The sequence below is a fragment of the Cyrtonyx montezumae genome, unplaced genomic scaffold (assembly GCF_038088225.1).
Source record: "Cyrtonyx montezumae isolate F1298 unplaced genomic scaffold, pur_monq_1.0 scaffold_9, whole genome shotgun sequence".
Lineage (NCBI taxonomy): Eukaryota > Metazoa > Chordata > Aves > Galliformes > Odontophoridae > Cyrtonyx > Cyrtonyx montezumae.
This window is the reverse complement of record NW_027072100.1, coordinates 608,778-680,698: the sequence shown is the minus strand read 5'-3', so window position 1 is coordinate 680,698 and position 71,921 is coordinate 608,778. Positions and strand designations below refer to the sequence as shown.

General features: G+C 49.6%; 1 pseudogene; it reads left to right on the top strand.

The window, feature by feature from the left end:
• The first annotated feature begins 41,796 nt into the window (after window positions 1-41,796).
• LOC136060056 (nuclear receptor coactivator 3-like) lies at window positions 41,797-71,623 on the top strand (annotated as a pseudogene).
• Window positions 71,624-71,921: the final 298 nt, after the last annotated feature.

Here is a 71,921-nt window from a genome sequence, read left to right as displayed (position 1 = left end):
CTCCCACCTGGGCTTATGGTCACTGTGAGCCAAGCAAAAGCTGTGCTTCCTGCAGCTGATCACCAGGTTCCTCTCAGTTTTGGGTAAAGTAATGTAAGACACCATGCCCACTTTTCCAGGATGGAAGCAGGATCAGCAGCCCAAAGTGCAAAGCAGCAGCAGTGTGCTGTTCCTCACCACAGTCCTGGTGATGGGATGATCCTGGGATCCCCCAAACCTTCCTTACCCAACTGGGAGACTGAAAAGAGCACAGTTTTCCAATGCCTGGCAGGGAGCTTCCTTCTTTCTGTAGATAACACTGAAGGGGATATAAGGTAAGCAATGGGTTTCCAAGTCTGGGGCTGAGACCCTGTCACAAACAGCCTGCTTGAAATTCTGCCAGCCCAGAGTGGGGGACAGCCACGACCAAGCACACACTGATCCTCTGAAACCAGCTTCCACCTGCCATCCTCATTGTCCCAGCAAGAAAGGCTCAGTCCTGAGAGAACTAGGAGCAGGATCCTTGTTTCTGGTGCTGGACTTACCTGTAGTTCCTCCATGCTCTCCACTGCCTCATTGCCAAAGGATCCCCTTACTTCCTCTGCTAATGAACTGATCTGCTGGATCACAGACATGAAATTTACAGTCGGTTATCCTCTTTCATCTCCTCTATAGCATTTTTAATGCCCAAGACTCCACGGAAAGCACAGGGTGTAGCCAGCAGTACTGTTCCCTGTTCAGGAGACTGGGAAAATAAGGCATGTTGCAAGGAAGTAGAAGGTCCCAAACCTGAGGGTATCATCTCCATGGTCCCCGGGCAACACTCCAAACTCCAAGGCATGCTACATTGGAGGGCTGCAGTACACCTGTAGTTTCCAGAGCCACAAACTGACCCAGAAATTGCTGTAAAGTGGCCAAGCCTGAAGGGCATGGGCAGGAGGACTGTTGAGCACAAGCAGTTAAAGCAAAGTGGTGCAGCTGCTCTTGGATTCACTCAGCCCACACGCTGCTGAGTGGCAAGTGGGAGGTTTTTCTCTGCATTGCAAATCCCTGTTTATTTGAGTGCTGCAGTGCTGCTTGGAAGAAAAACAACCACAATGGAGAGCAAAAGGGTCTGGGACATCATGAGCATTTTCTCCTGCCCAAGGCAGGCCCTGGGAGTGGCCTCAAGTGAGCCTGGCTTTGTATGTAAAGGTAAGATTCCCTAGAATATGGCCTGGCTGGGAGCAGGAGCTGCCTATTCCCATTTTCCCATTCTTGTCTCTGGCATTGATAGCCTTGGCTGGGCTCTTTCTTCAAACCTGGAAAGCTGCAGGAAGGGAGGAAAAGATGGAAGAAAGAAGGCTTCCAGGACTGCACAGACTAGATGGCAGCAGAACAAGAGCTGTGAGAAATGGTGGGAGTTACAAGGCCAAATGCTCACAGTGTACGGCTGTGACCATTTTGCAGCTTGGCTCAGAGAGCTTCTGGGAAGAGTGATGCCACACAGATGTACAGGTAGAGAGCAGCAGTGTCCCCTGTGCTTCTGTGCAGCCCCTTTGCCAGAGTAGCTGGAGGTCCCAGGCTGGGAGGAAGCTGGACTCAGGGAGTTTTCTGACCTTTTGACATGTGAAGTTGGGCAAACTGCTCATTTCAGCCTGGTCTGTATGACAGGCTGTGACCTAAGCTGCAGGATTGTAGGTACCCCTCTCCCAGAGGAGTGACTGAATGCTGCAAACTGTTGAGGTTTACAGACAATAACAGAGAACAGACCCACAATCCTTACCTAGAAATGCATGGAACTGATCATTTCCAACAGCCACTTTCAACAGCAAATTCTCAGGCTGGGCATATAGTGCTACTCATCTATAAGGATTTTTTGGGAGTCCACAGAAAAAAAAACAAAAAAAAAACCCTGTGCTTGCCAGTGCCTAAGTTTCCCCATTGCCTAGTTTTGGGTAACTAGCTTACTCAAATTATGCCAACAATATCCAAGCAGAGAGAAGCTGGTTTTGTACTCCTTAACAGAGATACTAAAGGACTGAGAGTCTGGAAATTCAAGGAAAAGTGTCTGCAGACTCTTAGCAGGTGACAAGCCTTTAGGGAGTTCAGCAGTATGGTGGAACTAAGATTCAGTAAATGCGCAGGTGGCTTTCTACACAGAGAGACCATTTGGACCATGGAAGGACGAGGTCCTGGATTTTGTGCACCAAGGGCTCTGACAAGAAGCACAGCCTGGATGTGCAGGTACAGGATGTGCCCAATCCATCTGCTGTTGTCCATGCCAGATCTGAAGATCTGCTTGTCCGGTCCCATTCCCTCCCACCACAGCCTGACATCTCTCCAGCTCTCAGAATTTATTTAGCTTGTCTTTATAAAACAAATCATTCACCCATACATCTGTCCACTTGTCTGTCTTTTTGTATTTCTTTTTCTCTCTGCACACAACCTAAATTCATTGGCTGTCTGGATTGCTGTTTATCAAGCAAGATAGCCAAGCAGTTATTAGGATGCTTGTATACTAGCTCCAAGAAATGTCTGTGCATTTCTTTACAAAGATGAAGGTGTGCTGTTCTTCTGGACCAACCAGAAGCTGGGATGTGCAGAGGTATGGATTTAGCATTGCTGGAGAACACCAACATTACTTTGAATACACATGGTCTGTGACAATAGTCAGAGTATCCCAGCACGGCTGGGATGGAAGGACCCCCCCAGCCCCCAGCCCCAGCCCTGCCATGTGCTGGCTGCCCCCAGCTCAGGCTGCCCAGGGCCCAGCCGTGGTTTCAGGCACCTGCAGGGATGGGGCACCCACAGCTCTGGACAGCAGTGCTGGGGCCACACTGCCTATGAGTAAAGACCTTCCTCCTCACATCTGACCTAAATCTGCCCTCCTTCAGTTTAAAGCCATTCCCCCTTGTCCTGGTCACAATCTGCCTGTGTAAAAAGTCAGCTATCAAGCTTTGCTTTTACACAATCTTTAAGCAAGAAAGGTCCCAGAAGGAGTCTCCACCAGTGGCCTTCAGAGTGTGAAAAACAAGGTAATCTCACAAACTCTTAATGTATAAACATAGAAGCTGACTTTCTAGGCAGCCCAAAACTCTCCATCTGAAAAGACCCACTTCAAGTTTGAGTCTGCAAGCCAGGTGTTAGATTTCATGGCTTCATTTTATTCACCATCTTACAACAGCATTTCTTCAGGCTGAACATCAGCTCAGAGGACTCCTCTCCAGCAAATCCTCACCACTTGAGAAGAGAAACACCACTGCTCATGTCTTGTACCAGTCCCTTTCAGAAAGGATGAGTCTTCAACCATGTGTGCAATACAATACTGTCCCAAGGGGAAAACTAGTGAGTATGGGGAAGCTGTTGAGCTCAACATTGCAAAAACTCACTGTCCTGTCCTCCTTCATTTGCCTTCTACTCATTTAAGAAAGCAAAACTGCAGGCCCCTAATGCCCTCCCACCCAGACAGACTGGTGTTAACCAAGCCCTAGGACAATTCTGCTCTCATTTGTATGGTAGAGACTTAGATTAAACTTTTCTTGTGATACTAAAGAAGGCCATTAGCAGTAAGAAGCTGCCTCTTCTCAATGCTCTGGGATCCTAATCAGTCTTACATCTTAGTTTTTAATTTCAGATTCTCCACACAATGCACAAGGTCTCAGCAGGGCTGTCCCTGCAGACCAGCAGCTCCCTCCAGCCTCACACACTGCACAGGAAATGTGCACCTTACCTAACCTCATGCAGCCCGGGTGTGTCAGCACCTCCAGATCCAAAGGGAGAGCAAGGAGTGATGTGTACAATTATCCAGAACAGACAGCAACTGTCCCAGGGGCCTTTGTGCGCACACACAAAGCAGCAAAGAGATGGAGGTTTGCAGTGCAATACTTTCCCCTTTCCACTAATGCAGGTCATTTTTTCTCACAATCAATAGGCAACAGGAGGGTCACTGCGATGCAGCCACTGCCATGTCCCCAGTGGCAGGGGTTGTTATAGTTCAAAATTCCCTGCATGGAGCCTTCCCTCTGCAAAGAGCAGAGGGAGGAGAGTACTTCCAGGTCCAGCTCTGTGACTCCATCTCCAATGGGAGGCACACAAAGGGAACTGAGCTGGCAGTGGGCACAAACCAGGTCTGTCTTCTGCACAAGTAGGGAAAAAATGAACTGCAAACCGAGCCAGGACTGGGTTGATGGGGGCACTTGTGTGCCAGGGGGAGGTGCAAGGAGAGGCTGGACTTTTGTTTCCATTCCCTACACAACATATGAGGACAGAGGCACCCAGATGTGGCTGTACCAATGAAGCACTGTGCATGCCACTTCTCTGTGCCTCTGCCATGTGTCCTTCCTGTGGGTAGGGCAGCCCTAGCAACAGATAAATCCCGACTGCCCCTCCCTTCTAAGCACCACCAAACCACCACCCTTGGTACACAGCTTCTGCTTGACCACACGGTAAAGTACAAAGGAAGGCAATCCAGCAGAACCCACAGCCAGGATGCCCCAAGATCACTGCTGCATCCAGCAGTCTGCAATGCTCTGCACGTGCCCTGCCTGATCTATGGAGCCAGGGAGCAGAGGTAAGCGTAACTGCATGAGAGGAGCTGGTAATGGCTCTGAGCCATCCAGCACTGCCTCACATTCTTGCCGAGCAAGCAAGTGCAGGAGGCGTTGATCATTTGTGCAGGCTCTTGGTAAGGGAAGGTGCCAGCACAGTAAGCATCTTCCAGTCACACAGGCAGGGCAGGAGGACATCCCGTGCACACACCTGTGGCCCTGACCCTAGAGCAACACAGGATGATAAACAAAAACACCTCCAGGGCTTCCATCCCCTCTTGTGCCTAGGTCAGAGAGGAGGAGATGGGCCTGTCTCTGATAATGATACTGCTTCTCCAGCCTGCCAGGCAGGACTGCAGTGGTCTGAATGGGGGTCCCAGCTGACAGCCCCTCCTTGAGCAATGCCCAGTGTCAGAACAGCTGGCACATGGCCTTCACCTCCAGCAACTTTCAGCAGTGCCTTGCCACCAGCCATGCACCTTCCAGTTCCAGAGGAGCCACAGCATACCATCAGCCTTCTGGGAGAAACATTCTTCCCACTGCTTTTCCTTTATGCCACAGCCATTGGACAGGCTAGCACCAGGAGACATACCAGACATATATGGACTTCTTAATCCCTTTCCTTCCAGTATGGAGGAGGGATAAAAAAGAAGGAAAAATTAGCATAATAAAGCAAACCCAACAACTCCAACTTCTACCTTAATGAATAAATGAAATGCATCCCAAGAGGTAATTAAGTGGTTTGAACAAAACATGTGTCACCTATGTAAATAAAAGAGAACACAGGGAGAAATCAAGCAACAATAATTAAAGGAAAAAGATAGATGGGTGATTACCAGGGGGTTTAGAGGCAGGAAAGGCCCTGCTCCCATTGCTCAGTACTTCTCCAGACAGGGACCTGGGCTGGTGTTGCCACTGTGCCATGGCAGAGGGGCAGTCCCACCCTGTGTAGAAGACTACTAATGCCTAGAGGCAATCCCACAGTTTTCTCGTACCTTGAGGATGTCATTCTTCCCCCCTAACCCATATGCCTCTGTGCCCCCCGTAGGAACTGTGACTATTTGTTCTCAGGTGTCTGCTGTGGACTTGCCTTTCTCACTTCCTTGGTGCTTCCCTGGCAACTCACAGAATCACAGACTTGTAGGGGTTGGAAGGGAGCTCTGGAGCTCCTCCAGCCCCAACCCTTAAAGCAAGTTCCTCAAAGCAAGTCACAAATGTCTGTGTGTGGGTTTGGGTATCTCCAGAGAAGGAGCCTCCAGCGCCTCTCTGCACAGCCTGTGCCAGGGCTTGAGCACCCTCAATGTAAAGACATCCTTCCTCATGTTCAGATGGAATTTCCTGTGTTGCAGTTTGTACCCACTGCCCTTCATTCTGTCATTGTACCCCACTGAAAAGAGTGTGGCCCCATCCACTTGACTCCCACCATTAGATATTTACAAGCACTGATAAGATTCCCATTGCTGTGTCTCAGTCATCACCACATGCTCACTTTGTTGGATGGGTTTTGTTTGAGCATATGCTATGCAGCAGGTATTTTTCAGATGTTCTTTTCTACTGTACCAGAAGGGAATAAGGTCGTGGTTGTGCATGATCTGTTCCTCAACCCAACACAGCGGCTGTATTGGGTGCACAACCCATCCCTCAAGGTACACATGCCTAGTCTCCACCTCATCCTCAAAACTCCTTGAGATCTCTGCACCACCAGTCAAAAAGTTGATGTCAAATAGAAATCTCCACATATCTCCATTTTAGGCCTGCAGAAAATCACATGCCACTTCTTCCTGAATGACCCCAGAAAGCTACAGTGACACTACTTTATTGGCCTAGATGATGGGCAAAAAGATCCTATTATGATAGGATCATCATGCTATCATAATTATTGGATTTTATGACCATCTTTCTTTGGGAGATCAAATTAAGGCCCTTTGAATAGTGAGCTGCTGCTGGAGCTGGTACCACATCCCAGGACACAGCAGCAGATTGCTCCTGATGTATGGAGGTACATGATTAATCCTCCATAGGTCTACCCTGCCTATTTACTATTTCTCAAGTTTCTGCTACTTTCAGAATAAGTTCCTTCCCAATGGACCTTAGCAGCTGCAAAAAACACTCCTTGAATCCAGAGCCCTGTCCTTGGCACAAGTTCATCTGTCTCCTTAGGGGAGAAATACAGGCTTTCCTGTGTTTTGAAGAGGGCTGTAGAAATGGACAATCTCGCTCAGAATGTGTGAAATGGTATCCAGTTTTGCAGCACTGCACAGATGTGCAGAGCATGTTCCATGTGTCAAGGCAGTACTTGGAGGCACCCTCAATCTTTCTTTGCAGCAGCCTCCTTCTTTGCCCAGAGCAGATTCCATCACAGTTCCCCTTACACCCACACAACCAACGAGTCCTTGAGCTGCCCTGTGCTCAGGCCATCTGTTTCCTCTGGCCACTGAAGCCACGCTGCATGCTGGACTGTGCCTCTGTGCCCTTTTACCCTGCCTGCAGCAATCTTCTTCCATCCCTGCTGCCTTGTGCCCAAGCTCTCCTCTTTCCTCATAGGGCGTCAGCAATATGAGCAAACAGAACTCCAGAGCTTCCCCAGACCCACAAGCTTTTCTTGCCTTTCACTCCAAGGACACTCTGCAGAATAAGACCATGACCCCAGGGTTCTGCACTGCCTATGGTTCCCAGACCACCCACAGTCTGAATGCTGCTCTCCAAGGTGCCTCTTCTGACAAGATGCTGTGGTCAGGTATGAGCTGGGGAATTGTGCTGGTCCATGGCTGTGGGGCACAAAGAGCTGGGTGGCACCTGTGTGACCATGCCCACTGCTCTCCTTGGGCTGAAGAGGGCAAAAATAAAACTGGGGTTATTCTTTCCCCACTGCAAGAGAATCATCCCCCCCTTCCCATACCCTAGGTCCCTTCAGGCCCACAAAGAGAGGGAGGCACCAAGATGAGATGCCCCTGCTCCACAGCTATCAGACCAAAGATCCATCACCACTTTTCAGGTTCATAGCAGACCAGACACTCCTCTCCATCCTTTTCCATCTCCTGAAGTGCCCCTGCCTTTCCTGGGAGCACACGCAGCAGACGTGACCCACGGAGCACTCATGGATGGGCTGAGAGAGCACTCACAGGTTGCTCCCTGAGCAAAGGAATGATCCCAGCTCCTGGTCCTTCAGCAGAGCAAGAGAAATATGCAAGGAAGCAACTTGGCAGGGATGAGAGTCCATCTCTGACTTCTCCAGCCCTGCTTCAAGTATGGCCATGGACTCATGAGCTCAGTGAGAAAAAAAAAGTCCACCATGGCAGTCCCATTGCCGAGGTCAAATTCTCAGATGTCACCTGAGCTCTAGCTTAGGTCTGAACCCTCTGGGTCCCACTGAAATGGACAGCACCATTCCCCTGATTCTAGGATCTCCACAGCTGCCGGAGACCAAAGATTTGGCTTCAGCTTTATCAGAGTGTCTGAGAAGGTCAACAGACTCCATAGTCCTGCTCCAGAGCAACCATTTTTCTTTTAAGGCTGCTGGTGTGTCAGACATTTAAAAACTGTCTGGAGAAGAAATGGAGTTCAAGCCATGAGAACAGCCACATGTGCCACCAAGCTAGTGAGCAGAGCACCTTCCTGCTGCTTTGTCAGCCTAGCTCACTGTACCAGTGACACACACATCTGTCCTCCCCATGCACTTTGAAAAGAGCAGCTTACACTCTGATCTGATTAGTGCAAGAAAACTGCATTGCATTAAATCCAAGGAGGGAACTGACTGCCTGGTCTTTAATCTGAAGGGAGCCTTCAAGATAAGAGCCTTAAGAAGAGGAGATAAAGCAACCTTTGTGCAGAAGTGGTCTGAATTGGTCCTTGTCTGGGAAGCAGCACAGAAGAACTAATTGTGGGGTGCCCCTGGCACCTGAGAGCAGCTCATCATATCCCTTCCAGAATGACCTTTCTCCCCATGTCTGCAGGCCCCTCAGTGCATGAGATGGAGGAGCACTATGAAGGGCAGGGCACAGGAGAGAGGACTGCTCCTAGAGCTCATATTTCATGTCAGAATCCTGAAATCCCAAGTGGGAAGAAGGATGGCACTGTCCCCATCAGGAAATCATGGAGTGGGGAGGGATCTCTGCCCACAGTCCCTCCTTCCTGAAAGGGGATCTCGCACCTCCCAGCACTGACTTCACTTCAGCTCCAAGCTTGGATGGGATTCCCTCTTCTGGGAAGTCTTTCTTCTGTCTTCTCCTCTCCACACTGCTCCTCCTTACGTGAAAGCCTCTTTTATTCTGCTTTGAAACATAACCCTGCATCTGCACCAGTTGGGAGAGAAGGAATAAAAGACAGCAATGTGTATGAAGGTGGAGGTAGGCAATCAGATCCAAGCTCTCTGCAGGACACACGCGTCTGATGGGCAGAAGAAGCCACATGGGACGTAGGCAGCAGCAGAACTGCGGAGTGGAGCCGCCTTGTGTCAGGGCAAGCCAGATGGCACTGGGGACTGACACCTGTAGGGCAGAGGGGTCCTCCTGCCACAGGTTCTCATGAACTCAGTTTGTGAAGCTCCAGCTGGGCACACAGCCTCTGAAGCTCCAGCTGAGTGCACAGCTTCATTGTGTTCCTGTGATGAGCAGAAACAGCCCTGCAGTTTGGTGTAAGTAATTGAGGAAAGAACATTTGTAAGACAGGAGACAGCTGGATTAAAAAGGTGAAGCCCAAAAAGAAAATGAAAATAGGATCTCAATGATGGATGGGAAGGCAGTACCTGAGTCCAGTGCTTTCCTGGATGTAGTCTTGAACAGCAGCAAGACAAGAAAAGCTGAGATCAAACACTGACAAAGCCTGGGCTGCCATGGGCACTTCTGGGACGTATTGCAGCTTGGGAGGCACAGCTGGCTGCTGAGCTCCACATTGCCCAGCCTTGTTGAGAGACCCTGCAACCAGTGCTGATCCTGCAGCCCACACCTGATGGTCCACACCTGATGGTCCTCCATCAGGTAAGGTTGCCTATAGGTGCTGTGCTCATGGAGGTCTGCTCCAGCTGCAGCTGAGCAGCACCAGGGTCTAGGGAGACAGTGAGCTGCCTGCACAGCACAGCCTTTCCTGTACATCTCCCCCCATGTCCTGGCCCTGCCTCCCCAGAGCAGAAATCTCCAAACATCTGGCATGGTATTCAGAGAGGCTGCACAGAACACACTACAGAGGTCATTACTGTGGTTTGTTTTGTTAATTGCTGCTGATCTGGTAGAAACAATTCCCTTTCTTGGGAAGGGCAGAGAAAGATGTTTGAATGAAAAAAAAAAATATTGAATTCATAAGACAGAATTCAAAACTACTCTCCTTGCTCCAGGAGCCAGCAGAAACAGGCCTCCCCTGCATAGAGGAGCTGTCACCAGCAGGCAGGTTGGTTGGGAGACTTGAAAGAAATCCCATCATGGCGAGAGGGAGTGAAGCTGCTGCCCAGTGGCTGGTGCAAGCTGACAAGTGGTCAGATTTGCTAAGCACAGAGCAGCAGGCTCTTGCCACAGTGGTATGGACAGAAAGGTCACAGCTCGGTCTTCCCTAGCATCCCTCTCCTATGACTTTCCACATCCTCACTTCACCACTGCAGTTATTTGCCCCCAGGCCATCAGAAAGAGCAAACTGCTGCAGCACCCTCCCCATCCAGCATCCAGCCACCTCCACTCCACCTTTGCAACCTCCCAGCACAGCCCAGGGACAAATTGCCCCACACTCCACTTCTGCTTTTGCCAGGACAAAGACAGTGACCAAGAGATTTCAATTCTTGTTCTCTCAGTACCAAGCACTAACCAGAGTGCTGCTGTCTCAGCTGCTTCCCAAGGCATTTCATTCAATACTGATTCTATAAGCCAGCTGAGACTGTGAACAGATGAGACTGTCCAGTCCCAAGCAGGCCACCTGCTACAGTGCAAAGCATAGGTCTGCCCTGCAGTCTTGGTTTTCTTCAAAAACCAGTTTGCTCCAGTGTTCTGGACAACTCCAAGTATCTGCAGGTCCCTGAGGGGGTCTCAAACCCAGATGCATTTTCCAGCAAGGAAAAGCTTTTCCAGAGAAGCTCAAGAAGACAAATTCATCCCAGCCCCATCACTTCCCAGTGGCTGGAGGTCAATGGCACAAGGCTGTTCCACCACTCTACAGGGAAGGGTGGTACACCCCTGCTGTAAGTGCTCACTGTTTTGCATCTCCCACCACTGCATGTAGAGCAGAAAGTCCCTCCCCGGTGCATCTCATGAGCCCTACATCTGTCTTGCGCCTAGGTACCATGACACACAGAGGGGTAACAACTTGCCCAAGAGATCACAGGGAACCAACAGAAGACCCAGGAATGGAGTTTATATCTCCATGCTCCCAGAATCTTAGCCTCTTTATTCAGTACACAAGCAGGCTGGGACCCAGAGAAGCCCTAAAGGTATCCTTCTCAGTGGGATGGAAATTCTGATTAAGAATGTGCTCAATCTGTGCAGCACCATTCCCTGAAACATTCTGGTTCATCAGCAGCACACTCTGGGCAGCAGGATGTACTCAACAGAGAACTCTCAGACCACAATCCGGCTAATGATAAGAGCTGCTGGGACCACTACAGGAGCTATACCCTGAGAATAACTGACATCTGCCAAAAAGGACTAAAACCCATGCTGGAATAATAATGCTGGAGCTCAAACCTCTAGCATGCAAATACAGCAGGACACTCATGCTGGTGCAGCCAGTGCCTCCATTCCTGGGCATACCTCCATAAGCCCACTAAGGAGATAAACTCATTCATCATCCCTAATCCAGGGCAATGGGGAGCCCCCCACTCAGGGACAAAAGCCATTAGAGATTTAAGTAATCAGAAGGTTTAGCACAAGCATCTCTCACTGCACCTGGAGGAGCTCTGCAGGTCTGGCAGCTCCAAACTTAAGGAGCAAACTGCATGGGAATACCCAAGCTGAGACAGATCAGAGCTGCCTCCAGAAGAAGCAGGTCCCCTCCTGTGGGCTGAGACCCAGGTGCAGGAGCACCCCTCAGTGCTGGAGGCTTGCAGGAATGCTGCTTTTCCTGCCACTAAGAGCCTTAAACCCCCTGTAGGGAAGTACGAGGACAGAACTTGAGGCAACGCTCTCCCAATTCTCTGCCCTGCTGGAGGGCTTTATTCTGCTAATGCAGCAAATATGAGGGGTCCCCAGAGAGAGGCAGCACTGCTCCCTTCAAGGGTCTGGCTGAATTTGTGGGTTAATGAAATTGAAAGTACAGGGGAGATGTACTTAAGCAATGCTTGAACTCTTGAGGCACTTCAGTAAATACCCCATAAATGTTCATCTGGCAGTTGTACAGGTTCATCCATTTCTGTTCCTTTGAGATCAGGAGTGATTGTTTGCATTGCTGAGGTTTATGATGGAAGCATCCAGCAAATCCTCACCCCTGCTAAACACCAACAGGAGGTGAACAGTCCTAGAACCCCCATCCCATGCTGCCTGGGGGCTAGCAGTGCCCTGGGCCTGTGGGTGGGGAGTCTGGGGTAAGCAAAGCAATGGGGCAGCCAAAGGGGTAAAAGAAAGGCGTGAGCCATACCTCCTCCTCCTCCTCAACCTTCATTTGGGGAAAAAATCCCCATTCATCAGGCATAGACACACACTCTATCACTCACAGCACCCCAGGCCACGGCCAGGATCCCTGCTGGGCTGCACGTGCTGGTGTGGGGAAGATGTGGCTGCGGGGGTTGCTATGGAGCAGCTGCTGTGAGCTTTTGCTGCAGGGCACTGCCATGGCTTGCCCAACTTGCCAGGCTGTTTCCTCCATCTGCTGAACCCAGCACGTTTATTTTTGTGTTTCCAAGTTTGATCAGATCAACTCTTCCACTTTTCCCTAATGAGTGCGCTGAGCTGAAACAAACACAATCTGTCCATGGAGGGCTGGGGAAGGATATCTGGGGGCACTGCAGAGGCCCCATAGAGAGACGAGGCTATCCTTGTGCAGGACCAAGATGCTGTCACCTTGCACTGAGTTCTCCCCCCTCACCCACCCACACAGCCTCCCTATCCCCTCAAGTCTGAAAACCCAAAGGTGAGGCTCCTCTGGAGAGAACATCCTCCTCTGCTCTGATCTAGTCACCGCCCTGTGGCTTCCCTCTTTTCCTTGCCCATTGCCCATGTGCATGGAGCACCTTTCCAGCTGAGCCACAGGGCAGCAGACATCTGCTCTGGCTCTCAGGGATGATCTTGGCCAACGCAAGCACAGTGGGAGCTGGTTCACCTCCCTGGTTCCTCTGAAGCAGACGAATATCTCTGGTAGGAAGGATGTATATGTCCTGCCTGATGTGTATATCTTGAGCTTTGGTGCTCCTCCAGAGCAATTCTGGAAGCTGGTTCTGCTACATGCTGTACTGGGACATTCACCTGCAGAAACTCCCCTGCAGGATATATCCTTTGCTTGTATGTTTTTCTCCTGATCTTCTATTTTCGTACCTTGCAGTAAAGTGGGCTAGCTTGTATTCCTGCATGATGTGTGCAGAGGACAGGGGAGCTCAGCCATGCTGCTTTGGCATGGAGAGCATCAGAGAGCTAAGGCTGAATGTGGGGCCCCATAGGAAACAACATGGCTTGGGTGCCCCACTGCCACTGACCTGCTCATGGTATACAGAGCACAGTCTCAGCATGGAGATAGAGCAGAAAGGCACTGGCCCTGCATATCTCTGCAGCAAGAGCAACCAAGCTCACTGCTGGGTGCATGCAGGTGGGGGCTGACTGTCACCTGGCAAGCTAGGGGCTGCCCAGGCAGCAGCTGAGAGGCAGAAAGCAGGTGGGCTTCTCCTGGCACCTGGCAAGCCCAGAAAGGCCAGCTCTCATAAGGAGAGGGCTCACTGAGTGTGGGGCATGCATGCGAGGAGCCAGACATCCACTCCAGCCAGGTAGGGCTGGCATTGCTCAGGGTCTTCCAGCTGACTGTAACCCCAGGAGCTGGGCAGAGCTAGGCTAGTACCTGCACAGATTCGCTTCCAGGTGCCTCATGGCTCTGCTGCCTCCTACACCACTCCTTGGCCTGAGGTCAGTTGAATGCCAAAGGCTCAGCAGCACCACATGCTCCCTCAGAACTTTGTGAAGTGTCCCCGTTCTGCCACGAGAGCTTTGGTCTTGTCAACTGCAGTGCTTTGGCAGAGCGCGGTGCAGGCAGGCTGTGGATGCACCTAGCTGGCAGCTGGGCCTGAGGCACGCTGTGTTTGTTGCAATGGGCACATGGGATGCACATGCTCACAGTGCTAAATGTTTTCTGCATCCCCCACTGTGGCTGGGTGCGTGCCTGTCACTCACCCCTTGGCCTCACATACCAGCTCATCCCACTGCCAGGATTGCCAGGTTATGCAAGGATGTGAGCTCATTGTGGGTGCCCAAACCCACCACATAGCCATGAGCTCAGCTTAATGTGTGCCCAGTGGAAGCTGAAAATGTTCATGTTAGAGTAGTACTAAGGTTTTCTTTAGCCTCCTTCCCAAACAAAATCTCCCAGCTCTCTGCTGTTACCACATTTAGAGACTCCTTTTCTCTAAAATAATAGCTCAGAGCATGCTGTTAGAGGCTCTTTTTCACCCTACTTTAATAAAGATGGAAGATGAAAAGGCCAGGAGAAAATTTGTTTTTGCAGCCCCTTGCTGTCTCTCCCAGTTCTCTGCTCTCCATCCTTATTTCTTATGCTCCTTTCCGGGAGCTGTCTTTAACTCTTTGATAATAATCTCATCTCTCCCAAAAGCAGGCAGTGTCCTTTCTTGCTTGCACAGCCAGAAAAATGCCACACTTTCCCTTTGATGTCAAGATAATACGTTGATAAAACATTGTGTGCATGTGTGTCAAATGCAAACAGCCAGCTTTCTGGCCCAGATTTGGTAATTTAGGGAGAAAAACGAAAAGCTAGGAAAAAAAAATATTGAAAAGAATTCTTCAATCCACTTCACTCTCCTATAAATATTTCCATTTGTTCCCTTCCTGGTGCAAAGGTTTGAGATGAGCTTGCTGTCCTTCACATGTGCACAGAGCTATGCCTGGGGGCTTCACTTGGCTCAGCTGCCCGAGGGCCAGGACAGGTACAGGGCAGTGCCCTTCTTGGCCCCACTGATGTAAGAGCTGTGTCCCCCCTTCCCAGGACTGGCTCTGTGGGAGTGTAGGGGAAAGCTGAGACGCTGCAGCCACGAAGGACCCCGTTACAGCAGAAGTAGCAGGTCAAAGCATAGTTTTGCTGAAAGCAGTTTGGAAACATTTTGCATCTGTGGGAATGCCTTCTTGCCACCAGTGTGGGTGGAGGACTGATCCCAGTTCCCTGGCAGCCCAGCTGCCATAGGTAGGGCAGAGCCCCAGCAGAGTCCTGCACAAGAGCTATGCTCAACCAGATGCAGTGGCTCCTTGTAGCTGCTCCCTGAGGTAGTTGTCAGCAAGGTCTCCACTCTGTTCTCTTTTCCCCAATCTTCTGGAAGGGTGTCCCTGGTCCTCAGGAAGGGGACATAGTGGTTAGGACACAGGAGACCCCTCTGGTACTGCTCGTGAAGCATCCCCAGCCCCACGGACCCAACCATTGCTCAGAACAGACCCTTGGCTGGGCTGAGTTTGAGGCCAGCACAGGCAGGAACCATCCAAGGAGGAAATCTGGGTGGGCTCCTTTCCAAACAGACTGTGAAGAGCACTGTGTAGGACCAGTGCCCCCCGCCACAGGGACACACCACCTGTTTACAGACATGAGGGCAGCTGGCTCTGATGCAGCTGTGTGTGGACAGTTGTGGAGATGGAGAGCTTCTTTGCAAGGATGAATGCCAAAACAGGGGTGTGAGACTTCCAAAGCTTCTGCTCTGCATATGTGTCTACCCAGCCCTACTGCCAAACCACTTCACTTCTCCTCTTGCCTCTTGCTCTCGTGCAGACCCTCAGCATCACAGTGGGGAAATAAGATGCCCTCCTCCATAGGCTCACCTCCTGCCATCTCTGAATGCCCCAGATCACTCTCCCCTATTACTGGAAATATGAGAGAAAGATTGAGTTTATTTAAGCCAGAACCGCTCGGAGCACTGGAACTCTGCTCAGTCATTAACTGGTGAGTAAAGAGCACTCAGTGAGTCACTGGTGCTATTATAAACACTTTTTCTAAAGGCTATAAAAATGCAGTAGGGAAGTGGTGTTCCTTGAAGTCACTGGCTGGAGCTGTTTTCATCCAGCAAGATCCCTGCTCTGCCCTGGGACAGCTCTGTCCCCCCTGCACTGTGAGCACTGCACCCACACCCTACCCACAACTTGTCCCCTGCTTTGTGGCTGTGCCTTGTCTTAAGACATCTATACATATGAATGCATTAAGGGTGGATCTGCTTTGTTCAGATAAACTGATGCTAAAGACGCCAAGAGAAAGGAGTGGCTCAGTGCCACCCATAAAGTGGTCAGCGCTGCATGACCCCCACCCACTGTGCCAACGCTACTCCTTGACTCCTGCTGCCTGCACAGATCACTGCTCCTGCCTGGCACTGCTGTCCCCAGAGCTCCCAAAGCTGCTGCTGCGACTGCCATGTCGATCGCTTCATGCAGAGAGGAATGAAAGCGCCAAAACTCAGGAGAGGGAGGAGGAAGGTGTGATGTACCACAGACACAGGAGACGGCCATTCTTGTGCTGCTGAAGTGTCTGCAGAAAGCCATTCTGCTTCAACCTTTTCTCTCAGCCCTGCCTGCTGGGGCGACCTCTGCACCTTTCTGACCTTCCCAATATCCTCCACAGACTCCACTGCTAGACACTAAGATCTCCCTTTTCAAAAGGATTACAAATTACTGTCTGATCCACTAATTAGGAGGAGAAGATGAGCTTCCAACCGTGATGCTCAGTAGCCATTTAGAAATTGCTCTGAAGGCATAGAGGTGCTGGGAGCACACAGCAGCATGGAGCTGCATCTGTTCAGTGCCAGCAAGGCCAGCCCACCCCATCAGCCTGCTGCCTCAACTCTGGCCCTTCTGCAGAGCTCATCTGGCTCTCCAGGACATCTCCAGGCAGCTTGGCTCCTATCCTCATTGCCATTACTTTATGTTCATTTAACAAAGTTAAAATCTGCTTAGTGGGGCCCATCAAAGGCAAAGGAGACAAATCTTCATGTTGCTCCCAGAGAAGGACAGGCTGATGTCAAGCTGGAGCTACCTGCACGAGGAGGATGCAGAACCCCCTGCCATCCTGCTGCCAAGTCACACTGAGGCACTGCGCAACTATTCCTAGTGGCACTGCAAGCCTAAGGCCACTCACGCCATTTCCTGTGGTTTCCACCTTGTCTCCTTCCTGATGTGGCCACTGGTGGCAGGAAGGCAGTTCTGACTGAGGGAGAATTACAAGGGGAAAGCCCAGCCTGACCCTTCTGCACTGTGCTGAGATTTCCTGAGAGCAATGGGGCTACACAGTTCTTGTGTGTGCAGCCAGGCCTGGCCGTACTGCAGAGAGGAAAACCCCAGCCCTGAGGCTGCAAGTGGGGCTTTAGGGCAGGCAGCCATCTTGCATCTATCTTAGGTGATGCTCATAATGTGTGTGGAGATTTCTTTGAAGGTTTCCTCTAGACAGTGGCTGGAGCCGAGACGCAAATTCTAGACAAGGGAGGACAGCAGACTCTGACCTCCTGCAAGCCTCTGTCGTCCCCAGTCAGGATCTTTGAGTCCTTGTTTCCCATGCAGCTCCTTATGGAACTAAGCCCCTTTCTCCTGGGTGAGAAAGTTGCTCCAGGGCAAACAGGAGATCAGCTGGATCTAGGAACATCTCAGGAGCTGCTCTACAACTCTCACCTTCGCAAAAACTATCCCAAGAATAGTGTGCCCTACAGTGCAGATCTCCATTCCCCAGCATCACACCATTTCTAAACACAGACTACCAGTGAGTACACCACTACCAACTCAGCTACCTCCAGAAGAGCACCACGCTGCAGGCAAAGACTTTCTATAGGAGAGAGAGAGCAGTCACACCTCAAACGCATGACCCATACAATCCAAGCATAATAGCAGAGATATGCCTCCCCTCCACACTGGTATGACCCTAATGCAACTTGATGATCCCAAAGCCCAGTCTGGTGCTGCCCCAGGGAGGTCTCCCACCCCACGAGGCCAATCCTGTCCTCTGTTCACTGCTGCTGACCCTCAATGCTGAATAAGCTCTCTGGTATAACCCTGACAGTGCAACATTCAACACTGAGGTGTTAATGCCACATGAAGGCCGGGCAAGAAGATGAGGAGCCCCAGTGAGGATGAGACAAGTTCAGTCTAAGCTGATGGGAAACCAACCAAGTCAGATCATCTCTCCTCCCTGCAGCATCTGGGTGAGCCTTGACACCCACAGAGGGGCAGCTTCAGTAAAGAGGTGAAGCTGGACAGCTTAAGGTATTGCTAGGTTGAGTAACTGTATCCAGCTCTCTGTCATGCACCCTTCACAGGAAGCATCTTTGCAAGGCCCTCGCTCTGCCATGTATGGCCCAGGGGTCTGCACACCATGCTCCTGCTCTGGTTCGGCAACGACTTTAGAATCTTCTTTCTCACTGAAGTCCTGACAATCTCAGTCAGATTTTCTCAAGAAATGATTCATTTCCCCATCAGTCCATTTGGCTGGCTGGTCTGCAGCCTCCAGGAGGCCTTGTCTGCTTTGCCAGCAGAGGTACTTTTCCACACTTCCAGATACTATCAGAACAGGGTCTGAGAGGCTTGGCCTTTCCCATCACAAAAGAGAACAGGAGAGTCTGCTTTTCCTGTCTCCAGGAAAATGGCATTCTTATTCACCCAGATGATGCATGCTGGGCCTGAGTGTTTTGTGCCGGGCCAGCAACAGCACTAAGCCTCAGGGAGGGACGGAGCTGGGGCTCCCTTTGGCTGGCTCACCGTCCGGGTGTTGTAGACCATTGCAGACCTTCTTGAAGCAGTGCTCAGGCTGGGTCTCTGACCATTCTGGTTTTCCAACCAGAAATGCCTTTTCCCTCCAGCCTTGCCTATTTTGAGGGCAGCACATAGTCAGATCACTGGCATCATCTGGTCCTGTTCCCACCACAATCTGTACAACAACCTGGTGAGGCAGGGAAAATACGGTGTTTCCTAATGCCTCTTCTGCCCTGGGGTCCCATCATGGGCTACTACAAGCCATGCTCAAACGTGTTGTTGTGCCAGCACTGAGGCAGGAGGGCTCTGCCTGCACCTGCCTCACCAAACACTCCCTGCTTGTGTGTACTTCTAAGGTCAGAAATGATCATGGACCTCTCCTTGCACTAGCCTGACGGTCCCTGAAGGCCACAATGCTATGTGACTACTTATCATGGAAAACTGTCTCATGTACTCCTGCACCCATGCACCCCTTCATGGGTGGAAAATATCAAAATAATGCTTTTCTCACTTGTCTTTCCTTCTGCTGGTTATGTCACTCTGGGCTTGTAGATGACATGCACAGAAGTCATGGTCATGGCCCACATCGTCTGTTGCAGCAGTTGGTGGTGCCATTGATTATCTCCCACCAAGTCTGAGCCCAGACACCAAAACTGAAGTTGCATACCTACAGCATGGGGACCCTGGCGGAGCTGGTGGCTTCTGGGTCTGAGCCCTTCCCTGTTCTGAAAGCAACTAGAAGTGCTGAAAGGGAACTGAAAGCAGCTAGAAGTGTATGAGCTATGGAGAAGTCAGGCACCTTTCCTGCACTGAGGCAAAAATGGCTGGATTTGATGATTCTGAAATCAAAACCTCCAAGTAGGTGTTCCCAAATAGCAACTGCTCATCTTTTTTGACATGGCCAATTCAGGAGAAACAACTGATCAGATGTAGAGAATGGATGTAGAGAACACTCCAGGGCACAAATCAATAGCTGGGCACTTAGTGCCTCGATTGTGGTCATTGCTCAGTCAGCATGCAAACAGCCAAAGACTACAGGGCACTGAGCAGGAGTGAACCAGGGTGAACCAGAGCAGCCCTTGGCTTTTCCTCTCTGAAATTCCCCTACTGGGAACACAAGGGAGCTGCATTGTCAGCAAGGGGACTAAGGAGATACATGCTACCAGGAATCTGTACTTCTAGAGTTATGCTGGGAGGGCTTCCTGCATATTTTCAGGGACAAAGCACTCCAGGGGCAATGCCGATGCAGTTTGGGATGTGCAGCTTGGGAGGGGTCCTCCTGGTCTACCCATACAGTTCTGGATCACAGTGGCCAGCCTGGTGTCCTGCAGCTTTGCCTGGCTCTGACAGGCACAGAATTTGGCCACAGGTGCCATTCAGCATTATCTCCCCAGCCTCTCTTGTAGGTTGGCCGAGCCCTCCAAGGTCAACAGCCCCCAAAGCAGAGGAGAGACCACAAGGCTGCCTGGACTAAGCAGTGCTTCTTGGGGCAGCACCAGGAGCAAACTGGCTGAGACTTGCTGCCAGGAAGCAGTTCACCTTCATGGGGACAAGCGGGCACTGAAGTAGGGCTGCCTGGCTCCCCTGGGCCACAGTGGCACAGAGCCTCCCTCAGTATGTTGCACAGAACAGCATGTGTTGGCTAATTTTATCAGCTCTGTCCCACAAAGAGAATCTGGGAGACAGGGCGTCCTATTTACAGAGACCCTGGCCAGAGGAGGGGAGCAGTGAGGCACAACCTGCTCCCGGGCCTGGCCGTTTGCTGGCTGGTTTGGAGGGAGGCAAATGCCTGCATGGGACTGGGACAGAGTTCCACAACCAGCAGCCTGCTCCCATACCACCCTACAGCCCAGGACCAGCTAACATAGGACCAGGAGCGATCTTGCAAGGATGCAGATGTCTGAGTGTCACATGGGGCAGTGCATGTAACACTCAGACCTCTGAGAATCTGAGCAGTCTTGCAGAGCAAATTCAGCAGTGAGATAGTGCTTGTGTTGCAGGCAGATGTGTCCTCATGACATCACCTCACACACGCTCCCTGCAAACACATGCTCACCTCCTGGCCCCACCAGGCTGGGCTGTGGCAGTCCCCTCCCTCCCTGGCACTTGTTTCCCTACTTGCACATCTCTGCTCCAGGAGGTCTTGACACTGGTAGCCTCAACTAGGCCAGGCTGGGTTGTAGTGAATGGCCCAAGACAAAAGCCTTTGAAAGTGTCTGGAATCATCAGGAGGAATGTGACATCTCAGGACAGGATAGGACTAGGCCATGAGCATGGGCAGGGGAGACAAACACATCCTTGTCCCTGACTAGTGAGGAAGCTGAAGGAGAACACCAGCTCCTGGGGTTGTTGCTGCTCTTTGAATGTGCCAGGCTACAGAACAGGCAAGAAACAAAGACACTCAGGGCTAGTTCTGGAACAGTACAGCAGAGGAGGGCATCCCAGCAGATCAGGGGATCCTCTGGAGTCACCTTCCAAAAACTTCACTGTGCTCTGGAGGTCCTGGCCACCAGCCACACAAAGGGCCTCTCAGTGCTCCAGATAGTCAGCAGCCTACACTCACAGTGTGGAATCCCAGCCCTGCTGTGTATGCTGACAGCTGTGACCTTCCCAGGAGCTGGTCTTCAGGGACTCTTCTGCTGGGCTGCCCACTGCATGTGCACTGCACTGCTGTCCTGCAGTGAGGCGTGCAGGGGCCAGGAGGTGAGCATGTGTTTGCAAGGAACGTGTGCGAGGACTCCCTGCCAGCCTCATTCCAGGGCATCCCAAAGACTGGGCATGGGGTGGGGGCTGCCTGGGCCCCTGCTACCAGCCTGATGTGGGCCAAGAGCAGCTGAGGAAGCACTCCTCACCTTACGTTATTTTGGTTGCTAGGTGATTAAATCATCCATCTGCTTATGACAGCATGGGAGAGCAGTGAGTCAGTCCGCTTCACAGAAGACAACAAAGGGTTTTTTAACTCCAGCCCACCTCCAGCCTGCCCCCAGCCTGGCCCTGCTGCAGGAAGCTTGGATGGACTCACAACCTCATAGAGCACAGTTTCCGGTGTGGCACTGCGGGCCCTGGGGCAGATGCTGAAGATAGCCAGCTTTCACAGGGTTGTGGGCACCTTCAGATGTGCCCTGGTGAGCAGGTCCTCCACAGGATCATGAAGAGCATGTCTGGATGACAGCAGGGGCATGCTCCATAGTTACACCCAGAACCACTGAAAGGGGTTGGATAAGCCCCAGTGGAAGCAGAGAGAGGTGTGCTGTGAGCTCAAGGGGCAGCCAAGATCCTGACAGTACAGCATGGAGTCTCCAGCACCCTCCCCTGCTGCAGGCTCAGCAATGCCCATTGCAGGGGTGTTTTTAACATCACACATATGGAGAAGCTGTGACCACCCAGTCTAGGAGCAGAAAGGCAGTGGGCTGTTTGGGAAGAGCACTGCAGAAAGGCAACCGTTTGGGTGAGAAAATAACATTTTCATAAAGTCTTCTGGAAGAGGAAGATGGGGAGGGAGAGAAAGAGCCACTGTTTCTGTGTGTGTGCACATACAAGAGAGGGAGAGGGAAAGCCTCCTCCCCACTGAGAAGAAACCACACCTATTTCTCAGGTTTTGGAGACTGTTGAGACACAGAGAAGTTAAAGCGTTGCCTACAAAATGTGTATGAGAAGTCCAGTTTTCCTTAATAGAGCTCTGAAGCACATGTAGCTGCTGCATGACTGCCCTGCTGCCAACTGGAAGGCACTGAGCTGGTCACCAACTTCTGGGTGAGAGGCTAGAAGCTGCCCTGGCTCTCAGAGCCCACTGGGCCTGAAGGCTACTACTGGCAGTGTATGATCCCTAGGAGAGGCAGGGGCCTTTGCAGCAGCTTCAGTGGCCACACAGGGCATTGCAGTTGGGATAAAGCTGGGAAGGCAGCCTGGGGGTTGCACGTTCCCTGCCCAGAACAGCCCCAAAGGAGAAGCCCTAAAGCAGGCTGGAGAGCTGTGTGTACCACAGAAATTGTGCAAAACCACAGTGGGGCATCTGTGAACTGCCCACTGCTGGCTCACAACCTCCTGCAACATCAGGTGAGCAACACAAAACTGTCTGTCTGACACCCTCCTTCAGCCCTGCACAGTAAGTGCCAGGCTCAGACAGCACCCTGCACCTCAAAGCCCAGGCTTTGAGTTGGCAGCTCCCACACCGCTGTCCCACATGCATCCTGCCCTCCCAGGTCCCCAGCATCTATCACAACCTCTTAGTGCAAAGAAACTCATTAATGAAGTGGAAAAGGAGGAGGAGCAAGCTGAACAGTCTGTCCTAAGGGACAGCACAGCAAGGAGGAGAGTGCTCAGCTCTTGATCTGAAGATAGGCAGCCACCGAGGAATCACCATCTGAAAATAACTGGGGGAAAAGGATGAGAGGCCAGTGGGCAAGCAGCCTGCCAAGGGGGGCTGCAAGCAAATGTGGAAGTCAAAGTGGGTGGGCAAGAGGAAGGCAGGGATGAGAGGCAGCATCTAGAGCTGCACAACCACCACCAGTACCCCATCCACATTAACCTCCGCCTGTAGGCAGAGGGAGGCCTACAGAGCCCAAGTGCCTCTCCCAGCAGGTGCCTACGGGAGAAGCCTTTCTGGGGCTGCTTGCTCTTGCCCTTGGCCTTCTGCTTCCTGCAGGCAGCATGCCTTGCCAGATGTCCTGGCTTGGCACGTTTGCAGCTCTCTTTATCATATTGGTTCCCGGTTTCCAATCTGAATGTCAGGGCCTGGCTGCAGTCAGCAGCACTGTGGGGTGGCTGGGGTGAGGGGCCCAGTGCTCAGCAGCTCTGGCCACCACCCCTTACCCCATGGCAGAACCAGAGGCTGCCAGGATCTGGAGTGATGGGAAGGGAAGGTTTCCATTCCCACCTTATAGCTGCAAGCAGAGAAGGAGGGGAGAAATCAAGATCTCAAGAACAGAGGTTGCATGACCACTGGTGATACAAGAGCTTCTCCTCCACATGACCCAAGCAGAGGCCACTTCCAAGACCCAGGGAGCTCTGGTATCCTGAAGGCTTCCATTCCCATGTTGCACACAGCTCCTGCTGGGATGTGGCTCCCTGTGGCTCAAAGCCTACAACTTTGGGGCAGCCACAGCAACCTCTGCTCCTGTGCAGGAGGTCAGCACACACTGGGCTGCTGTCTCTTCAGCACACTGCCTTCAGGGTTCAAACAGGCAGACCTCTCCGGCCCTCTGGGACCAGGACAACAGAATATGAACTTGGCCAAGCCCATAAATGACTAAAGAGCTCATCAGGAGTATCCTATTCCTGCCCAGCCTGGCTCCCCTACACCTCACTGTGGACCTTCAGCGGACATTGCCATCACTGTGACAGTGAACAGTTCTTAAAAGTCCATCAGTGACCCCCAGCAGGAGGAGGTAAGGGGCCCTCTTCTGCTCATCTGTGGGGGAAATCTTTTGTGCTGCAGTAGGGCTGTTTGTCTGCATACCTCAAGTCACCAACTCATGCAGAATGCTGCCCAGGAAGCACAACTCAGACTTACACTCGGCATGGAAATGGCTCTCCTACACTGGAGCCTTTTAGCTGCAGCACACAGGGACTAGCTAGGAAATTTCACAAATGTTGACAAACTTAATGGCTGAAAACTCCTTTGTGCTTCAGCTTGCTAGACAATTCATTGCAACACTGCTGAAATGATTCACCCAACTTCTGCTTCTTTCAAAACCAGCAGCAGCATCTAGCTGAGAGAAAAGGAGAGTGTTTTATGCAGAAAATGACAAACTGACAGTTTTTGATCATTAGGAAAATTTCCTCAGTGTTCAGGACATGAAAGCTCTGGGAGAGAATCTCATCTTTTAAAGTACCCCCTTGGCTGCAGTATCCCAGGGCAGCGCCATGACAGTGCTGCCGCAGGAATCACAGAATGACCTGGGTTGAAAAGGACCTCAAAGATCATCTTGTTTCAACCTTTTGCCATGGGCAGGGTCACCAACCACTGGACCAGGCTGCCCAGAGCCACATCCGTCCTGGCCTTGAATGCCTCCAGGGATGAGACATCCACAGCCTCTCGGGGCAACCTGTTCCAGTGTGTCACCACCTTCTGAGTGGAAAACTTCCTCCTAACATCCAACCTTAATCTCCCGTCTTAGTTTAAAACCATTCCCCCTTGTCATATCACTATCAACCCAAGTAAATAGTTGTTCCTCTCCCGCTGATTCGCTCCCTTCAAGAACTAGAAGGCCACAATGAGGTCTACACAGAGCCTTGTCTTCTCCAAGTTAAACAAGCCCAGTTTCCTCAACCTTTCCTCATAGGAGAGGAGCTCCAGCCCTCTGATCATATTAGCAGCCCTCCTACGGACCTGTTCCAAGAGCTCTGTGTCTTTCTTGTGCTGGGGGCCCAATGCCTGGGGTATTGTACACAGTACACAGTACACAGTACTCTGGATGGGGCCTTGCAAGAGATAAGTAGAGAGAGGACTATCACCTCCATCTCCCTGATGGCAGGGGCTTTCCAGCCAACATAGGCACTTCCCAGGGGTTTGCATGGATCTGAGAGGAACCACTGTCCCCATTGCTGGACCTAGCTGCAGCACGGTGCAGTCCTGGTGCTGAGCATTGTGTGCCTGTGCTGCCTGCCTTGAAGACATGCCTGAGTTCACCAAGGCCTCTGTGGCAGGGCACAGAGCTGAGCTACATGAGAGCTGTCCCCTCAGAGCCACTCGGCACAGAAAGGATTAATCGGATGAGAGAAATGGTGAGGGAGCATCAACTTCATTCCTGCAGCAAAGAAACTGTGCCATTAAAATCCTCTCTTCTGTGACACACACTGAGCCTATTTCAGTAATAGTTTGGCAGGGGAATAACATTACAGAGCCTATAAATATCTTGTGGGGTGCTGCTCCACTGATTGAGCAGGAGGATGTGGCCCCTGCCCAGCCGGGAGCTGATCCTGGTTGCCTCCCAGGGAAGGCACAGCCATCGCAGAGCTGGTGCCTGCATAGCCCTGTCTTGAGGGTGAAAGACAGAAGGACATGAGGACAGAAGGACACGTTATGGCAGGGCTGTCACTGGGGCAGCTGGCCACATCCCATGTGCAGCTCCAGAGGAGGGATGGGGCTGGGCGAGACACACAGTGATGGAAATGGGACGCGGGCTGTACAGGCTCTGGAGATGTCAAAGGAGACAGAGCTGAGCAAAAGATGGAGGTAAGAATACGGTGGAAAGCATTAGCAACAAGAAGGTACTTGCAAAGCAAACAACGAGGCTCCCTGTGTCTGTAGCTGAGGACTTTTGGATGACTTAAGACAAGCCTGATATGGGCAGTCAGCCCTTCCCTATTGTCCTAGGGAGCAGAGGGACTTCTCACAGCAGTGGAGGCAGCAGCTGAGGCACCTCAGGCACAAGGAGGTCCTCTGAAATATCCCAGGGGCATTTTTTACATGTTTTTCCCAGTGACAATAACTCATCTCCACTGCTCACTCCTCTACTGAGGCCCTGAGATGACAAGGATGAAGCAACACCCTGCCACATCTGAGAGGCTGTCGAGAGGAAGAAGCTTGGGAGGGTCTAGGCACCCTGCCCATGCCAGCCAGCCAACTGCACTGTATGGGGAACAGTTGCACTCATTTGTCATCTTGCAACAAGCTGCTGAGAGATTTGATTATTACATACTTGATGTAAAGGAACTTCCATGGCACTCACCATAGGTCTAATACTCCTCCTGAGAGCAGGGTTAGCTCAATGCAAAGTTGTTTCAATACCCCTTGCATGTTTTATCCATACACAGGCTGCTAGCTGCCTTCCCTGCCCACGGGGCAGCTCTCTGCCCACCTCCAAGGGTCAGCATCATGCTCCAGAGCTCCTGGGTCTCTCCCAGAGAGTTCCTCTGCTCCTCAGGCAAAGGCAGCTGGTGGGCTCAGAGGGAATTAGGTGGCTAAAGGTGAGGTTTGCCCAAGGGAAGAGTCCATGATCCACAGGGAATGCAAGTCAGACCCCGGAAACATGCCTAAACTGCCCTGCAGACAGCACAGCATAGGTTTGTGGCTGCAGATCATATATCCCCTCTGTCCTCAAAAGGCATAAAGGTTCCAGAACTGCAAAGATTTCCACAGCAGCCCTAGAAGTCAAAATGTACTTCTTCAAGCTGCTGGAAAGCTTTGCACAGAGCTGCAGTGAGCCAGACCTCATTCAGGGAAAGCTCTCAAGAAAGGTAATTTTCCTGACAGCCCATGATCCATACCCACCAGACAACCAGTAGAGCCAGAAAAGGTTGACATCCATGAGAACCTGAGCAAAAACAGAGCTGGCAGCTCAGAGTCTGGCCTCATGGGAACTCTCCCTGCACAGTCCCTCTGTGAGCAAGAAGGGGCTTGAGCTCCCCTTTTTCTTGGGCACACAAAACTGTAGTGCATCCACACAAGGAGTCTACTACTGGCAGTTGCAGAGTTCTTGTAGACAGAGATGGAATCCACAGAAGCACCCAGCTAAACCCTCAGAAAAGACAAGCAAAGCAGTTACGAGATGTAAAATATGGACATATTCTGCAATAATCATTTTTATGCCACAGATAATGGGGCACGCCATCAAGACCAAGACAAAAAAAATTGATAACAAAATGCTGCCTTGCTGTCATATAACCAGCTTCCAGTGGTGCGCCACACTTTCCACAGCTCCTGGTGCTAAGGGCCTCCCTGGCATCCCCAGCCCATCCCTAAGCAGAGTAACTGAATCTTCACATTCTTCTGTTCCACATAAACCTAACACACCTCCCAAATTAAGAATAATCAAGCTGATTCCCTGATCGAAATAACACCCTATGGTCATCCCAGCCTACTGCATCTGTGACCTATGGCATACCTGCAACCCTTTTACCCTCAGTAGGTGTGGGTAGGTCTGCCAGCTGCAGCCTCAACCCTGGTGTAACAGATCTGGGCTGCAAGATATTAAGGAGAACAGCAACACTGAGCCTGAGCTCAAAATCAGCACCTTGAATCATGTCCAAAAGCAAACTGGAAGTCAGCACAGCTTCTGGCAAACAGGTGCTGCCTCATCTCTGGCTGACACCGCTCAGCATCAGCTCCAGCCATGGGCACTAAAAGTGGGGATGGGGCAGCTGCAGGCACTATGGCTCTTCCCCACACTACACTTCCCCACACACTGCTCCCCTCTTCTGTGGTGGCAAAGGGATGTTGTAGCACTGAGGCAAGCAGGCTGTCATCTGGATCCAGGACTGTTAATCTTTGATGACTGCAGCAATGGCTCAGTGCTCGGGTGAAGGCTGATTGTGGACAGATTACAGGGGACACAGCGTGTTCACTTCCATTCATGCTGCGCTGCTATTACCCAGACTGAAAATAAAGCCTCGTTTTCATGCAAAGATGCACAATGGTTAACATGAGCAACGCTTGCCTGCAAGGCATGCAGGTATCAAATCAATTTCAAAATGGGTCTCCAATTACTACTGATGTTGATTTGATTTACATTTTTTTTCTGGCTTGCCAGATGTTTATGATTCAAGCACGAAATTCAGCCCAGTGCCATTGGACTGGCATGTGGCTTGTAAGAAGGCACAAAGGTCTCCTACTACAGAATGGCACATTTCCCTTGAATTGCTTCCCTTCACCACTCAGAGCTGTGCTTCAAACCGTATGGGTACAACATGTACACAATGAGGAGCGAGGGAACTGAGCCGCTGCACAGATCAGACCTGGGCTTGCACACAGCAGCTGCTGCGCCATGGGCTGGAGAAGCCCTGTGCTCCTCCTGCTATGAGCAGCCTCAGGAGCAGGAGGGCAGCTCAAGCCTGGCATTAGCCTCCTGCAAGAAGCCTCTGGACTGCCTCTGCCTCATGCTTCACCCGAGGAGCAGCAGTCAGAGTAGGATTCGTGAGGCTGAAAGAGTCCATTCTGTAGGTGGCACTCTAAGGCCCTGCGGGCTGCCAGACCCTGCACAACACCATGGGTTCATAGGGCCCGGCCATGTGTTAGGGTGGGGGCATGGTGCTGGGGGGATCACCAAGGCACAGCTCCTGCCAAACTCTGACTGAAACGATGGCAGTGGAGCTCCAAACCTTGCTCCTACCTGGCCCTCACCCTGGACTGGTGATTCTGAACTGCATCACAGCAAAGGCCTGTGAGGGAACTTGTTCAGTGGCAGCTTTCTCTCCTGGGGGGAGGACCTGCATGTGTGAGGACCCTTGTCGGAAGAGTTCACGCAGAAGATAGTGGCTCTACCACCACCACAGGGCTGGTACACACTGTGTCTGGGAGCACACTCAGGCCTGCCTGCTGGCTGTGTGCTGCAGAAGCAGGGGCACTGCTCTGACAGTCCCACTGCCAGAGGGGTTCCTGTCCCTGCAGCCTCTCCATAACCAGCACCAAGCAGGATCACCTCAGCCAGCACAGGCAAAACCTAATAGGTAGCAAAGGGCAATGCTCACCTGTCTGACCACCTGCACATTGTGCCAGCTATGCCCCCATCCCTGGAAAAGCAGAGGGTACAGCTTTACAGGAGGGTAAAGCCTCCACCAGGGAGGGAGGGCTGAGCTTGGCCTCTCCAATCCGCAGAAAGCACGCAGCCCTTGGGTGGCCACACGCTATGACGGGCACGGTCTGAGCGAGTCCGGAGCTGGGCACCCCCGCCAGATGCCATCCCTAGCCCAGAAGGCAGCCCTGGCACATGGGCGTTCACAGACTGCTCTCACCTCCCCTGCTTTCCCCCTGCCTGCCTGCTCTCTCCGTCATGCTTGTGTGCTTCCCAGTACCCACCCGCAGCCTCCACCACACACCAACACACACACACCCTTATAGCAAACACTCCAACACAAGCACATCATGACCAATACACACGTGTGCACACAGTGCACACCAATGGAGCAATGCACACACATGCACCAGCATGTGCTCCCATGCACACAAACACTTGGGCTGGTGATGCTCCCACACACAGGCTCTATGCGGTTTGCATGCACGCGGAAACGAGGACACGCTCAGCTCCGTATCTCACATCCAGGCTCGTTGTGGAGCTCGCGCCCCAGCACAAACGCATACAGCGGCTCCGCAGTGGCTCCCACACGCATGCACACACACACTCACCCTGGGGTTCTTGTGCGCACACACACGCACATATAAATGCAGTGTGGCTCCAAGGGCCGCAGTGACAGTGCCATGCTTTGCAGTGGCTCGTGCACACCCCTGTGCAGCCGCGGAGCTCCGGCACGCTGCGCCCTGGGCCTGCACACCTCGGCCTTCCTGCGGCCCCGTGCTCGCCCTTCACTGACAGCCGTGGGGTGCTAAGGGCCACGCCCCCGTGGGTACGGAATCACACACACGCACACACAAACAAGCACTAAACCCGACTGCTCCGCAGACACTTCATGTTAGCTTGCCCCCACCACCGTTAAGCCCAGCTCAGCGCCATCCAGCTGGATACCGGCACCATCCGGCTTTGTGCCCAGCATCGTCCACCTCTGCACCACGTAGCCCCGCGCCCGCACCGTCCGGTTTCGTTCTCACATCGTGCGGCCCGCCTCGCACCCGGCTCTGCCCGCTCCCCCGGCTCCGCACCCGCCCCGTCGGGCCAGTCCGGCTCCCCCGACCCGCTGCCGGGTACCGCCGCCCGCCCCGACGGCCCGGCCCCGCCGCAGCCCCCGCCGCCTCCTCACCTCGATCTGCACTCGGGTAGAAGCGGTCCCGCGGCGGGGCAGCTCCCGCTCCTCGCGGCGCCCTGGCGGCGGCGGGCCCGGCGGGGGGCCCGGCTCAGCTCGGCCCGGCCCGGCCCCAGCCACGGCCCCTGGCCGGCCGCCGCTGCCCCCCTGCCCGCGGCGCAGCCCGGCCGCCTCTCCCCTATGCGGAGGCTCCAGCAGCACCGAGGCGATGCCCATTCATTCAGCTTGTCCCCTGCAGCCCTCCCCTTCCGCCCCGCGCTCCCAGCCTCCTGGATGGAGGTAGCTGGCGATGCTGCAGCGGTACCCAGAGCCCCCGGAGAGTACAGTGCGGAGATGAGGGAGGGAGAGGAGGAGGAAGGAGAGCAGAAGGAGGGAAGAGGAAAGAGAGAGAGAGAGCGGGAGAGAGCGAGAGATGGCTGTCCCCAAAACCAGAGCTGGATCTAGGCAAGACTCAGGGATTTCCACAAGGAAATGAGGGCAGGGAGCAGAGCTGGGCCGGCACAGCCCCCTTCTACTAGCCCAGCGCAGCAACGGTGCGGTGACCGGGGATGCTGTGACGGAGGCAAGGACGATCAAAAGCTCGGGTAATGCAGGCAGTGGGCGAGGCCCCGTGCGGGGCCGGGACAGTGCCGGGGTTCCCCATGAAATGGAAGTACCCTTCTCTGAGACTGCACTGACCCCAGCTTGGGTGCCCAGCTGCACGGCCAGGAGCTTGAAATGACAAAGGCTGAAGGGCACCCACCCCTTCTTGCACTGCTAGCCCGGCATGTTGACAAGGGAGACCGCGTGCCTGGCACTTGAACTTGCTCTGCCAGAGCCCCGCCACCCCCTGCTCACTGGCAACCCCTTGGTAAGCAGCAGTGTCTGCGTGTCCTGAGCCTCAGCCCCATGTCCTGCACCCCACATCAAAGTTTCCATTTCTCCTAATCTGGGGCCTGCCTAACCCTCTGACCATCTACACCCCTGCACAGACTGGGCTCAGCTCTTCACTTACTGGTCAAGGCTTTGCTCTTCTGCCCATGGCTTTGCTCTCTCTATTACATGTATGTTAGCTATGGTTTTGGAGGTGAGTGCTAACTCAGGAAGTGTGGGAGACCTAACCAGGCCGCCTCACGTGAGAGCCAGCTGCCTGGAGATCTGAGTGCTAATAGCTGCTATGCACCTCAATAGCTTCAGATCCAGGCCTGAGGAATGGTGTGGGTATGAGGTTCATGGTTATTTTCTCAGTGCTTCACCCTAGTCTTTGAAAATGGGGAGCTTAGCTTTCTGGCAAAAAAAAAAAAAAAAAAAAAAGGCTTCATTATCTAATGAAAACAGAAATATACATTTTTTTTTCCTTCCTGCAGCAGATTCAGCAAAAGTGCAGCTGCCTTCACAGCCCTGAATACAGAATTCCATTCATCTCTAAAGGGAAATGGCCAAGTAGAGAGGAACAGCGAGCCCCGTAGTGCTCTCTGTACCCTCTAAAGGCTTTCTCAACCCAGGTGATTCCCTCCCCCAAGTTCCAGAGTTGTCTGGCTCCCTTTGCAGGGCAATGAAGGTGTGCATGCTCTGTGAATACTTACTGGTTTCATAATGTTGTTTTTCTTTGAAAAGTGAAGTTTAGGTGGTTATTGGTCAACAATGGAGACTGGGGGTCAGAGATGTGGGGGGAGAAGAGAGAGCAGAGAAGAGAGAGTAGAAGCTGAGGGAAGGGCTTACTTTGAAAAGCACCATGCTGCTTCATAGGCAGAAGACATTTTATCTCTGTCAAAGGCAAGAATGCTTCCAGACTGTAGCAGAACTGCTCAGTCTGGAATATTTCAGCTTTGTGGGGCAATGCCTTTTCCATTATCCTGCCTGTTCTGCAGCCCTCCTAAGCCACATCTCAGCCCCAAATGCCCAAGAGAAAGTTACAATCAAGCAGGAATGGTTCTATTTATTACTGGTTTTACCAGGAGTTTTGTGCACTTCTCAGAAAGAAACAAACACCACTTCATGTCCTGAGAAATTCCCAGCTGTGTTCAATGCCCAGACTGATGGAGAGCAGCCCTGGCAGGTTGGCATGCCCCCCTCCAGCCTGGTGGAGAGGAGGATATAATGGGATAAGGAAGAAGGCTGGGACTGTAGTGTAGCTGAGGAGAGATTACGAAGAGGAGTATCTGGAAAACAGATCCAAACCTCACTTCTCAGGAATTGAGAGGGAACTTGGACTCTTACAAGAAAACCGTGACTGTAGAGGCTTTTCTGAGTGGAGACAAACAGCTCATATTCCTGCTGATAAAGGAAATATTAGTGAGGGGCGCGAAGGAGCAAGGGATACAGAGCCAAGGAAGAGGGGAAGCAACCTTTATAGGAAGGAACATGGTGTGAGAGTTCACGAGCCTGTTGTCAGGCTAGAGAAAGGAGTGTGCTGGGAATCAAGCTGCAATGTACTCAAGCTCAGAGAATATTTCTATCTGGAGGGATTAATATGGACTATCTTCATCTGGAAACGCTTTATGGAGAGAACGTGCGAGATTTAGGCATAGCTATAACAAGGGGTATCTGAGGGAGCAGGGCACAGAGCACAGGACCTCGTCTGCTTGAGGAGGGCTGCAGTGAGAGATGCTGAGCTCTGCTTTCCCTGTTCCAAAATCGGGTGATGGGCTATCTCCCCTCCATGAACTGTCAGCCAGGCTGGCTGTTTTTTTGGAACGAAGACAAGTCTGGCGCAGCACATGAGATCTGAGAATCACCATAGAGATAGTGGTTGGAGTTAGTGGGTGGTGGGGGTTACCCAGAGCTAATATGTGAAAGAAGAACAGAAAGAGCTGCAGGACAGAATGCTGTGGGCATCCAGCAGAAGAGGGAGAGAGGCGTAAGGAAGAGGCAGAGAAGCAGAGGTGAGAAAGACAGGCAGAAAATCAGGGCAGGACATCAGAGAACCCCAGAAGGATCATATTTCTTAGCCAGCGTGGCTAAATGTGAAAGCCAGGAGAAAGAGGAAAGATGATGAGTGAGCATATCTTAGAGACCATCATGAGAAGCCTGCACATAGAACTACATGCTGGGTGAATGTGACAGAAGACAGAGACAGTGTGACTGTGGGGTAAGGAGGAGGCCTACAGGCGCAGGGACAGTGATCTTAGGGCATTTTCCATGGCGCTGAGATGTTTGCACTGCAAACATGATGGGCTGCAACACTGCAAGAGTTTACAGGGCAAGCAGAGCAGAGGAGGGATAGGGTGTGAGGGGGCTGTCCCCACAGAGGGGACAGGAAGGGATTGCCAGAAGAAATGGAGCTCCAGAAGAATCTCACTGAGGGAGCAGGGAGATTTGTTCCACAGTGGAGTGGAGAGGCACTGGCCAACCACAGTCTCTTACATCCTTATGGAGGTAGTGGCAGGGTGCTGTGCAGGAACTCAGTCTGCTGAGAGGAACAGTCATTTAGGAACAAGAAGGCAGAACCAAAGCCAATGAGAACTGGTTTAATTCTCTTTGAGGACTCAATGAGACTTGTACTATGAGCAGTGCACTCTTGGACTTAACAAGGATGAAGCATGTGAGAGCAAAAGCTGCCTTGGTGACACTGTTTCAGGTGGTACACTTTTGGAAGTTCAGACAGGGAATGACACTGCAACCTATACCACGGTCTTTGCGGCTTTGAACTCTGCTGTTAAACAGAAACAATTCCTCTGTCACTTCAGTCTCCAAGGGTGACATAATTTGTCAAAGATGTCACTGAACATTTCAGTCATAGTGGACACACATTTACTGCCAACAGAAGAAATGACCCAGCTTGGCTCTGCACAGGTAGCAACTGACACTGGGAGAGATGAGAGGGAGGACGCAGGAGGAGTGAGGTGGCTGTGTGGAGTGATGAATGTGCAGCTGAGCACACACAAAGCAATGCTGGAGCTGTTGAGTCTGTAGGACCCTGAGAATAACAGGCATAACTGCTTAACTGCTTAGGAGCTGGGGGAATACAGGAGAGGCATCTCATGAACCTGACCAGGCACAGCAAGGAAGCAGCAGGTCCTGTTTGGGCCCAGGTGCCAGTGCTCTCAGACACAGGGAGAGACAGAAAAGGGGATGTACTCTGAACACTGGGCAGATGGGCACCCCTCAAGCACAGGAGTGAGATGTGGCTCTTTCCCTGAAAACCTGCAGCCTGATGCAGTACAGACACCTCAGGAGACCACTGACAGGTGGACTGTGAGAGCTCAGAGACATGTGCACTGCTGGGTTTGGTGCAGCTGAACAGCAGAATGCAAGCCTGCTTTGCTTGGATCTTCTATCAGTGAATCACTAAGAAATTAACTCTTCTCCTCTCTGCTACTTGCTGAACAAAAATGCTGGTGAGTAACAGCCTAGCTGCAATACCTCTACAATCGAAGGGTGGAATGTATGACCCAGACATCACAAAAACTAGCACTCACCCATGAGGGTCCCCTTTTATCTTCAGTCTAATATGAGAAGTATCCAGGCAAAAGCAGAGGCTTGTTTTCTAGGAGACAGAAAACAAAATGTAGGGAGTCTAAAACTAGCATCCACCAGTTCTGCTGGCCTGGCTGAGGGACAGGCCCACATAATGTGCTTCTGACTTAACCACAAAGAGGTTACAGCATCATTGTTTGGAGCAGGCACACACTCCCAGATCTCGTTCCTTGTCTTCATGTGCTCTCTGTGTCCTGTTCACAAAAAAGTATCTCCCTGCCTTGGCCTGTGGTGGTGGCAGTTATCAGAGCCTGCTCCAACTAGGAGGAATGATCCCACACAGCAGCCCCTACTGCCACTTGTCACAAAATCCCCCCTAACCAGGGAATGGTTAATTCCCCCTGATGTGACTTAGCTGGAGGCCTGAAGGTGACATTCTCACCAAGGAAGGATGGAGCAGTTACCTCAAGGGCAACTACAACCAGATTAAGAATATTTCACGCTAGCTGGAAAGCCAGAGGCCATCAGCACACCTGAGGAGATACAGGTTCTACAAGAGACCATGTGCATCTCTGATAGCTGGGGGTAATAAACCCCTCCTCAGAGAGCATGCGAGGGATGTCACACCAAGAACTGGGGGCTTGGGAGGGTGGAATAATTAAATGGACAAAACTAAATCACATTCTACCATTTGTAATGCACCTAGTCAATTCAATACATGATAAGACAAGCCATGAGCACAGTTGGGCTGAGTGTATAAGGCCATATCTCATTATCTGAAGGGATGTCAGGGAGGAAGGCTGAGAAATAATGGGATAAAACTGAGGGAAAGAGCTCAGAAATAAAGCTTAGGCACTTACAGAGACGAGGAGCATCTGCAATCCCATTAAGCCAGATAGGGAAGAGAATGAGGGGCAGCCGTTCTCCTGCTGCGGAACAGAAGCAGATAAAGATTGGGATCAAGGGCATTTCCCCCCCAGGAAGGACCATAGCCGTAAGCACATTATCAGCATTTAATGACATCCTCAGGAGCATGTGCTGTGAGCCACTTTGGGACAGAATGTGCCACACTATATATGCCATCAGCCTGCTCCAGTGTGGCTGCACATTTTCTAGTGCAGGAAGTCATGCCTTAAGCTCTAGGAAATGACAATGCTGCTCCACTCTTCCTTGAGAGGTATTCAGTCTCTGCAAAGCTGAGTAATAGTGTTGAAGAAATGAGTCTGTACTAAGAAAGGAAGAGAGAAACTAAGAAAGCAGTCCTGGCCTGTCTTCAATCAGCTCAGGAGCCCGTCCTGGCTGCATCTGGCGGTTAGCTCTGCTTCTGTGGAAGGGGAGGGTGGTAAGGACAGGCAGCAGGTGGCAGGCTGGGTCGGCGGGGCTTTGCTTCTGGAGGCTGGTCCTGCTGCTCTGCCGCTGGCACCCGGCTCCGTGCCCTAGGGCAGGTGCTGCAAAGAACGCTGCTTTGCAAAGAGTGCGGTGAGTCAGTCAGATAATTTGAAAGAAGAATCTGGAATGACAAGGAGGAAGCTGCTTGTTCTGTAAGGATGAGGCAAGGCTGGGGCATCTGCATGGCAGTGCCAGCACTGCTGTGCAAGCATCTCTATGCACTGTCAACCTCCTGCTCCATTTAGCTCGCATGGGCTCTGAGCTGCTGCTGCTCCCACTCACCTGCAGAGCCTGGAGCAAGCCCTCAGGCCTGGCCCACGGAGAGCAGCCAGGGATGAGCAGCTGGGGCTAAGAACCTGGATTTGGAGCACCACGGTGCCCCTTGCGCAAAATTTAATTCCCACTTCACTGCATGTTCACTCTCTGCTACTCCAATTGTGCTGGAGAGCAATGGGGTCCCAGATCAGCCACTCTCCTGCAGCTCTCACCTGGTTTAATTGCTAACGACCACTGATGAATGCCTGTGCCAGAAATAGTGAGGTGGCCCTCCCTGAGGCTTTAAACACAGTGACGAATATCGGATGGACGATGGGTACCTACATATCACAACTGAGATCATTTTCTAAATGCTTGTTGCTTGGCAGCCAAAGGCTTAGAAATGTCAATTTCTAATTAAAACCATGCACCCAAAATCCACACACCCTCCCAAAAACTCAGTATTTTTATACACTGTTCTCAGCTCCAGAGGGCATGGTAATACTTCTCAGCATCCAAACAACCAGGAGCAAGCTATGTTTCTGCCAGGGAGAATGCAGGTGAGATATGTGCACCAGCTCAGCAGAAGTACGTTTGATTCAAAAAATAGATGTAACCTGGTAAGAGAGGAGATTTAGGATGTCACCTAGAAATAAAAAATGAGAACAGCTTCACTGTAACACACAACAGGAGCAGAAAACCCAGTGTGTAGCCACACAGATGATGGCAGCACGATGTCACTCAGAGATTTCCATGCTGGGAGGGGCCTCACGGAGATGCTGACAGCTTGGATTTACCAGGGTGGCATCTGCATCCCTCTCTCCTGGGTACCCAAGTAACCCCCCATGGCCCTGTGCTGGAGACTGGTCAGCCATGGGTGAGAACTGGCTTTCTCGTAGGAAGCTGAGATAAACGCAGAATTGCTGGATGTGCTGCCCAGCTCACAAGTTTGTATGGGAGTGGGTACAGTTGCTGCAGGAGCCTGCTGGGAGCAGTGGGGCTGGGGAGCGCAGGAGTTGCCAGAGTGCTCTGCTCAGTGGAAAATTCATTTTATTTTTGGACAAGAGCTTGAAGATCCTCTTTTTAGCATTTTTTCTCACAGAATAATTCTGGGTTTCTACTTCTAACTGACATTTGATTTCAACATTTGAGTTAGGGATAAAATGAATATTTTTACAACCTGACTGAATTCAAACCAACGTGCTTTGAAATGAAGAAACAATCATCTGCAGAGCAAAGCAGATGTGGGCATGCAGCCATGGCCATGTCGGGCACTGCAGGTTTTGCTGGTCTGGATCAGGCCAGAGAGCCCTCTCCAGCCCTGGCTAATCCCTGTCACCTCAGGCCATGGCAGGATTTGCCCAAGGAGGAGTTGTACTGGGCACCGGGCTCAGCATGCACCTGCTGGGCAGTGGCTCTTGCTATTTTGGGGATGTTTCATCATGATGAATAGGCCTCAGTACTAGGTTTATCTTTTTCATCATGTTCCTTGCCTTTCCTCATGCTATATTCAGCTGATCTTGTAAGATCTTTGATTGGCAGGCCATACCTAACACATTTTCTTTAAACTTTTGTGGTTATTTGTAAAATACACTCTTAAAAGGACTCTGGCACCTTACTTTATTTCATTTGGCTGGAGTAAGTAACCCTGAAATGGAGGTCAGCATGAGATGTTTCTTCTCATACACACACTCCAAAGAACACTTCTCTTGTTTTCCTGAGGGTTAGGGTTAGGATCAAACATCACCTATGCCATAAGATCATCCCCTCTGTTGCCTCCCCTCTAGTGAGGCAAATGCACCCAGTGGTTAAGAGAAGGTCTCTTTTACTTTCACCTGGTTAATAATCAAGCATAGTAAGTCACCACAGAAGGAAAAAAATCCCCTTTTCCTTGTTAAAATACATCACTGCTTTACAAATAACAGTAGCAGCTGCATATCAGCAGAAACCTCCTTCACTTGCTCCATCTCACTAGTAAGGGGGGTCCCAGTAGTAAGCATGGTGGTGGTGGTGAGCAGGAGGTTGCTGGCACACATGCTCGCTGCTGTCTGTTCTGACACTGCCCATCACTGAGGGCAGCCCCAGAGGAGTTCACGCTGCTGCATTATGCCTCCACTATGCTGGCGTGGCCATGGCCTGGGTTCACTCCATTCTCATTGTCTGGCATCTGTGGGCCTTGCTAAAATGTCCAGATCCCTTTGGATCCAGATACTATTCTGGGTCAAAGCAAAGATAAAGCAGTCTTGTGTCTGTTTCCCTTTTGCAAGATGTTTATTTAGGAAAATGCAGCTGGGGAAAGAGCCAGCTTTTACTTGGAGACAAAAGAAACGTGGCTTCCAGATTAGTGTCAGGCTTGAGTTCCCTAAAGAAAAGTAGGATTTTCAGGGACTGAGCATCAGCAAACCCTATAAGTGGTCTCACTGAGCTGTCACAGAGCAATTAGCTTAACACCAGCATGGAGAAAAGTCCAAAATCACTGGAAAGGATTTTCTTTCAATGGATGGAAAGGTGTCCCTTGGCTGAGAGTGCTTGGTGTGGTGAGGGAGAGTATGGCTGCTGTGGAGGTGCAACATCAGCATCCCATAGGCTGGGGCCAACAGTTAATCATCTGAAAAACCAACTATAAGCTTTGTAAAAATTTATTAAGGTTTTACAAAAGCCTAATAGAAATATAAATAGTTGTGCTTTGTTTTTAAAGTCACTTACAGCATGGATCATTATTAGTCTTAGTTACGTCCCTGTTTCAATCTCCACAACTGTGGAGATACCACTTTTTTCCCCCCTCCCTGTATTTTTCAGATGCAGAAAGCACACAAGGCACATTTTAGAGGCAAAATAAAAAGGCCTTTGTAAAGTGCAGAGGAGGCTGCAGTGCCTCAGGAGCTGCCCGCCTCCCTGCTCCTTCAGTGGGCACACAGCAGGGCCTACGGGGCAATGCTGCCTTCCTGGCTGCAGCTCTGCACCCGTGGGTGCCACTGCAGTGCTGTGCTGGGGACTGCGAGGCTCTGGGTGCAGACCCAGCTCTCCTCCCTCCATCATCCCTTCCCTTCCTCCCGAGGAGCTTGCTGCTGTTGGGAGTGAAGAGGCACAGCCTGCGCAGTTCCATGATGTCCTTGGAGCATCATGGAGCATTTGCCATCATGGGCTGAGCGTGGCTGTGTTGGTGCTGGGGGAGCTGGGTGCAGGAAGGTGTGCAGGGCCCTGGGATCTGCTCTGGCACTGGTGCCACAGGCTGAGGAGGAAGGAGATGACAAAGGTACCCTGCAAGACAAAACCCACCATTTTTCTACCTCCTGAACACCCTTTGTGGTTCTGTTCCCATGAGCACACAAAGCAATAGAACTGGGCAAAGCTCTCAGAGCACTGGGTCCCACTTTTTGCATGGGCACATGGTAACAAGACAAGGAGGAATGGCTTAAACTAAAAGAGGGGAGATTTAGGTCAGATGTGAGGAGGAAATTCTTAACCCAGAGGCAAAAAGACCCTGGCACCTTCCATCCCAGCCATGCTGTGATTCTGTGATTCTATGAAACAAAATTGATGGCAGCAAGGCAAGGTCAGATTGGATTCTGGGGGCAGGGGGTACTCCTGCGGTATTCCTTGCTGCAGGATTTTGCAAATACAAGAGTATATGGGAACAGAATGAAACCAGAGAACTGCTTGAAAGAGAAACCCATGAGGGTTCACCCATAATAACTGTGAGTATAAATAAATGGAAATAAATGAAATCCACAGGAAGGTTATTAATATTCAGAAACCAGAACAGGCTTGTGGAAATACTGCAGGCAGTAGTAGGCCTAGGAGACAATAATGTGAGCATGCCATCTTCTTGGTCCTTCCTTGACATTAACTCACGCTGGCACAGTTGTAGCCCAGCCCACTAGACCCACATTAACTGTGGTCACTGGGCTTTGAGAAAAGTGACTAGATCAATGCAGCAGTACTGTAGTCTGTGCTTGTAAATAACACAGCTGGGTTTGGTACACCTGGCATAGCTCTCACTGGACCAGAAGCAGGGAGCTCGTTAAGGTCTACTTAACAGACATCTCCAAAACACATGAGCAGCCCTGTCAATGTTGTCAAGTACTGTCATGTGTTGGGAGAAGGTGATGGTCAAAAACCCATCACTGCATGCACCCATACGTTCCCACATGCACTCAGCTCTCATTCAGGGAGACAGAGCACCTGCAGCTGGAGATCTTCCTGAAGGCATTGCCTCCAACTTGCTGCAGAGGCTAACTTCAAAGCAGGTAAGACTGAACTGGGCAAGGGATGTGGAGTAAAAAAGGCCAACAAAAAAAAGCTCTTTTTAAGGCTTTTTGAAGCCAGCAACAGTGCTGCACTTGTGCTGGGGAGCTGGCAGCTTGTTGGCTGGCTCCTGAGTCAACAAGGGTGGAGCTGGCACATGAGTAGCACAATTTAAACACCCTACAAATGTGTCATCACCTGCCCTTGATGTTCCCACCTGATAATAAGCTTTAAATAGCTTTGGGGAGGGCAGAAGCTAGCTTACCAGGTGAGTTAACTACTGCTGCTGCCTACTGAAAACAGGGAGGTTCAGTGAGTGAGCACTGCCCATATGCTGCTGCAGCTGTTGGTGTGGGAGGTGGGTCAAGTGGTGACAAGTGTGTTGTCCCTCTTTCTCAGGAGACTAGCTTTACTCTTGACAGTCTGTGAGACCACGGGCCTAAATGTGGTCTCCATCAGACAGCAGGCTTATTCCAAGAAGGCTGTGGTGACCCAGATGGAGGGCCTGCCCAGAAATGTCGCTGCAGAAAGTGCCTCAGCCTGCTACTGCCTGGGGAGGGTGGCAGGGATTCCACCTGTGTGAGGTGTGAGCAGGCAGATGAGCTGCTCAGCCTGGTGGTGGAGCTCAAGGAGGAAGTACAGAGACGTTTTAGGAAGCGTGAGTGGGAGGCTGACTGGTGGAGTGACTCACTGGTGTGCTAGAGGGAAGGGTGCCAGGGAGATGCTCCTAGAAAAGTGGTTGACCCACTCTGACCTGTCACTGTCAGACAGACCTGACTGATGAGGAAAGTTGGAAGAGAGTCCTGACTCGGCATCGTGGGAGCCCCCCCTGCCTGCCTACCCCGCTTCCCCAGCTCCCTTTAAGCAACAGGTTTGAGATGCAGGGGAATTGAAGGGGAGATGAGAGAGAATCCACCTAGGAGTGAGCCTAAGGTGAGGTGGTCACCCCTGCACCTTGAGACTGACTCTGTCAGGAAAGAATGAAAGGTTGTTGTGGTGGGTGATCTCTTTCTCAGAGGATCGGAGGGCCCCACATGCAGACTGGACCTGAGCTGTCGGGAAGTGTGCTGCCTTCATGGGGCCTGGATCAGGGACTCCCAAAGCTGGTTAGGTCCATTGATATTTTCCATTACTCGCAGTTCAGATGAGCAGTGATAAAATTGCTCAGAAAAGTCTGCGAACTATGAAAAGAGATTTCAAGGGGTTTAGAGCATCTAGTTCAAGGAGCAGGAGCTCAAGTGATCTTTTATTCTATACTTTCAGGGGCAATGAGGGACATGGAGCGAGTTTGGAAAGCACAACTAACGAATAATTGGCTCAGAAGCTGGTGTCGAGGCAGAAACCTTGGGTTATTTGATCATGGGCTGTTTACTTGGCCTGTGGCCTGTTGTCCATCCATGGAACCCACCTACTCAAAGGGGGCAACAAATCCTAGCACAGGAGCTAGTGGGGCTTATTGAAATAAACTAGCTACAATGGGGGAAGGGGACAAAACAGGGCTCACAGAAGATGAGCCAAGGGGGACAATGCTCGAACTGGAGGTGAAGCAGATGACCCAGCTGAAGTGTGTCTACACCAATGCATGCAGTATGGGCAACTTTGGCCACAATAACCCCATGCAGTGCTATAGGCTTGGGGGTGAGTGGCTGGATGACTATGAAGAGGAAAGGGACCTGGGGGTATTGGCTGATGCTTGGCTGAACGTGAGCTGACAGTGTGCCCAGGAGACCAAGAGGGCCAACAGCATCCTGGAGTGCATTAGAGAAAGTGTGATGGGGCAGGGATATGATCATCTCCCTATACTCAGCAGAGGTGAGGCCACACCGAGTATTGTTTTGGGCCCCTCACTACAAGAAGGACATTGAGGCCCTGGAATGTGTCCAGAGAAGAGCAACAAAACTGGTGAGGGGTCTGGAGCACAAGTCTTATGAGGACTGGCTGAGGGAGCTGGGATTGTTTAGCCTGGAGGAGGGGAGGCTCAGAGGAGACCTCACTGCACTCTACAACTGCCTGAAGGGAGATTGCGATGAGAAGGGGGTTGGCCTCTTCTCCCAGACAGCAAACAGGACCTGAGGAAATGGCCACAAGTTGTGTCAGAGGATTGGACATAAGGAAAAACCTCTTCTCTCAGAGAGTGGTCAGGCACTGGGATGGCCTGCCTAGGGAGGTGCTAGAGTTACAGTGTTCAAGAGGCATCTGAATGAGAAGATACGAGAAATTGTTTAGTAGCTTGTGATAGTGTCATGGTTTTATGATTTTTGTTATATTATTGATATTCCACATCATAACATCATGTAATGATTGGGAGTTAAGCTAGCTGCGTGGATCATCAATAGTTATGGATATGCTTGTCTCAGAAGAGAAGAACTACATTCCCCAGAGGACTGTGCGATGCTTTGCATTTTTACGTGTTTCTGCTCAGAGTGAAAGATAAAAACTGTCTGCGGTCACGGAACCGTCTCTCTTCCCTTGGGAGTCGAGCTCAGCAGTGGGTGTTTGTTGCAGCTGTCCGCCTTCAGCATTAGTGTAAGGCCTTCGGTTTATCGGACACTCTCTTGCTCATTTTGTTTGATTCATTTGCCTCAATTCCAATTATATTGTATTATATGGTGTCATTTTGCTTTCTGATATCTTTAGTAAATTAGCTTTCCTCCTCTAGTCATTGCTGCTGTTTTGTTCCTAGGCCTATCTCCCTTCTCCCTTTTTCCCCTTGCCCCTTCCTCTTCCCTGGGATGTGGGTCCATGGGTCCCCTGCCTCAATCATCATGGTACTGGGTCAAACTGGCCCACAAATCGCTGACATTTTTTTGGCACCCAACCTGGTAATGGGTGGATGGTTGGACAAGATGATCTTGTAGGTACTTTCCAAACTTGCGATTCTGTGATTCAACAGCTCATCAACCTGATCACCAGGCTGTGAGCTGAGATGTGCTTTAGTGCTCCACTATGGCCAGTTGCTCAAGTAACCTGGATATAATCAGAACTTAAAGAAACTCATTTAGTTCAGAATATGTAGCTCCAGTATCCACCAAAAATTCCCTTTTGTGTTCCCTTTGCCCTAGCTTCACATTAACCAAAGGATCTGCTAGGGAAGACTGCCCTGGTCCCTGTCAGCCCTCTGATAATGAGGTCAGGTGGGTGTTTTGCTGGAGCTTTCTGTTATTTTTTAGAGGATACAATCTCTGCCATTGTCCATTTACAGAAAGCACACTGTTCTGTCTGGAGTGGGCCCAGCCTTCCCTCTTCCTTTCTGGCTCTCTCAGAGGGGTCCAACAGCCTTCTGAATACATGAGCTGTTACACCCTAACCTCTGATCCCAGATCTAAGGTGGTGCTTTTACACATTACCTCTTGGAGCCTGGCAAGAACACTGGGGGGGGGGGAGGGGAGGGAGGAAGGGGAAGGGGATTCATGAGGCCCCTGTTTTATCTTCATCGCCCTTTCCAAGACTCAATATCAGGAGAGGAGAAAGGGATCTTGATAAGGAGAGGGTCCTCCTCCAGCCCCACCTAAGGGGGTTTGGATTACTATACTTCATCTAGTGCAGCTTGCAATAGGACTCCTGGGAAGTAGTGATGAGGTAAAGGTGTCATTAGTGGGCTCCTCCCTCCTTCTGTGGGTTCCTGATAGAGATCTGTGAGTTCTTGTATTAAGTTCGAACATCTCTGCCTGATACTGTTAAGAAGAACATTTGCAAATTCCCTTTTCCCCTTGTGGTTTTGTATTCCACATCAGAGCATCATGCAGGCAGTGGAGGGGTTAATGCTGCTGGGGAGTGGCGGAGGGGCAGAGCTCCGCACCGCACCAGGCCGCTCTCTCTCGGTGATCTCTCGGCTGCCGCAGAAATTCAGCACGTGTGCTTCCCTTGCAGTTCTTCCTTAACGTAAGCTCTCAGATTTGGTTTGGAAACTTTATCTCTCTAAATTGTTCAGTTTTATTAGATTTAGTAAAGTTACCGTTCCTTCTCAGATCGTGCCTTTTTTTTTTTTTTTTTTTGTAGATCCATTTACTCCGACCTGTTCGGCAAAGTAAATAGATGGGTTCTGCTCTGCCCGGCTGCGTGGCCACTGATGGTGCAGTTTTTGGTTGTTTTTTTTTTCTCTCTCTCTGCCCCCCTTCTTTGCTTTCACTTGTGTCCCTGTCACTGATAGCACCGTGACACCCCTCCACACACTGCGCTGTTTGTGCTGCTCAGGATGATCTCTTAAAGGAAAAAAAACCAAAACATTTTTACGTAAGCTACTTCGTCCCTTTTTTCTTCCCTGCATAGAAAGAACATTAACTGCAATATGTTATATTTTAAAGTACCATTCAAAAACCCATTTTTCTCCATCCTCCAACTTATATAATAACCACAATTGATTGCAATGCTTAATCAAGGTTTTCTTACTTACCACTCCTCCTGTTTCACCAACAATTTCTTTCAGAATACGTTCCAATGGATTTCAAGGGGGGACATAATCTAGCAAAGGTTTACTTGTCCTCTGCCCCATTTCTAGAACGCTTTACAAATGATTTACACTGACCAATAGCTATAACAAGAGTCACAATACAGTTCAGCACATGAAACAACCAATAAGCAGGTCACTCTAGTCCAGGGTGTTAACCCCATAAGACATGATAATGCCTCCAACTATTACAACACACGTAAGCAAAAGTCAAGTAACCACAGGGTGCTTCATGCTCCCATACAGCAGGGGCAGATGAGGCACTTTTGGACAAATTTACAAAATGCACATATAAATACACCAGAAATACCGTTCCCACAATTCCCCAAGTTAAGAGAGTATGGGAACTGTAGAATCACTGCCTGAACCACGGATGGATCACCTGAGGTGAGCACTGGGTCAGCCACAGGAGCACAGGTGAAGGCAGTGCAGCTGTGTGACCAGAAGGGGTGGAGTCTGAGTGCACCTCTCCCAGACCCCATGTAAGGGCTGACCTCCACTGAGGAAGGATCTCTTGTTGGAGATCCCTCCCCTGTAGAGTTATCAGTGAACCTCAACCATCTTCTTCTACCAATTGAACTGCTTGTTGGACAATGGCCTCTGAAGCTACTAAAGGATTTAGTATGGAGACCAATGTCCCCTAAAAATGAGAAAGGGCCTGCTGCAATATTAGGTCTCATATACCTGACATAAATTTTTCTGTGTCTGGGCTTTCAAATGCATCAGAATACATGGCCTCCCTCATACCCAATTCTCTGAATACTGTTCTTTTGGGTTATTCACCCTACAATTGGCGAGCCAGACAGGCTTGGGAAAAAAAAAAAAAAAAACAAAAAAAAAACCATCAGCAGATGTCTTTCACTTGGAATATTTTCAAATGGGGCATGAGGGAGAACGTTACCTCCCTAGTCCTGGTCAAATCCCAGGACTTATGGGATCACCCTATTACAGCTTAGCCACCATTGTTGAAAAATGGGCACCCCTGTGGGTTACGGGGACTGTTTCTCCTTCTTTGGCCCATTTAATGGATTATTTCCAAAGTTTAGATAAGGATGTTCTTATGACAAAGGAGCATCGGCTAGCTGCTTCTGCTGTGGATTGGCCCCTGGTAATGGCACTACACAAACTGGAAGTAACAAATACCAACATATTATCTGAGAACCAACTATTAAAGACTGTATCGAGAAATTAGAACAATTGGGCACATTAACAACCAAAAAAACAGGGCTAAATGCCCCAACAAAGCAAATACATAGTTTTAGTTGAGGACACTCAGGTCCCTGAGGTAGCGGACCTGGATACCTCAGAAATCAAGGTCTCTAAATTGGATCTCAAAGCTCCATCTATGATGGATCCATTTGAGATCTGCCCAATTATAACTCAGAAAACAAAGAAAGTGCAAGATAGACTGGCAGGGGTGCCTCCTGACCAATGGCCCTCTGCTGAAACATACCTGCATGTAACAGCTTGCCCATATGCAGCAAATGAGTTGATGAACCTAGTACCAATGGTTCCATCAAAAGCCTAGGAAAAGCATCATGGCTACTAAGACTGTGGGATGCAGGAGCTGAAAGTGTATTAGTTAATGGGACAGAGATGTCCAAGCTAGCATCTATAACTGTACAGCCAGCCCTGAGGCAAAGATTATATGCTGCCATCCAGTATACTAATGAAAACCACTCTTATAGACTGGTTGATGGCAGCATGCCGTCTAACATGGCCTAATATGACAGACATACCACTTCATACTGGTTTATGGTCCTCTATGGAGGACCTCCAAACATACATTTGAGAATGGGATATGAGGGAGGCCATGTATTCTGATGCATTTGAAAGCCCAGACACAGAAAAATTTACATCAAGTATGCGAGACCTAATATTGCAGCAGGTCCTTTCTCATTTTTATAGGACACTGGTCTCCATACTAAATCTGTTAGTAGCTTCTGAGGCCATTGTCCAACAAGCAGCTTAAGAGTTGACTTTTTTCCTTCTTCTTCCTTGAAGTGCTCTTTTGCTTTGCCTGTTTCTGGCCACTTCCCTCATGGGAGAGTGAAATCCCATATAGAGGTTCCTCACTCTGCAGCAAGGCTCTGTCTCACACATCACTCAGTGTCACGCTTGCCCACTCAGACAAAGAAAGGGGTAATACATTGTAATGTTTCAGCAACAATTAATCCAATTACTATTCCCAAATCTACTCCAAGTATTGCCCAAATTTTTGGATCCGAAACACAATTATTTCCTTCAACCATTCCCAAAGGGCATATGGGCAGCCAGAATTCTTGTTTGTGGGGGCATCCCCCTCACAGTGTCATTCTAACTCATAGTGGGACTCTAACCCACAAGCCCAAAGCCTGCATTCAGAGGGACTCAAACCCCCTCTACCTTAGTCTGCTGCACAGGGCCTTGTCCATCAGGTCCCAGATCGCCCAGAAGAGGAGATCCCTGGTGAAAAGGTTCTGGTGCACGCAGGACATCCAATGCTGGGTTGATCTGGTCCTCAACTGGAGAGTCTCCTGCCTGGCTCACCCAAATTGACCTGCGGAACAGCACTCAGACTCACAGTCAGAATGAAGGTAGCTTATTAGTTTCAGGTGCACACTGGTGCATGGTGCTAACACCACCCCAATTGCACAACCAGTGACTCCTAAGCAGACATATTTACTACACAAAACACACAGTCATGATTCCGTGAAGGGAGAAATGCTAAATCTTTCTAGACAATAGGTCGTCCTGTGATAACTAATTCCACGAAAGTCTTGTTCTCCACTCCTTCTTGGACATGCACTGTGTATTGGCAGATCTTTTTGAATATCGCATCCCCTGTAGTGGTTGGTCTAGTTTCTTTTCTGAAAGCTTCAGACCTGAAATTCAAGGAATCTACCACCGTGCAGTGTGCCGTCGATCAGCAGCAGCTGCGCTGGGGAGCGGATCAGGGGCGGAGCTCCGTACCGGACTCCTGCCGCTCGCTCTCGGCTGCCGCGGAGATACAGCGGGTGTGTTTCTCTTGTGGTTTTGCTACTGTAAGATTCTCAGATTTTTTGATACTTTTGTCTCTACCAGCTGTTCGATTTTGTTAGATTTAGTAAAATCACCATTCCTTCTCAAATCGTTGCCATTCTTGTTGTTTTCTTTAGACCCATCTGTTATCTGCATACACCGGAGTGCACGGCTCTGCTTGAGCGGCTGCCGGGCCACTGACGGCGTAGGTTTTTTTCCTTCCTATTCCCTCCCTCTCCCTCTTTTTTTCTTTGTACATTAGAGTACATTACAGAGAGTGTGGCCTGCAGAGTGAAGGGATGCTCTCATCCTCTTTGCTCTGACTTGAGGAGGACACATTTGGAGCACTGGGTCCAGTTCTGGGCTCCCCAAGTTCAAGTTCTCCCCAGGGAACTGAAGAGTCCAGCAGAGGGTCACAGAGATAGCTGGGGCTTGAAGCATATCCCGTATAAGGAAAGGCTAAGAACCCTGGGTCTGTTCAGTCCAGGGAAGAGAAGACTGAGAGGGGATCTGATTGGTGCTTATAAAATATCTGAAGGGTGGGTGTCAAGGGGATGGGGCCAAGTGACAGGACAAGGGACAGTGAGCACAAAATGGAATGAGGAAGAACTTCTCTACAGTGACAGTGCCTGAGCCCTGGCACAGGCTGCACTGAGAGGTGCTGGAGTCTTCTTCTCTGACGATGTCCAGTTCTACCTGGACACCTTCCTGTGTGACCTGCTTTGGGGAGCCTGCTTTAAGGGTTGGGGCTGGGAGAACTCCAAAGGTGCCTTCCAATCCCTATGATTCTGTGATTCTGTAGCATGTTGGACAGGTCCCCAGTGCAATGTCTGCATTTCCTAATGGCTGCTGACACCTGCGTGGGACCAGGGTGCTAAAGCCAGTAGCTACAGCACAGCCCATCCTGAACCTCTCATGGAGCTGCAGCGCCTGGTCCGAGGCCATGTGAACTTGTGGAGGTGTTGCTGGGATGAGTCACTGGGTGAACAGCAAGGCAGGGCTGACCCTGGAGAGGTATGGTGATGCTGGCAGTGACAGCCACTGAATGGTGCCACCTGCCCTGGGAAGAATGCATCTCTTGGTGCAGAGACTGTCTCAGCACAAGGCTTTGCCTAGACTCAGGAGTCTCTAGGCTTGTGGCCAAGTCTTGCCCTGCTCAGCTTTGTGTTTTTTTGTCAGGCAGACTCCCCCTGAGAACCCTGTGATATTGAAGGAGAGCTGTTTTTTGGCAAATTGAGAAGCTGAGTCTGTGAAAGGAGCCTTCAGGCAGCTGCTGAGCCCTGGCCACTCTTCAGCTTGCCTTGCCCCTGCTTTGTGTCCCCAGCTGTGTTCTGGTCCAGGCTGAGCCCAGCAGCTGGGTCTATATGGTGCAGCCCACCATATACCCCCTCCACAGGGGTACCAGGTTAGGTCTATATGGTGCAGCCCACAGTCCACTCGCACTTCCAAGTGCACCACAGCATCTCAAAGGGCTTTGCTGGGGCTGAGGCCCCTGAGCTGTAGGGCAGCCACTCCAGCTATAGATTCTGCTGGAGCCTGTCTGCTGCAGCTCTTCAGGACTGCTGCAGGGGGAGTAAGAAATGAGCCTGCTGGCACTGTTTCATAGGCACAGAAACTGCTCCTGCCCTTCATGAGGACAAGTAGCTGTGTGCTGCGTTCAATCTGTGTATGTACCATACTGAGGACTGCATGAGAACAGAGCTGTGCATGGGACTGGCTGTGCATATATCCAAGCAACGCAGCACATCTCTATCTGCATGCCAGCCAAGGAACCTGCGAGTTGTACCCTGGCAGACTTGTAGCACCACAGCGCTCCCAGCCACTGGTACTGCCAAGTGATTTCTGGCATAACCTCACAAAGTGGAGAAAGAAATGTATGGATACCAAGCTGGAGTTAAATAAAGTGAGATACGGCTTCCATCACCTGCTCAGCGTACTGCTAAAGCACTCAGCTGATGGGGGTGCTGGGCTTTCTGCCAGCTGAGCAGCACAGCTGGCATGGAGGCCAGCAGCTGCAACACTGCTCAGAGAGGAAACACAGTCAGAGTAAGGTGCTGTGCAGTGACATGGAGGTATCGCAGCACAGGAGGATCTCTGGGCTACCAGAGAAGCAAGGACTGGATTAATGCTATGCAGCTCACCTTGGGCATCCTGCTGCTCCCTTGCAGCACATGGAGTAGGGAACACATCCTCTATTCAACACAGTGACAGCCTGTGACACACCAGAAGGGTCAGCTCTACTTCCAGGGAGCTTGGGACGTACCTATGAGGACATCACAGCCTCCAAAGCAGCTGGGCCTTGCCATGTGTGAACAACAAGCAGAATGAGGACTGAGAGGGAAATCCGGAAGCTGACAACAACTCCCTCAGATGCTGTTCCTTAAAGATGCCATTAGCCCATGGAGAATCCCAGCACTCCCTACAGATCATTCACCCTGCAGTGCTGTGTGGATCCTGTGCTGGTATGAGCTCATGGGGAGCAGCAGCCACTGCTCCATTCCTGTTGGCCTAAACCCATTGTATGGAAACTGTTGAGTCACGGCCTGAACCACTGATGGATCACCTGAGGTGAGCACTGAGTCAGCCAGGAGCACAGGTGAAGGCAATGCACTGTGTGACCAGAAGGGGTGGAGTCTGGCTCTACCTCTCGCAGACCCCATTTAAGGGCTGACCACCACTAGGGAAAAATCTCTTGTTAGAGATCCCTTCCATGTGGAGTTCCAGACAAGTCTCAACCATTAGTGACAGGTGAGCCCTTCCTTATTTATCGTTTGTCTTTATACCATCTGGATAAGCCAAAATATTCTGTCCACCTTTATTATCTTGTGTTGGTACTATTCTTTCAGGGTATTCACCCTGCACCACACTGACTAGTTCTCAGACATCACTGGGCTGTTCTTACAACCCTTGGTAACACTGTCCAGGTTAACTGAGTCTTTTCTCCTCATATTGGGGTTTTATCTTTTGGCAAAGCCAGGCAGAGAAAGGTACCCTTCAAATCCAGAATGGTAACCCCACCTACTCATTCTTTAACTTGGTTAATAAAGTGTATGGATTTGCTACCACTAGGTGTATATCTTGGACAACTCAATAGAACTTGCTTTCAAATACTGTACAAAATGATAGCACTTGCCATCCATATTTAACCAGCAATATTGGGGTGTCATATTTGGATTTACATTCAATTAATAATCTGAATTCTGAGAAGTTACTTATATCCACAAAGGACACTGCTTTACTCTGGCTGGGCTGGCTCTTTCTTCTAACTTAACTTCTATTGGGGTTACAATTTTGGCTCTGCCAGGCATCCCTGATGCCTGCACTCCTAGGTATACCTGATTTAAGGCTTCTGTAACTTCTGGGTGTACAACATTGTTTTCCCACTTGATGTTTTATTGGTCTCAAAAGTAAGCTTTTCTTGTTGGCAAAGTAGCTTCTACCACTGTTACAAAATCAGCATCTATGGGTAATAAGTCATGATGTAGTGCAGAGTAAGCAGCACCCATATCCATCAGAAAATTAACCTCTGTACCCTGCTTCCCTAAGCTGCAGTTAACCAGTGACTCTGCTAGGCTTAACTTCCCAGGCTTCCATCATTCATCTTTTGTCATCAGAGACAATTCCCTCCCCCTCAGCCTAGGACTGCTTCTCCAACGTCCTGGTTCCCTGCAGTTTGCACACTGCTCTTGCTCCAGTGGCGGCTGAACCCTCCTGGGCCCTTCCAGTCTCTTCCCCCCAAACTTGCCCCTTCCCGAGGGGATCTCTGGCCCTGCTCTAGTAGCAGCTGCTATTGTTCTTCCCAATTTCCTTTCTATTTTTGTTCCTCCATTAATCTTTTCCAGATCCCTCACTTTTCTCAGTCCTTAAATCCCTGTTACACCTTGCTCTTCTTTGCCTTCCTCAGCCTGTATCTTTCCCAAATTTTTTTCACTTTCCAGACTTTCATACAAAAACTACTAACATCACATTTCATTTTCACCTCCTCAGCCCCCAGTGCTATCACTGGGATATTGGGTCTCCTGGCTCTCTGCAGATGATGAATATTCTCACTTCTCATGTCCCATCTCACCCCGCTTGCAGTAGCACACTGTTACAGCAGCCGTCTCCTGCTCTCTCACTCTGAGAGTTCTGCTAACGGCCATGGTGGGTAGGGTGGTGTAGGGGTTGTTCCAGTGCCGGCAGCATTTGCCTCAGTTGACTTAGATCACAAGCTCTAACATCTCAAATTCACTGTTTTCCTTAACCCTTTTTGCCCACAATTCATACCCTCAATTACACTTTCACATACCATTAACAATTATACTTCTATATGCTACCTCATCCCATTTTTCTTCTCGCCTAAGAAACAGCATTAGTTGTAAGATGGTATTATAGTTTAAAGTCCCATTTAGGGGCTACTTTTCTCCATCTTCCAGTTTATACAATATCCACCACTGGTTACAGTATTTGATCAATGTCTTTTTACTTAAGCTATCCCCAGATCCCCCTGCAACATCTATGCAGTGTGCCAAAATACACCCAAGGGGCATCTGACTAGGCATTTCTTTTCCTTTGTAAACCTCCTGTTCTAATCATTGATTTACTACTGCCTTAAGGTTCCCACAAGCAACTCTTATCACTTTAAAAGTTCCCCACACTAGTCTGAGGTGCTCTGTCCATCACTCACAGTGGCACTCCAGACAACGCCTATCTCAATACTCTTACTAGACAAAGTATAAGGTAAAAAGGACAATGTTCATTTGTTTGATGAAATGGACACCTTTCCTCTATTGGTCTGTCCTCCTCATTAAAAAGATAGAAACTCCCATCCTTAAGAGCTACATCATACATAATTATACAAAGAGAAGGACAATGACAGTTGTTGTCACTCTCTGTCTGTCTCTGGCCGTTTCCCTTGCAGGAGGACAGAACCACAGATTGGGTCTCCACACTTGCTTCGCAGCTATGCTGAGTCTTGTGTACCCAGCACACTCACTCACAACTCACACAATGCCAGCTTAATCGTATTCTGAGTTCAAGGCATTTAAAAGGATACCCCAAATGTATCAATAACAATAACTCAAATACATGGTACCGAACACTTACAACAGATGGTACTAATGCATACAATCTTTAACTCTGTATGGGAACTGTTGAATCACAGCCTGAACCACTGATTGATCACCTGAGGTGAGCACTGAGTCAGCCACAGGGGCACAGCTAAAGGTGATATACCTGTGTGATTGGAAGGGGTGGAGCCTGGCTCCACTTCTCCCAGACCCCATTTAAGGGCTGACCACCACCAGGGAAGGATCTCTTCTTGGAGATTCCTCCCATGTGGAGTCATTGGCAAGCCTCAACCATCGTAAGAGGTCAGTCACCCTTTACTTATCACTAGTCTGTGTACCATCTATATAAAGCCTAATGGAAATATACCATCCTCCGCGATATCACCTCTGAATTCCATCCTTTTGAATTATCCACCCTACAAACTCCCACTACTATAGTGAAGAGAACTCATTTGATCCTGTATACAACTTACAGATCCCCTTTGTAGGTGTAGGAGCTCCCCCAAGGAGCCTTCCTACCCCAGCTGGCAATCTCACCTCCTAGGGGCAGCCCAGATGGCTGTACCTTGCGTAGGACATCTTACAGCCTATGGGTTTCCCTTGTTCCCATTCACATACCTGGTCTGACTGAAGATGGTCCTTGTCTGCCCCTGCAATGATCGGGTGAGGAGGGCAGTCCTTCTGAGAAGCCTCGGGGCACGCCTAAGGCACTCCCTCAGCCAGTCCTGCAGCCAAGCAGAGCAGGTCCCATCTAGGTTGCCAAACTGATTTATGGAATCAAACTCTATAACCCAGAGCTAGGTTATAAAGCAGGTATCTTTACTCGGCATATTCGCAAGCACTGGGTGCAAGGGGGATTGCTCCACCAAACTTGCACACCTACCAGCAGAAGTGTTGCATATTTGTAAGTCAAGCTCATACGTATTCAACAGGTTTCATGACATTTGTTTACATATCCATTGTTTTTCATCCCTCCCCTGGTCGCATGCGCTTTGGCTTTCTTAGGTGTTTAGAGGATGAAGGCTCAATGTCTTCCTCCCCAACTGAGGTCATTTTTGGATGAAGTAAGCAGTCTTCCTCACTGTGTCCTTTTGAACTTTTGCAGCGATTCCCTTCTTGCTCCTGGTTCTGCTGCCTATAGCTCTGCTCCTTCCTCCTTATCTGGCTGACTAGGGAGATTAGAGCCTGTTTTTCTTGCTGTGTTCTGTGAAAGCACTTAAACAATGGGTAAAACTCAACCTGTTTCTATCAGAAGAGTGAATAACTATCTCTGATATGTTCCTGTCCTCACCTCCCCGTACATACCCCACAGACCCTACAGGAGCATGCTCAACCACTGGGTGGCATTTGACATTTCTAATACAACTCCCTTCAATGTGATTATTTTTTTTCTCAGAACAAAGTTCTGTCTTCCTAAAACTCTGAAGAGAAATAAATGTGCAAGACAAGTTTACAATCCTGATGCCATTGGTATGAGGCTGGATTTCCATTACTTTCTCTTCCTGGGTCCCAGGAGGTGCCCTGTCTTTTCCTGCCACTGTTCAAAGCCAGCAACTGCTTCTCTCATCATCTGCTCCTCCTTCAGCTCCGGAAACTCCAGGCCTGGATTGTACAGCAGCTGGCTATACAAAACCCATCTGACTTCGTAGAAATTAAGCAAACAGTATGTAAGATGAGGAGCCTGGGCTGAGCATGAAATGGCTCTGTCCCTTCCAGCTGTGAATTTTGATATTGTCAGAGCTGCTTATGGATGTCTTCCTGCTGCAGACTTCTCATCCAGGAATATGACTGTAGCTAAAAAACCTAAAGCAACAAAAAAAAAAACCAAATGATAAATTGAGTGTTTTTAGCTATTAACTGTGTCTCTTATACACATGCTCATATATGCAGTACAGAAATATACAGTTATTTGATAGGCAAGAGGCTGCGACATGAGCACATCTCAGAGTATGCTGACAAGAAAGTGAATCACTAGCTAGACAGATTCAGGCAGACAACTGCCAGGCAAGCACATGGCTAGGTAAACAGAAGGGAGCAGGCCTGGTAGCTGATCAGTAGGTAGAAATTATTAGAGATGCTTTCATGCTTCAACAATAATATCAGTGAGAGCACATGTGGTTTGCAGGAGTGTGAGCAAAGTACCTTCGGCATGAGCTATATGGAGGGAGGAGATGGTTCCTGGTCATAAAGCCAATGACTTTTGGCTCCTAATCTTCCAAACCTGATCATACTGAAATGTGAGCTGAGATGTGCAAAAGGAAGGTGGATCTCAGTTCTGCAGGGACAAAAGTTTCTGGTGCACAATTTTTTCACTTCTGAGAATTTTAAAATTTAGCCTTCTCCCTGAGATGCACAAGATTTCCATGCCAGAAACAATCCAAATCACACTTACATTATTTAATATATATATACTTCCTATATTTTCCTACTAAGTTGAGAAATAGGCCATTTTTTAAATAAAATAATTTGCAAATCTACTGTGAAAACAGGATAACGACTGCATTCATAAAGAAAGGTAAGGAGCCTGGCATCTCCCTGTTTCATGCATGTGTTGGTCACTTGCTGAGAGGGAAAAAAAGAGATGATATGAAAAAAAGAGATGAGATGTCAAAGCGAGAAGGAAAGATCACTTTGTGAATGGACAGATGAGGGCAGAAAAGAGGAGGAATAGGATGAGAAATGGAGCATAGGGCATTCCTATGCAGTGAACTGCCTTGCACCTGAAAGCTGCATCTTGTTCCCTATGGACTTCATCCACGCTTAGAGATGGGCAGCAAGGGAACACAGTGTTCAGAACCACCACCAAATCCTACCAAGTTCTGCTTTTTTTCCAAATTTCATTTGAGAAACAATATTTACATGCAAAATTACTCTAGCCCTCTGTTCTGCATCACTTACTGCTCTGATGTGGTAGTCCAGCATACATATCACATCATCAAGAAACACAGCACACTGTGTGCAATCATTGCTGATGGATCCTAATAGAACTGTTTTGCAGTGAGATGTTTTGACACTGTGAACAAGATAGGAAGAGCAGCATGCAGTGTACTAATTAGAAGACCAGCAGTTTTCAACATATTAAAAAATGATTTTAAACTAACACAAAGCTGTTGTGTCAAAGTATTTCATTAAAACGCAAAGAAAGACTTCAATCTAAAAAATGTTTCATTAAAACGCAAAGAAAGACTTCAATCTAAAAAATGTTTCAAAGCTAAACAAAGTCATTCAGAATGATATAAAACAAATGCAGTAATTTAAATAAAAGAGCAGAAGAATCAGACTCCTCTGCCCCAGCGTAAGTATGATGAGTACTGCGTGGTACTGCACTCACACACCTTGAGAGATAGACATGTAAAGAAATGCAATTTGTATCCCAGGGAACAACAAATAAAACAAAATAAAAAAAGCAGAAAACAAATGTTCTTACTTTGAAACACAATTTGCTCTTTGGCCTTCTGAACTCTTTTGCTCCAGAACTGCTCATTTTACAGGATGGTTTTCTCCTGAGCTGGCATTAAACAGGCTTTTGAACACCACAATTGCTCATTGAGCACAAACATAAGTTTTTGTGTGTGACACACGTGACCCCTCATTCTGCCCCTCAAAGCTCATGGCAGTGAGTGCAGGTCTCCTGCAGGGTCACCAGCAGCACGTAGCAATTCTGTGCTGACAAACTGCTGCCTGTGCCTGACTGTAGCCACAGCCTGTTGATTCTATCAACAGATAACAAGCATGGTGGGTCACGAGAACAGAAAGGACAGCAGGATCCGGCATGAGGAAGCAATGAACAATGGCCAAGCCAGGTGGCAGCAGGTAAAGGCTGAGGCTGCCAGTGCAGGAGGAGCAGGGTTGGCTGGGGCTCCTCTAGCACTGAGCCCCAGCAGCATCTGTGCAGGTGGGCATTGCAGAGACACCTGTCCTCTGGCTGAGCCACAGAAACATGCTGCTGCCTCTCTAACAAAGCCTTACTATCTCCCCTCTCTTACCCATAGGATTTCAGTGCTGCTAAATTTTCTATTCTCTCCTTTCTGATATCAGCAGCTTTTGGCAAAGCACATCATTCTGCTGCCAGACTGCCTTGGAAGCTGACAGATCCTTTGTGCAAAACTATCTCAGCAAACTGATAGCTCGTTGGTAACTGTGGGGACCAACCACAGCTCTGGTACTGGGACAAGAAATTCCCATATGGGACTTTGTAAGAAACTCTGTGGCACAGAATAGCACTGCAGATGGTGGCTGCCATGTGTTGGCAATACTAGAGGCCAGGGTCAGAGGCCCCAGCTCCTTCCTGGCCTCCTTTGCCTATTTGTTCAGCCCTTAGATAAGCACTGACCAAGACTGTCCTGCCCCAGTGGAACAGAGCCAGAGCGCAATCCTGCACTGTCCATGTTTACTCTGGGGGGTATGTGTAAACTGAGAGCCAAACCTGGGTCTGATTGCTCTGTGCACCAGGAGCCATGCTACCAGTTTCCAGGTGGGAAACCAGACATCTCCAGATCTGTGGTTTCTCATGCCAGTAAAGCCTGATCTGTGGGTGTCTCTCTTCTCCCCAGGGTGGTTGCAGTTCACCTTCTGGCTGCAGAAGCGCATCCTGGGCTTCCCTACTGGGGCAGGGACAGTGCCAAGCCTTCAGCCTTGCAGCCTTGCTAAGGGTAAGCTTCTCCCTCAAGGGCCCAAAGCTACAGGAAACCCTTTGGTGACAGCAGAAGAGCACAGCTGCTGCTGCTCAGCGCCATTTGGGGTTCCCAGAGCTCTGGATGACATTAGCAAATTTCTCACAGCTGCCAGCTGGGCCAGGTCTTTCTCCTGCCTCTTTAATTGATGGTTTCCAATGACTTCGCACAGCCAAGTCTCACACCTTATGGTGTTCATCACTGTTCCAGACTTATTATTTATTGAGTATATAATTTTAATTAGTTTAGTTAATTAGTCCTTACTGTTCACAAAACTTCTCCCATGTCTGGTCACGATCTCTGATGGTTTTCCTAAGATCCTGGTGTACAACCTTTTGGCTTGCCTGGGCACACTGAGTAAAGAGGCATTACCTTGGGCTACATATAGGTAGGTTGCTCCAAAAGCAATGCCTCCAGTTTATTTCCATAGAAACTACAACAGAAACAGTGAGCACAGTAACACTGCTGGAGCAAGCTCTCAGCTATGGAACACCTCTTTTCAGTATAGTCTTCACCATTAGCTGTGAATTTTCACCAGTGATGAATAAGTGCCTGCGTGCTGTGCTTGTAAACAGCTTCACCAGTAGAGGTGCCCCACTGCTGCTGTTGCCACTGCTGAAACACATCATGCATTGTTTCACTGTGCCAACATCCCGTTTGGTGTCCATGAACACTCAGCAGTCATCGATGAATGCCACTGGGTGCCACATGGAAGGTTTCAATCCCACAACTTCACTCCATACACACTCTTTTCAGATGCCATGCCCCTTTGCCCCTCTGCTGCCATTTGTCACATGGCACAAAGTGTAATGGGATGCAGGAGGGGGAACAACTGTTTATGTGGGTTGATAGGACAAAGGGGAATGATTTTAAACTAAGACGGGAGATTGAGGTTGGATGTTAGGAGGAAGTTTTTCACTCAGAGGGTGGTGACGCACTGGAACATGTTTCCTGGAACAGGACAGTGTTCATCTAGCATATAAAATGCACAACATCATTTGCTATCACTTGAGCTGGTGCTGCACTGTGCTGTACCTGTATCTTGGTGTCATCCTGATAGCATTAGGTCGGTTCTGAGCGGTGGGTGCCAGGCTGCTGCATGGTGTGTACTGCTCCTTCAGAGCACTCCTCCTTTGCCTGAATGCTGAACCAGCTTCTCATTCCTCCTGAGGCAACTCCATGCAGATGGAGGTCACCTGTCTCCCTTCACAACTGTTTCCGATTGGTCACTTTTTGCAAGTGTCTGTGGACACACATGCTTCTTTGTGTAAACTCTGAGCTAGGACGTCACAAAATCACAGGATCACAGATTCGTTGGGATTGGAAGGGACCTCCAGGGGTCACTGTTTCCAACCTCTGTAATGATCATATCGTCTCTTGGGTCAGCAGTGCCAGGATGATTCATGCTCCAGGAGCAAGCTTGGACGTCTTCTTTGATGAGCAAACTCTAGTTGGTTTGCAGTTAATTCCATGCTTTTTTTTTTTTTTTTTTTTTTCTGGTGACTTTCTGAGCTTTTTCTGCCATATCTGAATTGCTAAGCGATTTCATCTTCTATCGGGGATCCATTACCCTTCTGATACTGCCTCTTTAGATTTATAAGAGCCACAAACTCTTCTGTGCTCTGTTGATTTCTGCGCTTCATTCAGAGTCACCTCTGAGCTGCTCAGGTTTTGTGTGGAAAACAGAACTCCTCAATTTTCTGTAATACCCTGTGATAGCTTCTTCTGCCCGATTTAATTGAGAGTATTAAAAAAATTGTGTGCTTCAGAGCAGACTGTAAGAAATTAAGCTGCCTTCTGACAATCTTTCTTCTCTAGCTTATCCACAGCTTGAAGAGAAACAAGAAATCACCATTTAAATTATCCCTCAAATCTTTGCAAGATACCATGTCTTGTACTGAACTTTTAGTAGGTCTGTGCTTGCCCTGGGATACTGAGCATTTTGCTCTTGGGGTGGATGGAGTCTGTCTTCATGTCCAACACCAGCCCAGGGCTGGGAGACACTGAAGTGCTATTGATGTTATTGGAGGAAATGTGTGACTGTCTTATAACCTCACCTTGTGCCACAGTGAGATGAGCCAAGGTGGGCTGGGATGGGGAGGACCCAAGGTGTGCGAGGCTCACAGCAGTGTATGTGCTGTGAATAACTGGAGACTGGTGAAGAAGCACGCATAGCTCCCGTTGCTGGAACCTACAGCCCAGCTTCCACAGTGATACCTGCAGCGAGGACAGCACAACATGAGAGCTGATACTCACTGCAAACTACTATAGCTGAAGCTGAACCAGGCAAGCCTCCACCCTTATTTTGCTCATGAAGGATCTCAAACCCTCTCAATTTGTAGCGAGAAGCATGTGCTGCCTTTTGCTTATGCATCAGGAGTCTAGAAATGGGGACTTGTTGTGATTGTGCTCCTATGGTGTTACTACCAGCACAGCACAGGCTTCTCCTCCTCTCCTCCTTTCCCCCAGAGATGAAGCACTAGCAGGAGCACACCTCTGCTTCCTGCCAGCAGAGCTGAGGGAGGAAGGTGAGGTCCCACCGAAGCACAACGCTCACCTCATTCTGCCGTTAAAAATCAAGTCAGCTCAGTGACTAGCTGTACTTAGCACTGAATGCTGGTGCACTGGGGGCAGTGCAAAAGAGCAGAACTTGCTGGAAAGGGCACTGCATGTGCATCTACACAAAAGACATAAGACACAGGTGAAAGCACAGCAACCTGGAAGTAGTGTAAAGGTCCTAGATAGCTGGAGGTTTTGGAGCTGTGTGGCTTTTCCCTACCTTGTTTGCTACAGAAGAGAAGTGTGGTCCCCAGTTCTGTCAGCCCCATTTTCAGTCTTCACTGGAGAAAGATGGAAGGACCATGAGTAGAGGGGAGATTGTCATCACTCAGGGGGAGTCGAAAGGGGTGGTGGTTTCCATAAGGGCAGGAAATTTAGACCTGAATGGCCAGCAGGAAACACAAAACCTCACACCAGCCTCTCCCTCAATGTGTTTCAGTGTCACAGAGTCTGGAAATTAAAGCCAATCTAATGTTCATCTCTACTACATCACTTTTTGCAAATGATGCTGAGCAGCAGATGAGGATAAGGGACACTTACAGCTGGGACTGGATGGGAACTGAGTCAGGTGTACATCTGGGAGAAGAATCATAGAATCCTAAGAGTTGGAAGGGACCTCTGAGGGCAGTGAAGACCAACTCCCCTGCAATGCATAGGGACATCACAGATCAGGTTGCCCAGGGCCTGATGCAGCCTGACCTTGAAAATCTCCAGGGATGAGGCATCAACCACAACAATGGGCAACCTGTTTCAGTACCTCATCACCCTCACTATAAAAGATTTTTTCCTTATATCTAACCTAAATCTACCCTCCCTGAGCTTGGAGCCATTCCCCTTGTTCTGTCATGACCGACCCTGCTAAAGAGTCTGTCCCTTTCTCTCCTGTAGTTCCCCTTCAGATACTGACAGGCTGCTCTCAGGTCACCTCACAGCCTTTTCCTTGCTGCACAGCCCCATCTCTCTCAGCTTGTCCTCACAGGAGAGGTGTTCCATCCATATTTGTAGCCCTTTTCTGGACATACTCCAGCAGGTCCCTGTCTCTGCTGTGCTGGATGCAGTACTCCAGGTGAAGCCTTGCAGTGCAGAGCATCAGGATCATCTCCCTCTCCCTGCTGGCCATGTTTCTTTTGATGCAGCCTAGGATACAGTTGGTTTTCTGTACTGTGAGAGCACAGTGCTGGCTCATGTCTATCTTGCTATCCACCAGTACCCCCAGGTCTTTTTCTGCAGAGCTGCTCTCAGTCCTTTAATTCCCCAGCTTGTATTGGTAATGGAGGTTGCCTCGACTCAGGTGCAAGATCTTTGTTGTGGTTTTGTCGTTTTGATGCTGGTATTCCATATCAGAACATCATGCAGGGAGTTAAGGAGTTAATGCTGTGGCAGGGAGCAGAAGAGGTGGGGAGCTGCAGTCAGGATAACAGCTGCTCTGGCTGGCATGATTTTTTTCATCCTGCCATGTAGATGCAGCACATGCGCTTCCCCTGCAGAAGCACCATACTTTTACTACCATAAGATTCACAGATTTTTGGATACTTTTGTCTCTCACAGTTGTTCAATTTTGTTAGATTTAGTAAAATTATCGTTCCTTCTCAAATTGTTGCCGTTCTTTGTTCTTTTAGACCCATCTGTTATCTGCATAGCCTTCTCCCTTCCCCCCCTCCATAGCACACAGCTCTGCTTGGGTGGCCGCTTGGCCACTGACGGTGCAGAGTTTTTCCCTTCCTTCCCTCTCTCCCTCTTTTTTCTTTGTGTCCCTGTCACAGATAGCACCGTGACAACCTTGCACTTAGATTTGTTGAACCTCATGAGGTTCACCTGGGCACGATGACATCCTCTCCCTCTGGTGTGTTGGCCACACCCCACAGCTTGGTGTCATCAGCAAACTTGCTGTGAGGGTGCACTTGACCCCTCTGCTCTCTGGAAGGGATCTCTGGACATATCCAGAGGCAATTCCCTTTTTATTCTTTACATAATCAACAAGAATATGCTGATCTTGATCTAAATTGAGGAGTTGAGTGACTTTTAATCTGTATCTGAAAGCTCCGGGGGATTTAAAAAGATAAAAAATTATACTCAGAAAAAACAAAGTGGCTGTCCTGGTAGAACTCATATCCAATCTTGTTTGATTCCAACAGGCAATTTGCTTCTGCCTAGCAAGCAGCTTGGGAAATTAAAAAGCTAGTACCAGTCACAGACAAGAACTGATAGCAACAAGTAATCAGAAAGGCCAGGAACACATAAAGCAGGCTGCTGGAGGCCAAGCACATCCCTGGTGTACTGTGGTTCCGGTAAGGACTGCATGACTTTAAAGGATGATGGAGCTAAACTTCCCCTATCACCATCTTCCTTGTGGAGCAGAATGCTTTAGGTTTCACTTATTTTCTTCCATGCACAGTTTTTATCAAGGATATTTTGTCTCAGCTAGGGGATGATACTGCTCTTGCCCTGTGCCTGGTATTGTGGTGGCAGGAATGGCCTGTGGTCACACTGCCAGTTTGTACCAGGTCCCTGCAGCAGTGACCTGCTGTGCTTGACTGATGCCTGGCCACCTTGACCACCTGCTCTTTGTCTGAGCTTTCTTGACCTGGGAGAGACAGGCAAGCAATGCCATGTCCTGCCAGGGCTGAGAATGTGCTCCAGGGCTGGAAGCTGCTGTCTGTTACAAGCAGGTAGAGAACTGCACATGGGCTGTGAGCATTAGTCATGTTATGTTGCAGACCTAAAGGATTCAAGAGACAAGAGTAGGTTTGTTGGAGTTAAAGGGACATGAACTTGATTCCTGAGCTGCACTGTATATACAGGTGTTCTTGGCCACCTTTCAATGGCTGTGCCCTGCCTCTTCCCATCAACTGTGCCAGAGCCTGTGCCAGCACTGCAGAAAACAGGAGAATTGCCCACACAGAACTCCCAGCTCATGCCTTCAAAGTCTTGTCAGTCTGGACAGTGCTGCTGATAAATGAATGAATCAGAGCAGGGATGCATCCTACTCCTGTCCTTGTTGCAACAACAAAGGGAGATGGGAGGTGACTGCATTCAGCAAAGGACACAGAAGAGTTGGGGTTGGGTGCATTTGTTCTGCCCAACAGCCCAGGGATCACATGGCTGAGGTACATAGCAAAGAGCTCTGGTCAGTGTGGCAATGGTGGCATCAGGCAACTGTACAGATTTCCTGAATGACAGCAGGACAGACTTGTACACCATACAGAAACCAGCCATATCTGATTCACAGACTGGGTTAGTTGAGGTAAGAGATAAGACAATCCACTTTGTGGTTTTTTTGAGCTGCATTCAGCTAAACCAGATTAAGCACAGGTGCTCAACTGGTGTAAAGTGGCACAGTGCTGTGGGAGCCCATGATAAAGCCCCAGTGTGCTTCCCTCCTGGTAATCTCTAGTCTCTAGGGACAGTGCAACATGAATGCAAGAGCTGTAAAGTGACATTAATACTGAGGGATGGATTTAATGGGAGATTCTGAGGCAGCATTATGCATGACTTCTGCTTTTTCTCTGTCTAGGCATCTCACACTAGCCCTTCTGCAGAGAAAGGTGATGAACAAAGTGCTCAAGCCCGTTTTACAAATGCTGCCTCTGGCTTTGCTGAGGCTCTTTGTTCATGGTGTTTCACACTGAGCACTGCCTTGGAAAAACCCACCATTCCGCTCTCAGTCTGGTTCTTGGCTTACAAAGATCTCATGGACACCTCAGGTATCAGCTGAATATTTTTTCAGCTGAATATACCAAGAGGATCATTTTGATCCATTATCCAGATTTTATTAGACTTTGCCTTATACAGATGAAGAAACTGAGGCTGAAAGCATAGTTCATTCAGGATGTGACATGGTCAGGTACAGCAACATAATATGACAGCCATGAGACCCTGAACCAATCAACTCTTTGCTGCACAGCTGAGCACATCCTTTCCCCACCTGTGTTCACCCTTGATCTGCAAAGCAGCAGTAGGGTGCAGGAAACAAGGTAGTGCCCAGTAGATGTGGCTGAGGGAATGTGGCTCTGTAAGGTGCAAGCAGTCCTACCTTGCTGCCTTCACTTGGCCACTGGGACTCATCATTAAGATACTGCTGATTCACTGAGACAAAGGTAAAGCAGAGAATGGGGCAATCCTCCAATCCTCCAATCATTTCTGTACTGAAGCTCCTTCTAAAAACCTCAATATCAGCACCAAGGTCATTTTCTTTCAACTTTGTCATTTTTGCTGGTAGCCTGAAAATAAAAGTGTAAGCCAAATCCCAACAAGCAGCAACATGGATAATGGTAGGCTGCCCACTTCCCTCTCTCATGCAGTAGCTGCACGGAGCAGCACAGCAATTGAGGGTCCTCAAGCACTTGCTTCCCAGCACTGCCTCTTGGAGCTGTGCTCACAGTGCAGGACTTGCACAAACAAGTGCGATGTCTCCACAAGAGAAACAAGTCAGTGAGTTTTGAGGAGAGAAACTTCTGTTGACTGTGTTTTCCCAAAATTTCATGTTTTTCTCTGGTCACTGAGTTCACAGAATCATTGAATGGTTTGGGTTGGAAAAGACCTTAAAGGTCATCTAGATTCATACTCCTGCCTTGGGAAGCTACACCTTCCTCTAGACCAAATGCCCCAGAGCCCCATCCACCCTGCCCTCGAATGCCCCAGGGATGGGGCACCCACTGCTCTGGGCAGCAGTGCCAGAGCCTCACCGACTCTGGGTAAAGAACTTGCACAGTCTCCCCTCTATTAGTTTTAAACATTTCCCCTTGACCAATCACTACACATCCTTCTAAAGAGTCTCATCTTTCTTGTAGGTCCCCTCTACATGTTGGAAGGCTGCACTGAGGTCTCCCCAGAGCCTTCTCTTCTCCAGGCACAACACACCCAGTTCCCTCAGCCTGTCTCCATAGCAGAGGTGCTCCAGTCCTCTGAGCATCTTCATGGCGTCCTCTGGGCTCACTCCAGCTGCTCTGTGTCCTTCTTGTGCTGGCAGCCCCAGAGCTGAGTACAGTGCTGCAGCTGGGGCCTTGCAGGAGCAAAGCAGTGAGGGTTGGTTCCCTCCCTCAACATTCATGCACTCCCAGGAGGATGCAGGATGAAACCTTGCTAGTTCTGGATGAAAAAGGGTCTGTCTAGGTCATGAGGAGAGTCTGGGAAGATCCTGTCTGTGCACTAGTTCCAAACAGGTACAGAGTGGAGCTGTCCTTGACCACCTCTGGGTCCCATAGGTGACCCTGGCAAAGGCATCCAATACTCCACCTCTCGACCTCATGATTCCCCCTGGCCTGGGCAGCCTCCTTCCCCCTTCCTTCAGACAAGCTCCAAACCAATGGCGCAAGCAGCCCCACAGTCCTGCACTGCATCACACCATGCTGCAGTGCACAGCCAGGCAACCTGTACTGGGGCTGCCTGTTCCCAGTGAGTCAGCCAGCCACCTTGGGCTGGGGGGACAGCTCTGGGAGCAGTGCCTTGAGCATTGCCCTGCTTGCCAGCAACCAACAGAGGCTGCTGTGGCCATGGCTGCCCCCTCTGAGTGGGGTTCACTTTGGTGAATGAAATTGGCAAAGCACATCACTTCAGCTAAATTTGATCACAATATGGGATAAATTAAGCCACAGGATTTGAAATGAAGATTAAAAGAACACACTGTACAAAGTAAGTAGGTTTAGGCAAAATTTGACAGTGTACATAAACAGATGAAAATAAAGTTCCTTTCACTGAGCAAATAATGAGGTCAGGATCAGTTTCTCAACAAGTTCCTATGGAAACATCCTTCCTTTTTTTTTCTTCTTCTTCTTTTTAATTTAAAAATAAGAGGGGAGAGAAGGGGAGAATGCCTGGAAAATGAAAGATGCTTGAAAGGTCCAAGAATACAGGGTGTGCTCAATATTCATTACTGAGAAGCACAGCCTCACACCCGGAGTCCTCAGGGGAGAGGGAAGGCTCAGTGTGGTGCTCAGGAAGGGCCCCACCACCAGCTCAGGGCCACATGGCTTGCCAAGCATCAACCCCTGCTGCCCAGCCTGTCCCAGGGGTTGGTGGTGCCCATTTCCAGCTCTTTGCAGATCCTGGGTCAGGACACCAGCTTCCTCCAGCAGCTGGGAGAAGAGTAAGGTGAGGGGAAATATTCGGACTTGTTGCAGGGCACTGGACAGCACAGACACCAAGCAGGACAAATGACAAATGGAGGTTCATGCCTCATACTCACCTTTCTGAAAGATCTGGGTTATTGAAAGTCCCTAAAGCAAAGCAAAGGACAACATAAGAACTGCCCTGGCTTGGGGATCTGTGGAGCTGAAAGCAGAGGGATACAGGCAGCTCTCTGCCCCCCAGCAAGCAGCATCCCCCAAGGGATGGCTTTAGCCCCTTGCAGGCCTGAGGAGGGAGGAAAGCCCTGTGGGCAGCAGCAGATAGGAGAGGCAAAGGGCCTTCTGACCCCACACCTGAACTTGACCTTTCCTGCCCCACTCCCATGCAGCCCCATGGTCCTTACCTGGCCTGCTGCAGCCCTGCTGCCTGCAAGAACAGGCGTTACATGATACTGCAGTGGCCAAGTGCTCAGCTGGCCTGGACTGTGTCCTGCCTCACCCTGCTGCACACAGAGCAGTTTTAGGGAGTGAAGACAGAAAAGGCTCAGGGGAGCTGCGAGCAGCATCTCCAGAGCACAGTCTCAGCTCTATCCAGCTCAGAAAACCTTGTGCATGACAGACTGCACGTGCAGCACAAGCTGCAGAAGGTCAGCAACCCTGGGGACAGACTGGGTACAGCAGAATGAAGCAGGGGCCTGGGGCCACTTACCACAAATCAGGGCTTGGCTTCCTCCACTCAGGGCCTCGTCTAGTTTGGAAACCCATCAGACCATGAGACCTCCTCCAGCAGATGGCCTCCTTCTCCTGGACTACACAGTTTGCAGGAGAAAACTAAAGGGCTATCTATCAGGCTGACATGAGGAAGTCTATTAGCAGCCCCTCGCAGGTGAGAAGAAAGGATTAGCATATGGAAAACGGGGGAGGAAAGTCAGCATGTCTGGGACTGTTATGACTGAGCATGCATGTGAAATCAGGCAGGTTATCCCCTACACACACTCCCACCCGTACTTGTGTGATGTCCTGGGGGACAAAGCCAGTCTTGAGTGCTACCAGAGGCTTCACACTATGCACTGGAGCTGGGCACACAGCGGCAGAGCAGGAGCCCAGGCCGCAGGATTGAGTTCAAGTTGGGTTGGGCCAGGGACAATCATAGCAGAAAGGATGAGGGAACGGCCCTGTTTGGACATCTGTTCTGCATGAGGAGCTTGACGATGGGGCCAATGCAGCTCCATCTCTGTCCGTAAGATGTGCACCTAAGAGAGTGTTTATTGCAACATTGCTGCCCTGGATAAGAGCTCTCTGTGGGTGATATCAGAAAGCCAACAGCACTGCAGCCTGCAGGATCCCCACCAGAAGGGATCCCAGCCCAGCACTGAGTGGGAGAGCAGAGATGGGAGGATGCAGAAGCTTGTGCAATCAGGTGCAAGTTTTGAGGGAGAGACTTAAAAACAGAGATGGGCACTTGCATGCAGTGAACATAAGGGCTCTGTAGCACAGCCCCTTGAGAAGGCATGTGGGCAGCTGGATGCAACTCTAACCAAGGCAGAAGGGGCTGTGCGGCCTTCCCTTTATATCTGACCCCATAGCAAGGGGTGCTATGGTGGAGCAGTGGGGGCATGCAGCCCTCTTACCACTCTTTCCCTTGCTCAGAGCATCCTTAAGGATGCATCTGAAGGACCAGGAGGACAGCTGGGCTCCCAGTTCAATATAGGATGCCACCCTCAGTGCCTTTTCTGCTCTCTGTGCCACTGTTCCAGGAGCTGTGGGCACAGTAGTACGGTGCAGTGTGTACCCAGCCAGTGGTGTACTGCACAAGGCTTTACGTTAGCAGCTGCAAAGCCACCCTGCAGGATCTCCTTCTAAGTACTGGCTACAGCAGTGAGCACCAAGGAGCTGTGTGCCAGGCTGCTTTCCCTCTCACACTGTGAACCAAAGTTTCAGCCAGCAGTTCAGTTCCTGTGACCAACACCAGGTTATCCCGGAGGAACTCTACCAGCACCCCTGAGGCAATGCCATCTGTTGCGTTAGTGATAAGTGAGGAAGGAACAGCTCTGCAGTAGCTAAGAATTGTTGCAAGATGGCTCATAGAAAGCTGACCATGGTCTCAGGCAAGCAGCACTTTACAGCAATGTCTTGTCCAAAGGTCAGGCATGCTGAAAAGATTGCCACCAGGCTGCCTTCCACAGCCCTACAATGTAAAACTGCTTTCCCGTGGCATCCAATGAGTTGGACTGGAGAGAAGTTTGTTCATATCAAGTACTGCTCCTCTGCTGCAGTGGGGCTGCTATCTGCAGGAGGGATCCTTCATACAACCTGACTGTTACAGAAGGGACTGTGACCTGGCGCGTCATTGAGAGCAGGATGGAAGCCAGGTGTCCTGCTCCCTTTTGTCACCTCTCGAAATGAGAAGTCATGGATCATCTGCTGTCACAGTATCATGCAGGTGCTGTGTTGTCTGCTTTTGCAATTAGTGGCAGACATTAAAAGAAGTACTATATTATTGCTGGTTGCAGCTCAACTTCCAGGTCTGTCACCTAGCAGAACTCATACTTCAGTTGACTCCCACTCCTGGGAAATTCCCAAAAATTCCTGGGAAATTCCCTCACACTCAAGTGGGAATGTGCTGGCAGTGTGGGCACTGACCAGCTGTGCCAGCTGCTCCTCGCTGGGGCCTGGCAATGTGAGTGCAAAGCAGGCTCTGGAAAATGACCAAAAGCAAACCCCTGGCCAGGGGTGATGCTGCTGTCTGCAGAACCTGCCGCTTGGGCTGCTTGCCACAGGCCACTGCACACCCAGACAGCTTCTCCACTCATGTTTCTGTCCCACTCCGTCTGTAACACTGTGTCCTGGAACAGAGTCCAGCATGTCACAGCTCTGATAGGAAACACGGCGATCCTGTTGCTGTACAGCAACTATCATTCACTGTCTGCCAGGCTTTCTGTATTTACCTCCTTCCTCAAGGAGCACCACTACATCCAGGTATTTTGCCTGAGGCTAATAGTTTGGAGGAACAGCAGCTTTTGGTTCTTTCTCCAAAAAGAGTGTTAGGCTGGCAGTGCCTATGGGGCCTGTGAAGCCAAAAGTGGATTTTGGACAAGTTATGCTCCCTCTCAGCTATTGATCTTTCACAGAAGCAAGTTTACAGACCCTGGTGAGCCCATGCAATAAAACCTCTCCTTTGCTGTAAGCTTTGATCTTTTCAGTTTCACTGAATTGATGGTTATTAACAGACAAGCAGTTTATCTGACCTTGTCTGTAGTGGCTGAACAGCAGCAGGCAGCAGCCAATGCCTACCATTATCTTGTTCCTACTTTCAACTGCTTCTGTGAGCAGCAGTGGGACCAGGAGTACAAGCCTCCTTTTTATTCTTGTCATTCATTTCCCACCCTCACTTGTAGAGGAATAAAAGGGTCATTTTGGGTCAGAGTTTGTACAATCTTCAACAACAAGTAGCTGCTTCCCAAATCCATGCCCCCAAAGTCAAATAGACACTTAAATCAGTATTGTTTTGGCAGAGTAATTGGAGGTCCACCACAGGTCACTCAGGTTTCTCAACCTGAAGTAATTCTGGTCTAGTTTCACTGTAATTCTTCTTGACTGCCTGGCCTGGCTTAGATTTCTTCCTGCATCCTTCTCAAGACCTCTTTAAGCACTCTGCCCAGCCTTTCTAAACTGCGGTAGTACAATACAAAATTTTCATATGCCAGTCTTCTGGGAGAAGTTTAATGATATTTAATAATGACTGATGGTACCTGAACTTCACAGCAGAGTTCTTCTCCAGAGTCCCTGTTGGAAGCAGTGTGGAAGACCTCATCCCCACTGTTTCTACTTCACTTGACTTGTCAGCATCAAGAGTAAACTACTGTGAGCCATGAGGCATTTTGCTTACAAGAGAACAAATGTCACTTGGTTGTGGATAAATAGTTGTGTAGTTGTGTAAATGAGTGGTCAAAAAACACTTTATAGGTACTAAATCCCTAAACAACTGGGTTTTATTTGAATGAAGATAGGCAGGTTTAGAGTCTTCAGAAAGCAAACAGTCTACAACAGTCACAGAAAACAACTGGAAGCAGGAAGGCCAAACAGGCCAATATAGCTCAACAGGACGTGGACTCCTGAGGTTTGGCAACAGTTTCTGTGAGCATATACCTGAAAGAGCAAACAATTGCACCTCTGTTACGGATTTGTTAAGCACCCTTGGGATTTGCCTGAGTTTACATATTTGCCTATACTTTTATGCTGTAGCCCATTCTGAAACCGAAGTTGCTTGAGTCTTTGAGAGGGGTTTAAGCCTTTAATTGAGCCAGTCTATATCAACTCCATAGAATCACAAAATCACAGAATGGTTAACATGCTTATCATGGTGCAAGCTGTTGACCTGTGATACTCCAGGTGTGAGCCTAACCTGCAGTGGTAAGAAGTGTCCACGTGTGCAGGAAAGCAAATACACCGAGGAACTGGCTGAACTGATATCTGCTAATCTGAGTGAATTGACAATTTCAATGTCAAACCAGGCAAATGTGCTATTTTAAAAGAAGCTGTGAGACAGATTTGACAGATAAAGGAGCAAGGAAAAGCAGTTTCCAATGATAATGATGTTCAGAAAGCTGATGTGTCCTCCACAGGCGAAAGAGTTATTGATAAGGACTCCTTCGGACCATTTTACTACAGGAAAAGGATAGTTTCCTGTTTGTTGTAAATCAAGATTGGAACATAGTATTTGTGTCAGAAAATGTCACACAGTATTAGCAGTAGAGACAGGAAGATTTGGTTAATACAAGTGTATATGGTATCTTGCATGAAGAGGACCAGGACACCCTTAAAAACTTACCTAAATCTTCAGTTAATGGAGTTATTACTTGGATGAATGACACGCTGAGACAGAAGAGTCATATGTTTAATTGTCAGATGATGGTTGAAACTTCTAATGATCTTTTGGAAGATGTAGGCAGCCACCAGGATACATGACAGAGATATGAAACAATGCAGTGCTTTGCCTTATCTCAGCCAAGAGCTATGATGGAAGAGAGGGAAGATCTAAGGTCCTGTATGATTTGTGCGGTACATTGTATTGCAAATGCAGAAAGAGTATTTTCAACAAATCTTGAGAGCTTTATTACCAGACATGATCTCTCAGGCAAACTTGTCAACATTGACACATACTCATTACTCGTTCCATGAGTCTTAGCATTGAGGATATGATTCACCAGTGTATTCAGAGGTTCTTATGCCATAAAGATGGACAGTCATGGTCAAACAAATGCTACTATCATGAAGCTTATACACAAGGTCATGCTGAAACACTATTGTATCACTTTTCCTTAGTGGATGGAACTGTAGTGACAGCACAGACAAAGAGTAAAGTGTTTCAAAATCCTGTAACTAATGACTGCTATGGATTTGTCTCTACCCACTTTCTTCAAAGACAGCAAAATGGATATTGCTTGAATCCTAATGCATTTGGGCAAAACATCAGAACAACTGTGGCTGGAAATACAAATTCTGTTGGTCTTATGAACTCCATGTCAAGTAGCAGAAGCTTCATTGGTAACGCCCCATAAAAAAACCCCGAAGACAGTTCCTAAGATATTTATAATGCTTTTGGAGATTACCTCAAAGTACTAATCTGAAGACTAGATTGTACTGTTGACTAACACCCATGGAAGGCTCCCAATCTGATGGGATCTTGTAAAGTAAACAAAGGCGGTGACAGAGCCTTTATTTGAGGTAGAGGCGCTACAGAAAGAGATACTAGAGATAAGGGGAACTAACTCACCCCTCCCGGCGGCCATTTAGGCTGAGGGACGCGGCCGCCTCCGCTCGAACACTGGCGCCCGGAAGGAAGGGAGCCGGGGAGGG